At 43.7% G+C, this 72089-nt stretch overlaps 1 protein-coding gene across 3 annotated transcripts; it reads right to left on the bottom strand.

The window, feature by feature from the left end:
* Positions 1 to 26160: 26160 nt before the first annotated feature.
* LOC147904339 (casein kinase 1-like protein HD16) lies at positions 26161 to 65995 on the bottom strand. Of its 3 annotated transcripts, none has more exons than XR_015542233.1 (16): positions 65155 to 65995; positions 64624 to 64913; positions 64334 to 64403; positions 64182 to 64237; positions 63893 to 63964; positions 63575 to 63669; positions 63404 to 63470; positions 63124 to 63253; positions 62802 to 63020; positions 62504 to 62634; positions 61838 to 62012; positions 61616 to 61706; positions 61377 to 61534; positions 28327 to 28515; positions 27924 to 28229; positions 26161 to 27836 (listed from the first exon to the last, which is right to left on the bottom strand). XR_015542233.1 is itself a non-coding variant. In XM_087386027.1 (16 exons), exons 1-16 carry the CDS (start codon positions 65710 to 65712, stop codon positions 28170 to 28172), a joined length of 2271 nt encoding a protein of 756 aa, XP_087242153.1. In that variant the 5' UTR covers positions 65713 to 65995; the 3' UTR covers positions 26647 to 28169. The 3 variants fall into 3 exon arrangements, 2 of the variants coding, with proteins under 2 accessions (XP_087242141.1, XP_087242153.1); XM_087386027.1 differs by having other exon boundaries at positions 26647 to 28229; positions 64624 to 64697; positions 64788 to 64913; XM_087386015.1 differs by having other exon boundaries at positions 26162 to 28229.
* Between the last annotated feature and the right edge of the window lie 6094 nt (positions 65996 to 72089).

Here is a 72089-nt window from a genome sequence, read left to right as displayed (position 1 = left end):
ACAAACTCAGGATGAATAGCATGAACATAACCTGGTGGCTGCTCCATAAAGACCTCTTCTTGCAAATCACCATGCAAGAAGGCATTCTTTACATCAATTTGATGTAAAGACCATCCCTTTGATGCAGCCATAGCAATGACTACTCTTACAGTTGCCATCCTTGCAACCGGACTGAATGTTTCTTCATAATCAATGCCATATGTCTGTGCATACCCTTTGACAACTAATCTTGCCTTGTATACTGTTCACAGAACCATCTGCATTGTGCTTGATCTTATAAACCCACTTACAGCCAATTGCATTCTTGCCTTTAGGCAAAGGCACCAATTCCCATGTAGCATTTGCTTCCAAGGCATCCATTTCTTCATCTCCAAGAGCTGTATCCCACTTGGTGATCTAATCACCTCAATGCCCAAGAAATAACGCAGCTCTCCCAAATCCTTCATCTTAAACTTCTGCTTCAATAGCATTTTCACATGAAGGATATCCTCATCATTATCACCTGTGATGATCAAATCATCAACATAAATGACAAGTAGCATAATACCTTTCTCTGTTTTTCTCACATAAAGTGAGAAATCTGCCTTGGAAATCGGAAAGCCAATAGTGACAAAATACTATCCTATCTTGTCAAACCATGCTCTAGGTGCTTGCTTCAAGCCATACAAGGCTTTCTTCAACCTGCAAACAAACTCAGGATGAACAACATGAACATAACCTGGTGGCTGCTCCATAAAGACGTCTTCTTGCAAATCACCATGCAAGAAGGCATTCTTTACATCAATCTGATGTAAAGACCATCCCTTTGATACAGCCATAGCAATGACTACTCTTACAGTTGCCATCCTTGCAACCGGACTGAATGTTTCTTCATAATCAATGCCATATGTCTGTGCATACCCCTTGACAACTAATCTTGCCTTGTATCTGTTCACAGAACCATCTGCATTGTGCTTGATCTTATAAACCCATTTACAGCTAATTGCATTCTTGTCTTTAGGCAAAGGCACCAATTCCCATGTAGCATTTGCTTCCAAGGCATCCATTTCTTCATCCATGGCTTTCTCCCATTTTTAATTTCCCATGGCTTGCTCAAAAGATGTGGGTTATGGTTCCTGTATCACTTTGACCATATAGGCATAGTGAATGGCTGTAAATCCATCATATTTCAGCTTATCCACAGGATACCTAGCTCTGGTAGACCTGCACAAAATAGGCTCACTTCTAGGTGCTCTCAAAACATCCTTGGTCTTCCTTACTCCAGGTGTAACAACATAAGAAATACCCAACTCATCATCAATGCTCTATTCTGAGCCACTGGATTCACCATCCACATAAGAGTGACCTGCATTCACATCAAACATGGGCTGATCTACCTTCTCTTTTCCTTTTCGTGATACCTGCGTACCACTATTTGTATTGCTTTGAGGAGATTCTCCTGATCTCCATCTGCCTGTCCATGGCAAAGTATGTGAACCACTGCTAGAGGACACTGCAGGTCCACTGATATTTTGTGATTGCTACTGTGAATTCTGTGCAGCATTACCATTTTGTGCATCTACATCAATCATCACATTTACTGGTTTATACCAGCTGCTCATCTCATCAAAAACAACATCTCTGCTCACTGTAAACTTACGAGTAGAAGGGTTATAGCATCTATACCCTTTCTGCTGCAGAGAATAACCAATAAAGACACACTTCTCAGCTTTTGGATCCAACTTGGACCTCAACTCATCTGGCACATGAACATAGGCAATGCAACCAAAAATTTTGAAATGAGAAATATCTGGTTTCCTACCAGTATACATCTCCTCTGGCGTCATGCCATGTATTGATGCAGTGGGAGTCATGTTCATTATGTAAACTGCTGTAGCAACTGCTTCAGCCCAATAATAATCTGGTAGACCTTTTTCATTTAGCATGGCCCGAGATACCTCTCCAATATGCCTATTTTTCCTTTCTGCAAGTCCATTTTACTGTGGGGTATGACTGCATGAATATTGTTGCTTTATGCCATGCCCCTGTAGGAACCTTGCAAACTCATTTGAGAGGTACTCTCCCCCTCCATCTGAGCTTAGGCATTTTATTTGCAGGCCTGTTTCTTTTTCAACCATAGCTTTAAAAGCTTTGAAATGCCCAAACACTTCACGTTTCTTTTTCATAAAATAAAATGTACCCGAACTTTTCTACTATAGTCATCAATAAAAGTGACAAAATAATGACAGCCTCCAATAGATGCAGCTTTAGTAGTCCACACATCAGAGTGGATTAATTCCAATGGCTTCTTGCTCTCTTGAACATGCCTAGGAAATGGTTTCCTTGCCTATTTTCCAAATTGACAGGCTTCACATACCTTATGCATTTCTGCAACCTTGAATGTAGGCAATCCTGTAACAATATTTTGGGCTTGCATTGATTTAAGTCGTTGCTCAATTCAGGCATGTCGGCATCCAATGTAAACATCCTGCCCTTCTTCTTTCCTTTTGCTATCAAGCGACCGTTATTTTTCATATCCTCAACAAAGCATCCATGAGGATTAAATCTGACCTGCAAGCCCTGCTCAACATTTGACCAATAGAAACCAGGTTCTTCGTGATATTCGGGACATGAAATACATCAGACAGGTATTTCTTTTTCCCATCCTGCATAGACAAAGGAATTTTACCAATCTGCACAATAGGATGTGCAGTATCATCACCAGTCTCCACAAATCCTAGTTTTCCTTGCATCCTGCATCCATTCTGCATGACCTGTCATGTGGTTTGACGCACCTGAGTCAACATACCACACATCATTTCGTTATTCTGCACTTGTCACATGGTCATGTGCTGCACCATAAATAGATGCTCATTTCTGTCATCACCCTGTCTACTAGAAGATGCATAATTGCCTTGCTGCAATTTTCCATTCATAATGTCATTTTGCTTTTTGTAGCAGTCCTTAGCCATATGACCCATTTTACCACAATAGTAGCATTCAACATTGCTGTTTGCATTTTGGCCTCTTTGCCATCCACCACGGCCTCTTTGGCTCCCCTTGCCTCTAGAGTTACCACGTCCTCCTCTATAGGACTGGTTTTCTTGAGTTTGCTGCATATTCTGATTTCTACCATGGCCTCCTCTACCTCTGCCTCTATCTCTTCCAGCATTTGAGTAGAAGAAAATTTCTTTTGAAGTTTCTCTTGAAGAAGATGCACCCCCATTTCTCTGCTCTTCAGAAATTAGAAGAGCAAACAACTCTTCAAAATCAGAAAATTTTTCATGGACGGCAATGGATGTCCAGAACTGTGCATAATCCTTTCCTAGACCATTCAAGGTCACAGAAACTAGATCATTATCTTCCATTGGCGACCCAATGGAAGCAAGTGCATCTGCAATTTTCTTCACCTTCATGTGGTAGTCAGTGATGCTCATATTTTCTCTCTACACATTGTGCAACTCCTGCTTAAGCTGCATTTTCCTGGCTTGCGTATTTGTGCTGACATTTTTGCCAAGGTATCCCATGCCTCCTTTGGCATACTTGCATCCTGAATATGTACAATCATAGAATCCAAAATACTGATAGATAGCCAGTACATAACTTTTCTGGCTCTCTCATGCCATCCTTTAAATGCCTGCATTTCCTGTTTATGGGGAACATTAGGAAGAACTGGTTCTTCTTCATTTCCTATAATGAACTCCCAATAGCCTTTTCCCATAAGGAAATTCGTCATTCTAAACTTCCATGCCTGGAAGTTGTTCTTGTCAAGCTTTTCGATGACAATCTGTGAAAAAGAATCAGAAGCCATTATAGAACACTACAAAATATTCTATCACTGCAAAAAACACAGCTTTTGCCTCACATGGGCAGATCTGCAAAACTGACGAAAGTGGTATTTGACCACACAGTCACTTCCTAGTGACGATTTTGCATCAACATGCAACAAGCATGATTCTGCAACTCCCAATATCTCTGCACACAGGCATATGATGCAATTTCTGCGGCAACTTTTCACCGACCAGCAGAGCAGTGGTCGCACAGCAAAAAACAGGGCCTTTTTCTGAGTGCCTGCGAAGAACTTCCACCTTCAAAACGGGCCCCAAAATGACCTCGAATCAAAAAAATAAAGTCATTGAGGGCTTCGCCTTATCCCGCAGCATATACTGCCCTCTCGCCACACTGCAAAGGGCGTCTCAATCTAAAACAGTGCACTCTTGCACTTCTGGCTGTGCTACCTGCAGAGATTTGCTCCCAAACGCGAAAAAGGAAAGCAACACTGGTCCTCTTACCAGGACACCGCGAACTTGGTTTGCTTTCTTGAGCTCCTTACCACGAACAAGGCTCTGATACCATGTGAAGATAGTGGGAGAGAGGGAAGGAGTCTCACTTGTGGCTTTCTCACATACACAATGGGGGAATACACACACAGGTGGAGGCTGAAAACAGTTTTCCTCTTCTTAGTTGTGAAAGCCAAAAAGAACTCTAGTACAAAGATATAGAAGAACCCTATATGTGGGTCTCAAACCAAACTCAACTAACTATGGTGGCATACTAACTGATCCACGAGCTAGAGTAGATAAGGATAGCTGTCATCCAGCTATTATTCGTGGGCAGTGTACCAACCGCATCTGCAGCTAACAAGTCGGTGACATAAATGCACAACGGTCACCCATGCATATCGTGAGTGGAGCTCGATATCTCAATACTTATGACTACCATCATGGCTACAGAAAGAGCCAGTGTACTTCGAAGATGCAATAGACAAGCGAGAATGGCAAACTACTCTATGAATGAAGAAATGGATGCTTTGTATAAGAATAATTCTTGGGAATTATGCGACCTTCCACCAGGAAAGAAGGTCATAGCAAACAAATGGGTATACAAAGTGAAGTACAATCTAGATGGAAGCATTCAAAGATACAAAGCCAGACTAGTTGCAAAAGGATTTGCACAACAATATGGTCAAGATAATGATAATGCTTATGCTCTAGTAGTAGCAAAGATGGATTCCATACAGTTCTTGATATCACTAGCGACACTCAGCAGATGGAATGTGTACCAACTCGATGTCAAGAATGCATTTCTCAATGGTTATCTAGACGAGGAAGCCTATATGCAACAACCAATAGGTTATGTTGAACCATGTAAAGAGTATAAATTTTTCCATCTCAAGAAGAGTCTCTACAGCTTAAAGTAAGCACCCAGAAGTTGGTACAACAAAATTGACAACAAGTATTTTGTTGATCTTGGATACATAAGATCCAATGCAAATCATACTCTCTACTACAAAGCTCAAGGGGAAGACATTACTATTGCACTTTTGTACATAGATGATCTGATTGTGACCGAAAGAAAAGATAGCTTCCTCAAAAAGCTAAAACAAGACTTATCTGCAAAGTTCGACATGAAAGATCTTGGACTTATGCACGATTGTCTTGGTATTGAGTTCTAGAGAGTTTCAGACAACACCTTCATGAGTCAACTCAAATATGTTGACAGTCTCTTGAAGAGGTTTCATACGGCAGATTGCAAGATTGCAGCCACTCCCATGGAACAGAGTTTGAAACTTACTAAAGATTCAAAAAAGCCTACAGTCAATGGCAAGTACTACAGGCAGCTCATCAGATCTCTTATATATCTGACTATCACATGGCCAGATATCTGTTATGTAGTAAGTTCACTTGCACAGTTTATGGCAAATCCAAAATAGTCTCACTGAAATGTAGCCAAAAGAGTCTTGAGATACATCAGAGGTACAAGACAGTTTGGGATAGAATACAAAGGAAGTCATCCACAGTTGCATGGATACTGTGACAGTGACTATGATGGAGATCATGAGACAGGGAGATCTACACAAGGATATGCATTTTTCCTTGGTCAAGGTGCTATATCATGGTTGTCAAACAAACAACCAACTGTTTCTTTGTCTTCGACTGAAGCAGAATATAGGGCACTCACTACTATAGGTGCATGTGAGGCTATATGGCTCAGAAGACTATTGTCAGAAATAGATTACTTTGGTGAGTTAAAGACAACAACAATATACTGTGATAATCAATCGGCTCAAGCATTGGCCAAGAATCCAATATATCACTCCAAGACAAAGCACATTGATGTTAGAGAGCACTTCATCAGAGAAAGAGTGTTACTTGGTGACATCAGACTGCAACATTGTGATAGCAAAGAGAATGTTGCAGACATCTTTACCAAACCACTCGATAAAGAGCTTTTCGAGAAACACTGACAAGCTCTTGGTTGATCACGCTCAACATCATGTGATCATATGTGCATAGTACAAACCCAACAGAGTGCTATAAAGGAAAGGATTAGATGCCCTCTTCTTAACCCTAAATGGGTTTGTATATATTCTACATTTTCAACTAAATCTAGTGTATAGCTAGTCATTTGTGGTGTGCCCTCTAGCTATGCCCTCTCCCCTCATCTCCACTCTTCTCCTCTCCCCTCTTCATATTTTGTCATCACATAATTTTTCTCATCTTGCTCATCATTATTATGGTTTGGAAGGCCAATAAGAATATCCTCATCCTACTCTTCCTCATTATCCCCATTGCAAATATCACCTTCTTCCCCTTGCTCCTCCTCAATTGTTTGGATAACAATGGATGTTTCAATGATGGAAGGATGCTCTTCAATCGAGAAGAACATCATATATCCATTTCGGAGCTTGTTCCTCGTATCTCGCGACCCATAAAGTAGCAAACGTTGTATGATTACAATAAATATATCTACAAGTTTCTCATCTTAATCTTCTAGGAGTCTTTTTCTCAAAGTATTGTGGATGTACTTGTAGTGGTTCCTATTCCTTGGCATCTAGCTTGGAGCATTGTTGTGCCAAACTCCTCATGGCAACTAGATGTAGAAGTTCATAACTAGCACCATCCATCATCCACCATTTCCATGCAAGTGTAGTTTTTGCTAGTGAAAAATTAGTGCTTGTGCATTGAGAGATGCAAATAAATGCTCCTTGCATTAATACTTAGCTAGCTCATTACAATGCCTGGTAAATGTAGCATCCTGTGGATAATATGCTTGAACCACATTATGAAAATCATGTTGAGAGATATGGTGCCATGAGCACATAGATTAAAGGGCTAAGGTATGGTATAGGAAAAAATTAAAGTAGCCACCCTAGGATGTGGACTACATGATGTGGAGATGTGGATTGAGGATATCCACAAGGAGAGATGTGGATGAGAGGATCACACAAGTGTTGACTATTCAAAGGGCACTCTCTATATAAGAGGCCTATCATGTATTGTTGAGAACACAAGCACATTGCAAGAGATATAGATTTGCTATCTCCCTCTCATGTCTTATTTAGTGTGCTTTGAGCCTCCTTAGTTCTTCCATTGATCTTGTGTGCATTAAGCTTAGTGGCAATCACATCCTATCTCTTTGTCATGGTATCAAAGCTATTGTTGTTGTAAAGCCTAGGTAGATAGGTTAGTGTGTGTTAATTCATTTTATCATGCTTGTTTTGTATAGAGAAATAGATTAGCCCTTATGGATTAAAATTTGCCCACGTAGTCGACTTCTCTTGACTTCTCCTATGAAGAAAAGATACTACAAAGAAAGGAAGACTACAACAAATTCTGCTACCAATGCGCATGTGTATTTCTCCTTGTACTTATGCAAGCAAAGCATCTCCGACACATGTTAGGAAAAGGTTGAGGCATTTCTGTGTTTTCTTGTTTGGAGGTCAATCTGCATCATACGGTTTCTGTCAGAAACATCTCCTCCTACTCATTGACGAGATGGCATCTCAAAGTATAGCATTGGTAGTCCAAGTGCAACAACGCGAGACAGCAGCTCTAGACTTGCAACATACTCTACAGCCTCAACTATCGGCTCATGGGCAAGCTTCACAACCACCATATCTTCATCAAAGACAAGCTAAGTGAGCTCAAGAAGGCTTACTGCAAGGCGACCATCTAAACACCTCGAAAAGGTTCAAAATGACGGCCTTCCCATGCTACAATGAGAGGGTGCCGACCTACACACTAAAGCCAACGAGCAGGGCGAGGATGGTGAAAAGGTAAATGGCATGAGTCGAGCTTAACATTTGAGTTCGTCGACACGCTTGTAGGAAGCGAAGGCCACTACATACACATCGCCTACTCCAATGGCCGAAAATGGCTAGCCAACCAGTTCCACAACCGACTTCCATCTTCACAGCTCCCAGAGCCCCAGCAAGCGACTTGCAGCTCCCAGAGCCCGAGCAGCTCCGAGCCTCGCCTCCTACAATGGCCCTCAGCGACAACCAAAGTCTACCACCAGCCATCTATAGCACCACAAACACTCTCCTCTAACTCTAAGGCTCCAAGCTCCCGTAATGACTACACAGTGCTAGATCTCCATCGAATTGCACTCCATTAATGGCGGCTCATATCGCCATGGCTACATAGCAGGGTTCGAATCCTAGGGCAGTGCTGCAACATGAGACAAGGGCATGGGATTACGGAGCAGAAGGAAGAGTGTCGATGGCAAGGAAAAATTCAAGGGGCGAATCTGCCTCCATACCCAGTGAACGGGCTCCTCCAAATGACTTCTCTAGAACTAGCGCTACTCTAGCTTTCTTGCAATGACCCGTGCTCTCGACGAAATCTTCAAAACTCCAATGATAGATGTCGCCTTCTCCGTGCAGAAAAGATTCAAAGGTTTTTCTCTCATTCTTCCTAAGGTTTCTCTACAAGGGACACGTGGCAGATAAGCCACACTCACCTTAGGTTAGGACTATGGTTAGACTAAGGGTTACCATTTGCCCAGTGGTCAACAAATTGACAGATGGCAAGATTATATTTACTATGGTTAAGTTTGGTTAAACCTCTGGTTAATGCAATTGGGGTTAAAGGTTTGCCACATGACATAGTGCCACCCAAGCACAGTCTTGCAAGCATCATGTGAATAGCCAAGCCACATCATCAAAGGCCTCTTCTTCACAAAAATTCAACAAGCCGTAACTTGCAATCCAAGAAGAATTTGTACATGCTCCAAAAAGGAAAAGTGATCGTCTTTTTGAGCTCTACGCGCCTGTCAAGTCATAATCATTGTATGCAATTAGACACTACCAATATTGAAAGAAATCAATTGGTAAGACCTTTGCAACAAATGGAAAAGCAAAGCATGAATGCACACATCATTGTCATAAGCATGCCGAAAGCACAAGTGCATGAGATGACCATAGCACAAAGCATGGCATCCACACATAAAGCATCAAGGCACATGGAAGAACAAAGCACATTGCATGAAGCTACATCGAGTAAAGATGGAAATACCATCGACATGAAGCATTAAAAACCAAAACCTTGCCAACCTTGCCTATATTTTGTAATCAAACCTGACCACCTGAGAGTAGCTATGAAAGCACCCAGGGGAGGTATTGACATGTAAAGGCCACACTTGACCACCTTAAGTAGCAATGCATGCACTAAGGGGAGGTGATGAAATGTAACTCACATCTGACCACCTTGCAGTAGCCAAAGGATTATGGCATCAAGGGGAGGTGTTGAGAGATATGGTCTATGAGCACATAGATTAAAGGGCTAAGGTATGGTATAGGAAAGAATTAAAGTAGCCACCCTAGGATGTGGACTACATGATGTGGAGATGTGGATTGAGGATATCCACAAGGAGAGATGTGGATGAGAGGATCACACAAGTGTTGACTATTCAAAGGGCACTCTCTATATAAGAGGCCTATCATGTATTGTTGAGAACACAAGCACATTGCAAGAGATATAGATTTGCTATCTCCCTCTCATGTCTTATTTAGTGTGCTTTGAGCCTCCTTAGTTCTTCCATTGATCTTGTGTGCATTAAGCTTAGTGGCAATCACATCCCATCTCTTTATCAAATCATTCATGACTCCAAGCACCTCTTCAGGTTTCATGTTGCACCACTCTAGATCAAGGAGGTACCCAACACTGCAACGGACTATGAGCTTTCTTCCATTGCTTTCTAAAGAAATTGCATAGCTCCCTCCATTAGGTAAGAGCTTTAAAACCTACACCATACTGCATGATGAAATTCCATGCATCTTACACATGTCAACGTGATCAATCATACTCAATGGATAACCAAAACATAAAATCAATCATCCAAGGATGTATTGATCGTCTTGGATCTAAATACACTCTACAATTGATGGTTGCCTCATGCCCTGAATTCCACACCCACTAGTAACTCTAATTCTATGTAGTGTAAATCTGATGTTTCTTGATTCTCTGATTGAGGTGTACTTGCATCAACAACACTAAAGTGGGCCTGAGTAGCCTCGCTACTTGTGGGAATTTGTATGGTTGGAGTATGAGCTTGTGTTGGAACGGTGGCAAATGTGATGTTGACTTACTAAATTATTCTTTTTTGCCTTTTTTCACTTGACTCTAGTTTTTCACTTAATTGTATAGCAAATGCACTTCCTCTTGGAGCATATGAAAGTCTAGTAGATTTCATGTAGGTGACCCCTTATATGAGGGGCACCTCCAAATTTCATCTCATGACAAAACTTGCATTTCCATTCAATACACGTATATTGATTGCAAACTCCCATTCTAGGCCAATGGGCTTAAGTTTTTAACTCTGACTATTTTGTGCTCTCCTTTGTGCTACTTGAGACTCGTTAATAACGGCTCTAGCTATATTTTGACTGTAACTCTCATGAGCATTATGCAAGGGAGGATGTTGCATCCACTTGTGCTTGTGAAGCTTCATTGGACTTGCATTAGCTCTAGTAGCTCTAACCACAATCTCATCAATCGCATTTCACACAATATCAACGAGTGATGCCTAGGTGTTACTAGCTGCATTTGTAACAACTTGCCTCCAACTAGGATCTCCTTCTCTCGTTGCACTTCCAATATGCATGTGTCTATCTCTCATCAGCCATACTTATTACTTTTCAAAGAAAAAGCGCAAAAGCATAGATACACATAAACACAATTTCTCCAAAACCAATTGGCACCTCATAGGAACATAAAGACAAGTTGCATGATGATCTCTCGTCCAAAAAATTAGGCAAAAATAACCTCCTCAAAATCTCATTACCTCACATAACCTCCTTTGCATATCCATAGAGACCTACATGTTCATAGTCAAACCTTTTAGGCATATGGAGTAGTGCAATCTCATTTCAAAGTTTTCTAATGTAGCTCAAGTTTAAAAGGCAAAATAACTATGATACCAGGTAAATACTTGCCATGACATAAGAAATTTTTGACTTGATGCTCTCATGAGAAAACTTTGCTAGTCATGCTTAATGGAGCAAATGTTTCTCAAATGCTCAAATCAATGACACCATGACATAAGAAATTTTCAACCTTATGCTCTCATGAGGCAAATTTGCTAGTCATGCTTAATGGAGAAAATGTTTCTCAAATGCTCAAATCAAACACCATTCAAAGCAATGATGCTAGTAGCCAATCATTCATGATAATAGCCCTAGTGCTTTCAAATGTCAAACATGCCTTTCACCCTTGGATTCATATTTCAAAGACTTCAATGCTTATGCAATGTCCTTCATTTCAAATGTTCAAGCCATATACTCCATAGTTGACTCTCTTCATCAATAGTACAAGCTATGTTATTTTTCTGACACTATCACATATCACAGGTTTCCTAACATGGTGTTCAAAGATGCATAGACGTCTCAGCTTCTTAAGTGGTATCAATCAGTCAGCTACCATGCTCAATGACACAGTCTTTGATCCAGGAGGGTTTGGAATTCATCCTCACTACCACTCATGCAAACCATTGGACATGAGCTTTTACAAGCCAACCACCACACTTTATATAGGCTTTGTTAGAAAAGGAGAAGGATAAGGATTTTTCTTCATCTCCCATTATCTCTTCTTCTAATCCCTATTCAAATCTTAAGAGGGGGAAAATCTTAGATATGTACAAATAGGTTGCTCACCAATAATACTTTTCTTTCTCTCCTTGGTACTAAATTGGCTATCTTCCAAGTACACATCTTCCAATTTTGCTAGTTTCCTTCTCCAAATTATTCTCCTACATAAGAAAAATACAAGACAAAATGATGTAACACCAACCCCTAATTATGAAATGCAATTTAAGAGGGGATGTTGAGAATTTAAATTGTATTAATAGCGCACAAAAGGAGGTCAAAAGGTAATGTGCTAAAAGTATAGGTTAAGTTTAAATAGGCTAAGAGACCATTAGGGTTGTCTATACAATAATGTAACCTCCTTCATGTTCAATAAGAGAGTGTCCAAATTTTATAGAGATCTTCATGTCTTAGGGGATGCACCCCTTCACTCCTCTCTCCCACACTCCACTCTCTTCAACAATGAGACCCCATATGAGAATAAGGAGAGAAGTGATAAAAGAGTCTAGATCTGGACTTCACATTGAAGCCAAAATATTGGATTCAATAGGGATCCAGACGTAACCTAGATAGAGATCTAAATGGGAACCTGGAATTATGTTCTGGATATGAATCTTACACTACATTTTGGTAGGTCATCCCAAATTGGTTTTTAGAAGGGAATAGTCCCTAGTTGGACCCAAAAGGTAGGTAACCCTATAGGTCTCTTAGAATGGGTTATCTCACTAACAAACTTTACATGAGTCATACCATTGATTCAAGGGTTGACCTAATTAAGGCTAGAGATATAGAATTTAATATCTATAGCCGAGGTACATCAGGGAAAATTTCAAGCAACAATCATAAACTGATGCCAAGAGTCCTTAGGAACTAACAACGGTGTTAGTTCCTAACTAGCTCTCCATATCAAGGTATGTTAAGGCAGAATTCAATCAAGAATTACAGATTGATTCCAAGAGTCCGTGAGGCTAAGGACATTGTCTTGTCCATGACTGTGGGTAGAAGATGTTGCTCAACTACTTGGTAAAGCAAGTGCATTGCTAGTCACAAAATGGTAATGTTGCTACTACTAGATTATGTGCTAGCTAGTGGAGACAATGGGACTTAGCAATGTGAAGTAGTTGCAAGGCCATCACCCAGAATAAATAAGTAAGAAAAGGTGTTGAGCAACACAAGCAAGCCTTGGTGTCCACACATAAGATTCTATTAAGACGTCTGAGCAAGGACGCAGCATTCTTGGACCCCATACCAAAAGGGGCCGAATGATGAAAGGTTTAGGAGAAACAAACAAAGGGAAAAGCAAGCTACAACCAATGTTGGATCAAACTACAATAAATCCCTTAAAGAAATGGAGGTAGCATATCAAGCAGATGTGGCCATCTACCACAAAGAGAATCTACTAAATAGTCTTGATAGGAATTCAAGCCCAAGCCTTGGGAGTATCTTCAATAGCATTTAAGATACATCAAAGGCAAAATACCTATGCCAATAATTGAGGGGAGAGAGAATTAAAAGGATGAGTATGCCAAATGTGTGGTAGTGAGTTGGTTGTTTTAAGAGTATGTTTGCATTATTATTTACGCATTAGCATTGGGTGGCATAAGTAAATGTAGCATAGTAGTTTGCCAAGTGAGCGATCGGTATGCAATTGCAAGTTCATAGTCTATGTTCATAGGTGAGTGTGGGAGAAGAAAGGAAAATGTATGTGAGAGTGCAAGGCTATTTGTATTGCCTTGCACAGATATTAAATAATGAATGGAACACCCTTTTTCTACAATTTTAAGCAATGAATGGAACACCTCTTTTCTACAATTTTTAAGAGAAAATGAGGGTTGTCTATTGGTTGACAACTTTAACTTCTTTGGCCAAAATCAATTCCTATTTAAGAATTATTCCTTTATTTTCTTAGGAGAACTCCCAAATGGTGACATAGAACTATCTTTCTTTTTACCTAAAAGGATTGGGGCGACCCAAGGAGAACTATCTACCTTGTTCCAAACAATTGCCACAGAGCACTGCTCAACCCATACAGCCATTTCTATGCACAACCACATAATCTTGTCAAAGCGCATAATTTGAAAAGTAAGAGTATCATTATATCCTTGAATTTCCAAACTTACATTGATCACCATCATTTGCCAAACCTTCTTATATCAACATTTAGCCAACACAACCACATACTTATGTGAACTAGGACTCTCAAGTAACGTGTTAAAGAGAGTATAAATTATGGGCAACAAAACCTCTTCCTACTAGAAACTCCATGCATCTATGTTAGATCATGGGGGCCATAGGTCGACATCCATATGACTAAAGTAATGAAGCAAGCATGTGCTTCATCCTCATGGAAGACAACTTCTTCCTCATATCTGAAATAAACAAGATGTGCAATATAAAGTTGCTTCATGGCTTGGTTAGACTTATCCAAAGGTTTTCTATTACCCCATGATCTAGACCACTAAACACATAGTCAATCTTTCATGGCCTTCCTATATTAGTCAAAAGTTTATAAAACCTCTTACCTATAAAGTTATTTTGTACTTTTGAGGACCAAAAGGCTTTAAATTTACCTTTTTGTTTAAAGAAGTATTCATACTCTGATTGAATTGAAAATCCCACCTTTCAATAGAAGCTTTGGATTTGGTAGCATAATCATTCCAGATCTTGAGCGAATCTAACTTCTTTTGGGGCACTCTTGATACTTCACCCTTATAATTCTCTTTCAAGCCACATATGAAACCTCTAATATTGTTAAATTGAATGATGCCTAGAATGGCCTCACAATACCGAACAATACATACATATATATATATATATATATATATGATTGAATCAAAAACTTCCCCATACTAAAGTATCCCTTGCTTCCCAAGATTTTTCTTGTTTTCCTTATGTAATGAAGGGGGAAAGGGGGCCAATTTAGAGGACCTATAGTAGAGACCTCTTAGGTGGGAAATGTGGAGGGACTATATGAGTCCCCATCCACCCCTTATTGTACACCTTGATGTGACATCTAATCCTATTTACTCCCACCTCCTTCCTCCTACGTGCTGCCTACACTCTCTCATCCAATCTCTCTCTGTCTCTCTTCCCCTCACCCCTTTTCTAGCCCCTTTCCTTCCTATGTCTCTCTCCTCCTCCTTCCTCTCCCCTACCCTCTTCCCCTTTTTTGCCATCTTTGGCCCTTTACCAAATCTATCCCTGCCCCCTTCATTGCATTGGTATCAAAGCCCTTTCCTTGGGCTTAGTACAATGCCAATGCACAATTTGGAGAGCTCCTCAGCTCAAGTTTCTTGCCCTTGTAGAAAAATGCAATGCACACTCAACGTTCAACACCAATGCCAACTCATAGGCACTCAAGAAACAATTAGAGCTTACCAGGGAAGGCAACATGAATGAGCTTGGGGAAGAACCCATCATACAGTGTCATTCTACTTGCCAGTTTGATATAGGTGGATCTATGCTAGTCGTGATATTGCACCAAGCCCCTAGGGAAGCTGAACACGCCGCCTTCAATCTGAGCGCTACTGATCCCGGTCGCCCCTACCATTCTCGTGTGCCGACACTGTCGCGCTACACCCACGCCGTTGCCATCGCACGTCACTCGTGAGGTGATCCCCTATCGTCGCCTGTTGTCGTAAGGCAACCGCTATCATCGATGTGGTCCGTCATGGTGAGGCAGTCCTAATTCCATTGACGCAGCCACCTAATTCCATCACCACGCCATGGCACCACCGTCACGTGTGCCAATTCTCATCGGCTCGAGACTCTCGCGATGACTTTTTGCAAATCCTATTCCTAGGTTAGTTTAATTGGGGGTTAATAGGTAGTTAGGTTAGGTTAGTTGGTCAGTTAGGTTAAGCTAACTAGGATTTGGTTAATAAGTTTGGTTAGGTAGACTAAGTCGGTGTCCTAACCACCTTAGGAGTCCTAGTTTAGTGAGCTAATTGTCTTAGGTGACTTAGGATCCCCCCCAAAAAAAGGGGCAAAAAGACAAAATTTTGAGGCTTCTTTTGGGGCCTTTCATAGCCCTGTTTGGAGTCATTTTGGCTCTGTTCTTAAGCCTCTTCGTCGATTTTTCTTTCGAGCATCTCCATCAGCCTTTTTCATGGTTCTACACACTATATCAGGTGCTCATTATAGTAGGTTTTTGCTATTTCCTTCTCTGAGTCCACTCCATTTCCTTGCCTACATTCCTTCTCTCTCTCGGACAGCCACCATGGCACCCAAGCGTGCCCCTCGAGATACATTGCATGATAGTAATGACGAGGCTACTCAGCTTGAGCAATTGCCTTCCACAGTGGGTGCATTGATTGGTGATACAGAGATCCCTACACCTCAGCCTCTCTCTCCTACATCTCGAGAAGCACAGGTAGCACAGACATAGTTTTTGAATGCCCTTACTTCTATTCTCCAAGGTGCTTTCCATCAAATGGGATAGTAGTTCAGCCAGCAACTTACCACAGCCATGATAAGGCTCTTGCCCAAATGGGACAACAACTCGAGCAGTAGATCTCGGCTAGGCCATGCAAGACAAGGGCAAGCAGCCCACACCCCAGCAAGGGGACTACTCAGATAGTCAGGATGTTTTTCCTACTCCACTCAGGGGTTTTATATGGTACATACATGACGTGCCTATGAGCATCAGTCTTTTGGACCGTTGCACATACCCAGCATGGGGATCATTTGGACTTGGATGATGCATTCTCTAAGCCACAGAGCACCTTCTTACAGGATGTCAGGCCATCATTTGGCTCACAATTCTCTACATCTATGCAAGCTGAGTCGTCTCTTTTGGGCTAACCCATTGGTATGCATCCGTCCTTTCACCGCACTAGGGAGTATGCCTAGAGCTTTTTCTTTTTTTTTGGGCAAAAAAATATATTATATTATATTAACTTGAGTAAACTTTGTACATCGTCAGAGTTCATCCAATAGGAGTGACCTGTCCTCAAACAGAATTACTCTCTTACAAAAAGAGTGGTAGCAGCAAAAAGCAGTAACTTCCTCGGTAAATATTGAGAGATGCATCAGGAACATGGAAGGAGAAATTGGTTGACTCCTCATTGTGGTCAATAGCAGGAATAGTAACAGCAGGATGAACAACATGGATACCCTAGACAAGGTCAATAGACCTCCTTGGGTGCCTGCATCTGAGAGGAGATAGTAGCATCAACCAAGATTTGAGCAGAAGCAATCTGAGTGGAAGGACCAGTAGCAGTAGGGCTGCAATCAGCTATAGTAGATCTTCTCTACAGCAAGTGAGGAAGCTTTGTGTGTTCATCCGAAATAAAGCAGGAATGTTTGTGTCTTGCAATTTCAGCATTTGTCTTGCGTGTTCCAAGTTGCAGGCACTTATCTAAAAATCAAGGCATATTTTTTCCTATCCCATAAGGCATCAATGCAAAGATCTTTATCGTTAAACCCAAAATTATTTCTAGAGATCCATATGAACCATAGAGCATGTGCCATTATTTGGAACCAAGGCGCATGCCTTGTTTTGCATTCATCTCCTACCTTAATAGCTTTCCAATTGATGAGTTCCCCACACTCAATCTGTATGTATTTCCAAACTCTTCTAGCATGAGGACAAGCAACAAAAATATGAAAAATATCCTCCATGGAGTCGAGACATCTTTGACATTTGCCATCTCCCTTTCCTATTGTAAGCCCTCTAGCATTAGTCCAAACTGCTTTCTGGAGTATAAGCCAAGCAAGACAAGACATCTTCTCTGGAACTTGTTTAGCCCATAATTTGTCAAATAGTCAGTAAACACTTCCTGAAAATTGTTGAAACCCAAACTAAGTCAATGGCCATGAAAGCACCTTTGCCACCAGAGAACTGCAGAAAGGTTTTCTCTCTTCAAAAGCACCCCAAATAGATTTCCACAATGAGCTTCCTTTGGTTTTGCAGAGTTCAGGATTGAAGATAGCTGAAGTGAGAGGAGAATATTTCTCCAATTAGGAGCCCTGCAGGGTTTGATGTGCTTCATGTTTCTCAGCAAAAGCTGAGCCCAGTCATCTTCTCTACTTAACAGAGCTTTGATTACCCATGTGGCAGAGAGTTTTTTGGCAGCAGCTGATATATCTGTAACACCTAAAGCCCCTTCTTCCCTGGGTTTAATGCAATAGCTCCATCTTACCTTGGAGATTTTATTGTTACCAACAAAAAAGGTCTACAAATTCTGATAAATTTGTCTAGTCCAGTTTTAGAGGGAGACCAGCAAGATAGATAGAAAATAGATATAGGGTAAAGGCAGTGGTTAAGCACCAATCCCCTCCTTGCCAGATTTTCTTGAAAGCTTCTCCACTTATCCAACTTTATTTGAAACCTGTCTAAGAACCACTCCCACCTTTATTTCATTGTTATCTCAAAGCCCATTGGGATTCCCAGTAACCTAAACACCATGCCCTTTTTTTTCTGAGACACCCCAAATCCTATAGCACCAATTGATCTTTGCCAGTCAAAGTATCATAGCCTATTTTTGAATGGTTAATTAAGGATCCTGAGGCTTTACAAAAAATATCAAGATAATCCATAACGCATCTAACATCTTGCTCATTATTTCTAGGGGTAAGTGTGGTGTCACTTGCAAATTGCTGACATACAAGCTGTTTACCATTCATAAGCTCAATCCTGTGGAGGTTGCCTTCTTGAATTTGACTTCTAAGGAGCCAACCAAGAGGAGCTCTACTACTATAGCAAAAAGTAAAGCGGCTAAAGGGCATCGTTGCTTGATTTATCTTTTTCAAAAGAAAGGTTCACTCATCACCCCATTAACATTCACTTTAGATGAAGCATTGGTGAGAAGGAGCTTGACACTGGAAATAAAGGATGGACCAAGTCCCATGTCTTGTAGGGATTGAATTAAGAAATCCCATTCCAGCCTATCATATGCCTTATCGAAATCAACTTTAAGAAAGCATGTATCTTGTCTAGATTCTTTGGCATACTCACACCCTTACCAGATGTTAATAACGGCTTCAAGGAGATGGCGCCCTTTAATGAACCCCTTTTATTCAGGAAGAATCCACCCTTTCATCTTACTTTGTATTCTAAGGGCTAGAACCTTTGCAAATATCTTGTGACTACAACTTAGCATTGTTAGAAGTCTCCAATTTTTTAGCTCATCTTTGGGGCCCTCTTTTGGAATCTGTTTAATTATTCCTCATTGATATGAAAAGGGAGAGCACCCTTCCTCGGTCTTTCTTGCCACAATAACAAAAGGTCAGGGCCAACCAAATCCCTGAAAGTCTTATAAAATTCAATAGACAGCCCATCCTCTCCTGGTGTGTTACCATCTGCCATAGCTATAACTGCCTCCTTCAATTCCTCTATTGTAAAAGGCCTCTCTAGATAGGGTAGATCAAACTGTTTGGCAGCCTTCTTCCTTATACTTTGGCAGAGTTGTCTAGCTCTCTGTGTGTCCTCATTTGGGGTGACTGTAGTAGAAAGTAGCAGCTTAAAGTGTTGTTGGATAACCTGAATATTCTCTTCTGTAGATGCAACATAAGAGCCATCTAATTTGTTTAACATAGGGACCTCTTCCTGACTCTCTTTCTTCTGATTAGCTTAAAAGTTTCTTTGGTGGGCCTATCTATCCTCCCTACCCACCACTCTCTGAAATAAACCTTGGAGTCATTTAATATGATCTGCTCCTATCTCCTGAGATCCTTTTTAGCAGTAGTAAGATCCTCTTGGGCACGTGCATCCCGTATTCTAGCTTTATGTTCTAGAATTATGATCTTGTTCTAAATAAGGTCCATCCTTTGAGCCATGATCTTAGCCCTGCCTTTTCTAGCTATTTTAGGAACGATCTGGGTGTCATGAACAGCCAAACACCAAGCTTTTGAAGCAGAAATGCTCTTGGCAAAACCATTTTGCCAGGCCTTCATAATCAAAGACTGCACACTGTTTAATAGAAAAAGCTTTGGATCAACTTTGAACTAAGAGGAACCCCTAACATCAGACCCAAAGTCATTTCTTAGTAAGATAGGTTTATGGTCTGACAAACTGAGGGAGGAGAAAGCTTTTATTTTTAAGGATAAATGACTATTCAAGAGGCCCTATGAAACATAAAACCTATCCAATCTGGCCTCCCTTCTGTTATCTCCTATTTGACTATTACACCATGTAAAGTCACCAACTATACCCACATCTACCAATTGCCAGTGTTCCTTGCATTCTTCCCATGACACCAGCTCAGCACCTTTGATGCAAGTACCCTTTCCAAGCCATATGTCTCTCTTACATTCAACCATATTAAAATCTCCCAAAGTGATACAATTACCATCTGCACATTGTAAGGATTCCCATAGCCCTTTTCTATCCACTATTGAATTGGGGGCATACAGAGAAATTAGTGAAAATTCAATCTCTTTGATACATGTGAAGTGAAATACCACACTCTTCTTTTATCTTCTATAGCTTTTAGTCTAGCCTCTAGTAGATGATCACAAGCCTTGACTTCTTCTAATGCTAGAAACAAAGGTAATAAAGAATTAGCTCTCAACCAGAAACTTAGTTCCTCACTTCTACCAGGGTCCATTAACCCTCTAACATTAAGAGTCAAGAAGGAAAAGATTTTATCTGACATTCTTCTTCTACCCCTTTTTAGCCCTAGGGTTGGGGTTGTTAGCTTGTACAATGGCAGCCTTGGATTGTCTCCTCTTGTCTTGAACCACAGTGACAGGCTTACCTTTATTAGCTGGAGTACCCTTCAGCTACTCTTCTTGTGATTCCTCTTCACTTTCCTCTATCTCTTCGATAGCATCCTCTCTGTTGACATCCTCTTCAAATTCCTTTGACCAACCAGCTTCTATCACCATATTGTCCTCATGACTCAAGCTATTGCTACCTTCAATGGCATCTTCTTTGTCCCTGAGAGGTTCAATATGATTCTTATTTGTTGTATCTGGAACACTAACAACCTTATCCTTTCCAACATTTCTATTGACAAACTGATGTTCATCCTGAGTGTTCAAAGGAGATGCTTGAGTTTTAGGAACCCACCTCTCAGCAGGGGCAACTTGCTTGACCACCTTTAGCCTTGCCCCTCTTTAGGGGACAGTTTTTGACCACATGGGTGGAAAGACCACACAGAAAACAAAAATTTGGCAAATTATTATAAGTCAAGGGTTGTTCCCTCCTGTAAATGCTCCCATTTCTATTAAGAATGGTAAGAGTCTTGGGCATCTCCTCAGCTATATCCATCTTGATGCAAATTTGAGGATTACCCTGGGATTAATAAAGTTCTCCTGCTCTACTCCAAGTACTTCACCCAAGCCACAACATAGAAAGGGAAGTTGGTTACAAAGATACAAAGGTAGATCAGGGAGTTCTACCCACGTAGGGATTTTGGTAGATGCAAATTTGAGGATTACCCCTGAGATTAATAAAGTTCTCCTGCTCTACTCCAAGTACTTCACCCAAGCCACAACATAGAAAGGGAAGTTGGTTACAAAGATACAGAGGTAGATCAGGGAGTTCTACCCACACAGGGATTTTGGTAGACCTAAGGGCATCAGGGGGGAATTCCTTAGTCCACCACTCTAAATATAGTGGTTGATTTCTAATGGTCCAAAGACCATGTTGCATGGCTCTTGCAGCCATTTCGGGTTTCTCAAATAAAAAGACAAAAAGCCTTTTTTGAGGAACCTCACATTAAGCACATTCATTCCCTTTCTGATCCAATTGTTTCTTATCCAGGACTCTATAAAGGCCAAAGGGGGTCTACCACCAAGAAGAAATCCAACAAAGGCATGCGTGCGCAACCACATCATAGAGTCGTTTAGCAATGTATCTTCCAAGAAAGCCATTATCGTCTTACCTAGGCTAGCAACTTCAGCCGTTCCATCAGACTGTGTTCTATTAGCATCTTGTTGTGAGCATGTCCGGATTCCGCATTTGTCTGTGACGAGAGACCTTTAACTTTCTCCTGGTTGGTCGCAGGGAGCCTCGACTCACTCGAAGTCGACTCAAAATGCTTGTTATTTGCTCGTCTTGTCCTGTTTTTTCTTGTACAATCTCCCCTTATTGGGGACGGCGGTCTGGCTCTACTCTGATCACCAGGTCCTCTAAAGGCTCCATCTTTACCTCTAGTATTGGCTCCTCCTTTACTATTACGAGAGGGTTCATAGGCATCTCTACTCCATTCAGTTCGATGCTCGCCTGATTGGTCAATTGCAACTGCTTTGCCGGATGCTCTTGCGAGTGCTCAATTTTCACCACTGTTTTCGTAGTCATATCTGCACTGGGGAGAGGTAGAGGCAACGGCTTTGTGTACATCTCCCGCGGCCAAGGGCCCATCTGCACCGGGAGTGCCAATAGCAAAATGTGATCCTGGGGGGAGGCTAAAGAAGCCTCCCCATGGCTTTTGAGCTGCATGCGAGTAGGAGGGGTGCACAACACCTCCTCTTCTTTGTACTTGACCTCCTCTGGTACTCGCCAAAGCTCCATATCTTGGCGAGAGATGAGTGCACATCAGCTTGGTTCGACGTTAGCGCAAGAAAGCGAATCTCATCTAAGGTATCTACCTTGTCAACCTGACAAAAAGGGGAACACTCCCATAAAGCTCTCGTAGCAGAGGGAAACTCTGTCAAGAAATCATGCGTCGCATGCAAATGAAAGGGAATGTCTTCAGGATTCGTGGATGTTGAGAGGTGAGGGTGACCTGATTGAACGTCACCCTCAAAAACTCCACCCCTTCTGGCTCCATCACCATCATCATCAATCTTCATTCCCTAAGCTATGGGTTTTTCCTTGGATTATATTTTTCCTTTCAAGCTTTTCTCTCCTCACCTACAGCTAGTTTTGGGTTATATGGCAGCATCACAGGTTGCTTGGCAACTCATTAACCATGTCTTAAAGCATCATGGTTTCCCTCAAGAAATTATCAGTGTGACAAAAATGTGAAATTTATGGGTCACTTTTGGCGAGAGTTATTTACAACAATGGGTACTTTACTCACACCTAGCACTGCATTTCATCCTAAGACTGATGGACAGTCAAAAAGGGTGAACAAATGGGTGGAGGAATATTTGAGACACTTTTGTCATAATACTCATAAGTCTTGGGATAAATGGTTGGCACTTGTTGAATTTTGCTACAACAGAACCAAGTATCTCTCCACTGGCATGAGCCCATTTGACGCAATGTACGGATGTGCATCGGGATGCCTTCAATTGCTGGCATGGCTATGAAAAATCAGCAAGCACGGAATGACTTGAAGAGGATGCATGCCCTTCTGTAGTTGGCTAAAAAGAATATGCATGACACCCAAGCTAAGCCGAAGAAATATGCAAATGAGCGCAAGAGATATTTATATTTCAAAGAGGGAGATTATGTGCATTTGTGTCTCCATAAGAACCGTTATGCCTCGCAACAAAAAGGTTATACCAACACAAAGCTTGCTCATCGGTTTGACGGACCTTATAGGATCATTCACAAGGTTGGAGCGGTAGCATATCAATTGGAGCAACCCAATACCTCCAAGATCCATGATGTCTTCCGTGTGTCATTGCTGAAACCACATGTGAGACAACTTGTTAGCTGCAGATGCGGTTGGTACACCGCCCACGAATAATAGCTGGATGACAGCTATCCTTATCTACTCTAGTTCGTAGCTCAGTTAGTATGCCACCTTAGTTAGTTGAGTTTGGTTTGAGACCCACATATAGGGTTCTTCTATTTCTTTGTACTTGAGTTATTTTGGCTTTCACAACTAAGAAGAGAAAAACTATTTTCAGCCTCCACCTTTGTGTGTATTCCCCCATTGTGTATGTGAGAAAGCCACAAGTAAGACTCCTTCCCTCTCTCCCACTATCTTCACAGTGAGCCCTACCATAAAGCTACAGTAATATTATCCCTATAATAGTATTATAAAGCCTCTCTCCCATGTGCCCTTAAAATGATCCCCCCTTCCCCAATCTCACAAGTCCCTCCCTTTGTAATGCCCACCCTTATTTAAATTAATCTCCCCGCTCCCCACCTGGGAGATTGCCCCTCCCCATTCCCCCTCTAATTATTGCCCATTCCCCTTCCTCCTTTTATTTAATTCAAGCCCTCCCTCCTTTTCCTCCCTCACAAACAAATTAATTAATTACCCCAAATTCAATGTGGGGGTGCCTATTTCAATTCCTCTCCATTAAATAAGAATTTGACACTCTTAATAAGCACTACTATGACTACTCAATATAGCAACATGGAGCATCATTAGCACACTACCATGTGCAAATGATGTTAGGCTAGTCTTTTAAAGACTTATCAACTCATGAAGTCAAGATTCTACCTGATTCATTTAGGTTACACTTAGCCTTGAGGTGAAGCTTTCTAAATTCATTGCAAGAAATACCATACAAGTATACCATTAAGCATAAGAAGGTTAGGTTCCCTTTCCAATAATCCAAGATTTTGGGCTCAATATTGGACCTATATATATATATATATATATATATATATATATAATCTAACACTTGGCTTGCCTCATCAAAAGCTAGCTCAACAATGACCGACTATATGGGGATTGTGTGATGGCAGCAAAATGAACAAATAAGTGAAGTAACCCATATAAATTTTAAATATTTGATAATTTTACCTTCACCAAGGAATCCTCATCCTCCTTCATGTGTAGGTTCATTGCAAGAAATACCATACAAGTATACCATTAAGCATAAGAAGATTAGGTTCCCTTTCCAATAACCCAAGATTTTGGGCTCAATATTGGGCCTATATATATATATATAATCTAACACTTGGCTTGCCTCATCAAAAGCTAGCTCAACAATGACTAACTATATGGGGATTGTATGATGGCAGCAAAATGAACAAATAAGTGAAGTAACCTACATAAATTTTAAATGTTTGATAATTTTACCTTCACCAAGGAATCCTCGTCCTCCTTCATGTGTAGAATAGGCACCTTTCTGCATATTGCAATTCCACCATATTTGCCAACTTCTCACTAATGCATCCAATATGTTAAGAATTCAAAGTAAAAATCCAATCCATGGATGAAACAATCCCATGCATGACCATTGATTACTTTTCATGGGATACTCTTGAAGGGTGTTTCGTTCAAAGTGTCACACTATCCCAAAGCTTAGACTGTATACACCAGAGACCACCCCACTTCATCCCTCTCAATGGCCATCAATCACTCTAATTGCTTCTACTTTGTGACAGGTGAGTCGAGTATGACAACTGACCACTTACTGCTTTTCAACGCCTTGCATGGGATGTAGTTAATGAGTGTATCATTTAAAGTTACCCATTCAAAGTATCCTGCTAAGCTTCCTGTTTGAAGTCATAAGAGTCTTACTCAAAGGGAATCCAAAATCTGCACGAAAACAGATAAGGTCCGCCTACCTTTCTCATCAAGAGAACCTAAAATCACACCTTTGCGAATAAAATGCATGCATACTGACACATGGTGCAACTAATGTTTAAGTGGTGCCTACATTCATTTCAGTTTAACAGATAAGTTCTTGCAGTCTAAGTTACCATTACCCTCAAGTCCTTTTGTTTTTCATCTATTTCAGTGAACATACTTAATCAATGAGGTTATACAATGCTTGCTTCACATTTTCAAATGCATTTGTTTTTGCGAGGCAGATACTAGTGTTAAACATTCAAATCTGTCATATAAGAATCGCTGCATGAAAGTGCAACCAGTACATCTCTTTCTCTGCATACCGTCAATGGGTTGTAGATTTAATCTAACATTGTGCAATGAATGACCTAGCATACTGCACCCATGGTTGCTTGTGCAACCGTCCTGCTGCCTACTTGTGCATTGTTCAATTGGGAGACCCTTGTGTATTGTTCAATTGGGACACCCAAAAAAACTGCCTTTACAGCGGATCAATTGCATTCAAAGACTAGAAGACAAGCATTGCAGCCTGGAATACTTCGAGTAGGTTTCCACTTTTGAGGTGAAAACATCTTTTAAACACCTTTACTAGTGTAACTTTGATAGATTCTCTCCGAGTAGAACAGTATAATTGTCTTTGAAACAAAGTTCTGAAATGAGGTTTCAAGATGTCAACTGGAATTTGATTGAGAACAGGAGGTACAAAGCAAACAACAATGCCAAAACCTTTGCAGAATAAAAAGAGTGCTCAGATGTTTGTCTTAAAGCAGAGATTAGCATTATTCAACACTCTAGATGAAAAAGCAGCCAAACATGATCCACAAAAACTAAAAGACCTCTGCAACACGCTCCAATCTATGATCAAACAACTCCATGTCAAAACTATATTCTTTTATTACTTATTGTTAACAGAACTCGAGTTACCAGATCGAATAATCAACGCAAGTTTAACAAGCTTTGTTTGTTTTAATTTGCTCCATCACATGGCTAGCCACACCTACACCCCCTCATTATGTGTGGAGTCCCGTAAGAGAGGTCTCTCGAACACAAGCCCTTGCCCCCAAAAAAACCAAAAAGAACAAGGTGTAGGGACTCCAAGTAATTACTAAGACCCCAGAGGTTTGATCCCTGGATATGAGCTTCTGAAACCAAAGCCCACATTGTTAGGCCTACACCTCAGCAACAAAGGCCAGGAGAAAAGCCATCAAGAGTAATGGTGATTCCTAGCTAAAATTGTTAGCCTAAAAACTACGCAAAGCAAATAACCTGAATCAGCAAAACATCGAGGGGATTGTTTATTAACAACCAATCTTCCAAATTCAATCTCTACTATTGAAAATGAACATTGTAAAGATGTCTTCAAGAACAGACTTCAATGCCAGATAATCAGGAAACTGTTTTATACAACTAGAGGCCACTGAGAAGAAAATATCAAGCAGCATTCTCAAGGGATGAAATTGTGCAACACTTCCATCTGCAAATGATTTTGAAAAAACTCGAACATAATAACCATATCAGAAATCAGTATTACAGAAATCTACCTCCTATTAAATACATGCATGAACATGCTTGCATGTGTGCACATCCCAACATGATCAGCATCACAGCAATCTACCTCCTGAATACATGCATGCACATGCTTCGGTATGCGCACACCCCCACATGCACATACGTGCACACCCACACCCAACCTGCTTTGCACGTGCACACCCAAATCCATGCATTCTCAGTAACATCACCAATCTTAGTTTTCTCTTTCAAAAATTATGGCTCAATAAACTGTAACCCCAGCGACATCGGCTGTACAACGCTCAATAAACTGTAACCCCAGCGACATCGACTGTACAGCTAGCAAGCATATGAGGTAGAGTCGGCATACCATTCAAAATGACAGCAGGGCTGCAGGAGATATATCTGCAAAAAAGGAAGTCAAATAAGTGATAAAAACTCTGTTTACCCAAAATATGACGAATAAATTTCCTCCTAAACTAAAACCATTTGGAGAACATATGAGATATCCTTCACATAGATATTAAAAAGCAAGTGCTGTCAAGCTCTGAGAACAGTGCCCCAAGACGTTGAGTTCCATCAAGGTACTCTGTTGAAAACCTTTCTTCGTGTATGAATATAAGACTTCCTTTAAAGTTTTGTTAAAGGACAAGCTACGTTCTAGCACAAGAACAAAGTTACATCTACACCAACCTAGCACCACAGAATCCTCAACCCAAAAAAACATGTTTACTAGACAATAACCTACAGAGGTATAAAATATTCCAAGGCACAAGCAAACCATGAGAACTTAAGCCAGCCTTGTCTAATGTGTATATGATCGGTACTGTGATATTTCCTCTGCTTTGCTCCCAAATCCTAGGCTGTGTGTCAATTATTCTCCCTGCCGTTGGAGAATTTGCAACCCCTACACTTCCAAATTTTTTCCAGATTGCCGCAATAACCCCCACGGGGAGAAAAAGAGAGCCCCGATCTAAATGCCACCCACACTGTTGCCAGTCATGTTGCCAGTTGTGTAACCACTGCAGTCAATAAAAGTTCCAGATAATCTGGAAAAGTACAATTGATTATTACGACAAGCTGTCCCTTCTCTGCAAGACCCAGTATACAACCTGCCAGTACGGAAGCATGAGACAAGTGCCATCTGGAGCTGTTGATAAGGGGAGGCATTATTACAGAAGACTCAAAAGTAAACCTACCAGTCTTCCGTTGAGGTGAGGCAATGCCAACCAATACAAAAAGCACTCGCCAACTGCACCTTTGACATGGCCCATGATATTTGATTTCAAAATATAAATGTGACTAAACTGACTACATACAGCCCTGCCTTCCCATTTGAGCAGCTTAAGCAGCTTTGGGGTTGCTAGTTCCCCTTCCAAAGAGTACAAGACAGCATACACCCTCCCTTACATGGGAGGGATGACAAAGACCAACTTTGTTAAGGCTTATGATACAGTACGCCCATAACTCACAGCAGCTATATAAAGGTTCTTCGACCACTTTTCCTGCAAAAAAACACAAAGTAAGCCTAAGTCTGTACCTTGCAATGAGCAGAAGATGTAACTTAAACTTAAAACATTGCAGATTGTTCAGCCAGCCAACCTTTACATGTGTGCTCGGAAAGGCTGATGTACGAAGAGTCTCTTGTGTTTCATCTACTGGCTTCCTTCTGGGCACACTTAAAACAAAAGCAGCCTGGTCCCAAGTTGCAGCTGTTGATGTTATGCGATACCCGTTATCCCATCGACGATGAATACCTTCACTTGGGTATAGAAAATCTAACTCTACCACCTAACAAGTGGTGAAATCCAAAAGTCAGAAGAAAAAAAAGATGATCAAAAAATCACTGACTCTTCGATGTGTAGTGATCAAAGAGAATTACCTATGTCACTAACTTTCAAAACAGCAGACAATGGTGTAGCAACAAACATGGACTTAAAGCTTGCCATAATTAAGCCCTCCAGAGAACCAAGTAATCATGCTCCATGTATTCATTACTATTCAACACTCTGAAAGGAGCAGTGGAGCATAAAATCCATGCATTGGACACCAGGCTTAGCTACCACATGCAGCATGTGAAGCATTAATGACTCTCCATAACAACCTTCAGCGAAGTCTGATATCATTTTTTTGTCCCTTCCCACATATTAAAGTCCCCGACCAAATAAAACTAGACCTAATAAAGGCAGGCATTTACTAAACCATGCTAAGGCATTTGTTTTGTGATATAAGTGTAAGATGTTTTGTGTGCCTTGTCATTCATTTCTTAATCTTCAACAAAATTCGCACTCCTGACTCTCTTCATTTGCAGAAGTATAGTCTGCTCAAGACCCTAACATACCTCTTTTAGTAAAGCTTCTAACAGGAAAAGAAAACATCAATGTTATTCTTTAAAACATATATCCAGATGAATCCAGGAACATGTCCAAACTCATACTCTAAAAACACAACACATAGTAGTTCAATCTCATGATAGTCACACATAAGGTTGTAAACAATAAACTCCATCATCCATAGCAAAGACTAGCTTCTATGGCATCCCCACTGACATCATCAGCGCTCAACAGTGGGTGTAGAACAAAGTATAAACACATGCTCTCACACATACAAATCCACACACCCACACATACTCGAGCATCCATTTATACGAACGTCTTTGTACAGACTCTCTGTCAGTCTGTCGGCGGTAAAGGCCAGACCCAGCCGCGACAAAGGCTAGCACTAAAGGAAAAGGCTAATCAAAAAGTAGTCCACATTCTCTTCATTCCACATTCTCTTCATTCAAACTACAACTACTTGTGAAGACTACACGATTTCATTTTAGTATTTCCCAAACGAGCATCCAAGTAAAAAAATGCTTAAGACCATCTAGCTGATAGGGCAACCCACCACTTGAGATTGAAATAATTTACCGCAATATCTTATATCGTGAAATCTATTCCATAACGTCTACTTGCTTATAATCACAACAGTTGTTCCATAGCTCTTATGTTTTAGCGTCCAAAACCTATATAAAGGAATCCCCCCTCCCCCTTTCTCATCTTGATCAGCCTTCAGTCAGCGTCAACAGCCCACAGCCTCCAGCAGTCCCAGGGAAGACTTAGCAGGCCCTGAGCAGCAGGAGAAGAGGTCTTCCTGCCTCTCTCCATATCCACCTACAGGCAGTGATCCCCCTTCATCTACAGTGACACTTTCTCAGGCATTCAGCTTGCAGGTAAACAGTTGTATTCAGCCTATTGGCAAACAGCGAATAAACAGACGATAGTCTGTTTCTTTCTCCCCCCCCCCCCCTCCCTACCCAAAACCCCACCAGGGGGATGGGGTGAGGGGGGTGGGGACATGCAATCCAATCCTATTTTCCCTAAGATGATAGTCTCTTTCTTTCTCCCCACCCCATAAACCCACCAGGGGGATGGGGTGGGGGGCATGCAATCCAATCCTTTTTTCCCTATTTTCATTCTTACACAGCAAGAACATGTTTATGTGTCTTTTCTGAGTTTAGTATATGCTTCCGCATCACACCTTCCAAGCCTGGCATGGAGGAGCAGCAATGTCCACAACAAGGAGCCCTGCCTAAAGCACCTCCAGCAGCAGCACCAGGAGACGAAGGAAGAACAGGATCGTGCCCACAAGTCGAAATACCATGTCCAAAGGTATGTGGGCAGGACCTGTAGAAAACATAGAGAAAGACTTGCCTTGGATAGAGTGTTGCAAACACGTGCAATTCACACATTCAACTTCTGTAAAACCTCAGAGCACACACAGTGAACTGAATTGTAAATTTATTGTAGCATTGAACCATGTACAAACTGTCACGATATGGTCCTAACAATGTTGAGAAACCTCTGCTGCACCAGATCTCCAGCTCCACGTACCTCGAGGGAGGCTTAGGTAGGATAGGGTAGAGAGGAATATGTCCAAAGGGGCATTGGAATTGGAAAAAAATTGCACTAGAAGAGCTGAGGAGGGAGAAGTTTATATAGGGCCTGAAACAGCCCCTGGACTGGTTGCCTGTAGTCCCGCAGGCTGACATGTCAGTCGACCAGCAGGGTTGTCCGACTGGCCGCTAGCTGACTGAGCAGACTGCTTTCTATAATATGGTACTGCAGCCTCCTGCAGCTCATACTGCACCAAAGCAGGGCTAAACAGCCCTCAAAAACCAATGCAAAATGGAACCCCCGCCCCCCACACCCCAACAAGGTGCCTGCCCAGGGATCACGGGCAGGCACTGTCATATTTCAACACCCCCGCTAAGTGGTAGGCGGTGGGCCTACATACAATCCCCTGAAAGAAATACTCCAGCTGCTCCCAAGAAAGTGCCTTCGTCAGAAGTTCAGCTATATCCTCTCAAGTTGAACAACGAACAAGCTCCACCACGCCATCCTCAATCAGCTTCTGGATGAAATGACAATCCACCTCAATATGCTTCATGCTTGTTTTGAGCCAAACAACCTTGCATGAGGCCACTCTTGCTGCGCAATACTCTGCTTCTGTCGATGAGAGAGCCATTGTCATCAGCGTCTTGCTTGACCAAGAAATGAGACTAATCCAAGCAAGAAACAATAACCTGTAGTAGAGTGAAAACCACCTTAAGACCAACAAAAGGGCGGTAAAACACAAATAACCAGCCAATGCTCTCACATAATCAATTCAGTAAATAATCAACCAGTGAAATGGGAACTAGAATGCTCCTAATCAAAAAAAAGAAAGACACAGATTGACCCGAAACCTTGGCGCCCCTTTTGGTATTTCTTTATAAGTGGGAGGTTCCTGTATCCTCCATGCTCTGATACGATAGTCCTAAATTCCCTTTAGTTACTGAGGAATGAATAGCACAATTGTCCGATGTCAACACCTCAGCTTTGAAAGAAATATTTAAGCATGTGTTGGTGAGATAAAGAAGGCATCCCACCAATTGATGATATAGTGTACTATGACACAAAACTGGGGGTTTGGTTTTGGTCACGCCTCAACCCACAAATTGAAGAAGAGAGAAGAGATTTGGGCATTAGATGAAGCTTAAAGAGACACTCACTCTCTCTCTTCTCAGATCAAAACAAAGATATAGACGTCAAAGGTGAAGTTGTACTCTAGCATTAGAAATAAGAAAGGCTGAGGGGAAGCATTGATTTGAGCTAATCCGTAAGAACCAAAAGTAAGGGCGAGCCGTTATTGGAAGAACATCTTTTGACTCAACACAATGTGAACTGATGTGAAAGGCGTGAATTGATAGAGCTGATTTGGCTCAATGAAACGGTTGGGACGAAACATAGATCTCGAAAAGACAAAGATTCTGATATCAAATTCATTCAAAACGAAGCTTGGAACAGAAAATTATGACGGTTTTACGAAAGGTTCTCAAAACTGCTCCAAACAACAGACCCGACCACTCAGACTGTTGGGGTAAAGGCACTGGCCACCCTATGTAAATAGTACTTTATGTTGTACTTTAGTGTAGGACACTTAAGTACACTAAGTACACATTTGTACTTTGATGTACTTAAGGGTTACTACCTTATCCATAATATATATGTGTGTACTTGGGGAGGTACCACTTACTCATTGTGATTATCCCCACTATTGTGTGTGTGCAGGGAGTCTCTCTACTCCCTACTCTATCCCCCTCACACTCTCTATCAACTGGTATCAGAGCCAACGGGCTCTCTCCCTCCTCTTCCACTCTCTCCTCTCCCTAGCCTACCCCTTCCGTACGGACCGACCCGTACGGCCGTACGACGTCCGTACAACCGTACGGACGGATCGCGAACGGCAGCTGCAACGGCTGCAACGACGGACGGATCACGAACGGCGGCTGCAACGGCGGCGGATCGCGAACGGCGGCTGCAACGGCTGCAAGAGCGTAGGCAACGCGCAAAGGCGCGGCTGCAGCGGCGGCTGCAAGAGCGTGAACGGCGCGGCTGCATCGGCGCGGCTGCCAGGGCGCAGGGCGTGGCTGCACGTCGCTGGCAAGGGCTGCAAGGCACGGCTGCATCGGCGTGGCCAGGGCTGTAGGGCGCACGTCGACCAAACCGGCCGACACAGGTCAGCCAAACCGGCCGACACAGGTCGGCCAGACCAGACAAAACTGGCCCAGCTCCTCCTCTACGTGGAATCCAACATCGAGACCCATTGTGAGGACAAACTGTAGGTCGGTTGATATGTCTTCTCTGCGGAAAGGTCCTCGACGGCAAGATCGACCAGTCCGAGTAGTCCTTCTTGGACGATGACCAGATGGGAAACGGGTTTGTCCTCACTTGCATTGCCAACCTCTACTTGCCCTGAAAAAATGTGCTGAAGATATCTTGCAACAGCTGCGTGCACTCCAATCAAAGCAGGAACAAGTTCTCTGTCAACATTTCGAAGGTACTGTTTTGCACGAAAATCGAGTGCATAGTACAACAGCAAGTACACCGTACAAGTACAGCCAGCAGGCAGGGTACCGTGCAAAGGTACGCAAGGTGTTCTATTTGGGGCAGGGCTTACACTCGCACTGAGGCATTATGCCGCAAACAGTGTTGAGACAGGTCTTATCACTTGGCCAGTGATTGTACACAGTGGTGGCACTGAGAGTATGCATTGGACAGATCTGTACTTGATACTTGCAGTGTATGCTTTGTTGGATGCAACTCAATGGATTTGCAGTCAAACGCCTTGTGTGAGCAGTAGCAGTTGATGCCATTTACTGTGTCAATGCACGGAATGTGCTGCCAATTCAAGGGGCTTTTGATGCTATTATGCTTGTGACAAATGCTTTAGCTTGTTGCTGAAAGTACAATCACATTTGGTACAGATTTGGTCGATTTTGACCAAGTTTGACTTTAGTCAAATTTGGGGCTTTTGTAGCCTGACCGGAAATTTGTCAAGTGGGAGCACTCTACATGCATCAGGCTATCTTGTGGAGCACTATTATGCTTTGAAAGTGCAAATTTAACTTACAGTGTTTGGTCAAAGGTCAATCTCTCATATTGGAAGTCACATCCCTGATTTTCTTCATGCATTCAAAGGGCTTTTGAGCCACCTTACTTCCAAACTGCAAATTCAGTTGGGGGGGAAGTTTATGAAGCATATGGAGGTCTAAAATCAGGGATTTTCATCAAAAAATCAGAGATTTACAGTTACTGTTTTTTTTTGACAGTCCGGGACTGTCAAACAGCAGGTTTGACCATATTTGACTATCAAAAAGTCAAAAAGTACTGCTGTTTTTTTTCTTATATCAGTTCTGGATTTTTCTGGAGCGATTTGAAGCAGCTGTACCGCACTTTCGCCAGCGAAAAAAGACAGGAACAGCTTGCTGTACTGTTTCTGCAGCAAGTGGGAGAAAAATATTCAGTTGGTTTTGTGCCACTGAAACAGTACCAAGTTCATTTTTTGATCGTACTTCCGCTGCGGGGGAATTTTCTACAGGGAGTCAAACTCTACTTTCTTTACCATGAGTTCCGGCAGCGATGTGTCGTCCTTGTTTCAGATAAAGAAGCTCGAAGGAGCTAAAAATTACGACATATGGAGGACACAATGCTACAATGTGCTGATGCAGAAGGACCAGTACAAGCCTATAAAGGAGAAGGGTGTTAAGCCCTCCAACGTTACTGATGAGCAGTGGGAGAAGATGGACGGCTTGGCCAGGTCGACCATTATGCTTACAGTTGTTGATTCACTGGTTGTAGGCATCAGGGATGAACCTACTGCGTGGGAGATGTGGCAACGTCTTGAGGATACTTATGCCAAGAAAAGTGCCACGGGAAAAGCTTACTGGCTAAAAAAGCTTGTTGGTCTTCAAATGAAGGAGGGGACAGCTATGTCCACTCATATTATTGAGTTTAACAGCATATTCAGCCAGGTGATCAACCAAGGGTTGAAGCTCGATGATGAGCTGAAAGCTACACTCATCCTATGTTCTCTACCTGAGTCATGGGACACATTCAGGACTTCTACCAGCAACTCAAAAGCCATTCTGTTATTTGTAGATGTGGAGAGTGCTCTTCTACAGGAAGAGATGAACAGAAAGAACAATGCTATTGGGAAGTCAAATGCTTTGAATGCACGCAGCAGGTCCAAAACACGTGGAAAAGACAAAGAAAGAGAGAGGAGCAAGTCCCGCTCTAAGAGTGATCTTGTATGCAACTATTGTGGCAAGAAGGGACATATTGAGAAAAGTGTTTTCAAAAGAAGAATGACCAGAGAGCCAAAGAAGGCAAGACTCAAGGCAAGTCTAAGGGCAAAGAAAAAGAGGAGCTGAATGTTACTTATGTTAGTGACAGTGACAGTGGACATGAGATATGTTTCACCTCTTCACTGGAGGCTCATACACTTCATGCTGGTGATGGATCAGATATGTTTTCCTGGATTATAGATTCAGGTGCTTCCTTTCATGTGACATCCTACAGAAATCTGTTTGTCAGATATGCAGGAAGGCAAAAGGGAGTGGTCTTTCTTGGTGATAACCATGCATGTTCTATCATTGGCATAGGTGATGTCAGGCTTGTGCTTGAAAATGGCCAGCAGTTAATGCTCAAAGGGGTCAGGCATGTTCCTGAGGTGAAGAAAAACTTGATTTCCACAGGGTTGTTGGATGACGATGGTTATCATACCACCTTTGGCAGTCAGAAATGGAAAATCAGCAAAGGGGCAATGGCTATTGCCAGGGGTCCTAAGGTTGATACTTTGTACTCACTTCATGCTGGACATTGTCCGCATTCTGATGTAAATGCCACCGAGCTGCCAAAGATTTCATTGTGGCATAGCCGGCTTGGCCATATGAGTATTAAGGGAATGGAGCAATTGGCTCATTTTGGTTACTTGCCGAGTCTAAAATATTCAGATTTACAGAAATGTGAATTTTGTCTCTACGGTCGTCAAGTACAAATACCTCATAAGAGAAGGTCAGATCAGAAATTACAGCTCTTGGAGCTAGTACATACAGATGTGTGTGAGATGCCTACACTCTCTTTAGGAGGTTCAAAGTACATACTGTCATTCATAGATGACGCCACCCGCAAAGTGTGGGTTTACACTCTCAGAAAGAAGAGTGATACGTTCAAGGCTTTCACTAAGTTTGTTGCACTGGTCGAAAATGAGACAGGCAAAAAACTGAAAGCCTTACGATCTGACAATGGTGGAGAGTATTTGTCCAAAGAATTTCAACAATTCTGTGAGGCAAAGGGCATTCAAAGAGTGTTGTCTGCACCATATGATCCTCCACAGAATGGTACAGCTGAAAAAATGTTCAGGACCATTCAAGAGAAAGTCAGATCCATGTTGTCACATGCTGCATTGCCCCACACATTTTGGGCTGAAGCTGTAAAGACAGCTGTGCACCTTATTAACAGGTCACCAAACAAGAGACTATGTGGTGGTGTGCCTGAACAGGCATGGACGGGCAAGCCTCCGTCTTACAAACACCTACGGGTCTTTGGTTGTGTCGTGTATGTGCATGTACGCAGGGAGGACAGAACTAAACTGGATCCAAAGTCTCTTAAATGCATATTCCTAGGTTACGATGACAAAGGTGAGATGGGCTACAGGATTTGGGATCCCAAGAACAGAAAACTTATACGCAGCAATGATGTCGTGTTTGATGAAACCATCATGTTCAAGGAACCTGTTGTACAGCAGGGACCTTTAAAAGTAACTATTGATGATAACAGGCATCATGGGCAACACGAACAGGCTGTAAATCAGCCACAACAGCAGCATAACCAGCCATTAAATGATGCTGCAGCAGGTCCTAATGGACAGCCAGGTATGGCAGAAAACATCCCAATGGATGAAGCACAGTTAGGTGATCTTCCTGACATGCAAATGCAGCCAGGAGACATGGGACAGCCACCATATCAGGGTGATGAACAGGCTGGACAGCCAGCTCAAGACGATGGTCATTGGGTTAGAAGGTCATCTAGACCGACGCGGCAGCCAGAAAGATTTGTTCCAGGCATTGATTATTTGATTGTGGAGAGCCTTCATGCTACAGAGAGGCTAGGCAGAGGGCAGACAAGGTTCAATGGGATCTTGCTATGAAGGCTGAAATGAACAGCCTTCACAAGAATGGCACTTGGGAATTGGTATCCTTGCCTACTGGTAAGAAGGTACTGCCATGCAAATGGGTTTATCGACTTAAGGTCACACCTGGTGAAAAGCCAAGGCATAAAGCCAGACTGGTTGCCAAGGGGTTCAAGCAGGAATATGGTGTTGACTTTGACGAGATATTCTCTCCTGTTGTTAAGATGACAACACTCAGAACTGTATTAGCATTGGTTGCACATGCAGATATGGACTTGGTCCAAATGGATGTCAAGACAGCATTTCTTCATGGTGATTTACATGAGGAAATTTTTATGCAGCAGCCAGAGGGTTTTACAGTGAAGGGAAAAGAGAAGCTTGTATGCAAACTAAAGAAAAGTCTTTATGGTCTAAAGCAGGCACCCAGGGAATGGTATCATAAGTTTGATACATTCATGCGAACCCAGGGTTACAGGAGAAGTGACATTGATCACTGCTTGTATACCAAGAAAGCTTCAGATGGCAGTTTACTTATCCTCATTTTGTATGTGGATGACATGTTAATTGCTGGAAAATCTCATAATGAGATGAATGCCTTGAAAAAGAGATTGCACCAGACCTTTGATATGAAAGATCTTGGTGATGCCAACCATATATTGGGTATGCGGATACTTCGGGATCGGGAAAAGTGGTTGCTATACTTGTCTCAGAAGGAATATATTGGCAAGGTCTTGCAGAGATTTCACATGGAGGGGGGGAAGAGTATTGGTACTCCATTGCCTCCTTATGTGAAAATCAGTGCTTTGGACAGCCCTCAGACAGATGCTGAAAAAGCTGAGATGTCAAAGATTCCGTATGCATCAGCATGTGGCAGTCTCATGTATGCTATGGTTGCAACCAGGCCCGATATTGCGTTTGCAGTGGGAGTGGTTAGCAGATACATGGCTAAACCTGGCAAAAAGCATTGGAATGCAGTAAAAGGTGTCATGAGATACCTGAAGGGTACACAGGACTTGTGTATATGTTTCGGCAGTCAAGATGCAAAAGTGCAAGGTTATACAAACTCTGATTATGCCGGTCACCCTGATACCCGGAAGTCTACTTACCGGATACGTTTTCACTTTCACTGGAGGTGCAGTATCGTGGGTATCTAGAATGCAGCAATGCGTTGCATTGTCTACCACAGAAGCAGAATACATTGCAGCCACTGAGGCATGCAAGGAGGCTATATGGCTATCTCGGTTAGTGGCAGATTTGGGTTATCCATTGGAGATTCCATTGTTGCATTGTGACAGTCAGAGTGCCATACAGTTGGCACGTAATCCTGTCTTTCATGCAAAGACGAAGCACATAGATGTGAAATATCACTTTATCAGGGAGGTGCTTGAAAACAAGCAAATTAAGCTTGTTAAGGTGCATACAGATGACAATCCGGCAGATCTGTTAACCAAAGGGTTAGCTGCAGAGAGGTTTGCACACTGCAGATCTCTTATGGGTATTGGTTGAGGCCAATATTCTTTCTCTCCTTGAGGGCACACTGCCTTTAAGTGGGAGGTTGTTGGGGTAAAGGCACTGGCCACCCTATGTAAATAGTACTTTATGTTGTACTTTAGTGTAGGACACTTAAGTACACTAAGTACACATTTGTACTTTGATGTACTTAAGGGTTACTACCTTATCCATAATATATATGTGTGTACTTGGGGAGGTACCACTTACTCATTGTGATTATCCCCACTATTGTGTGTGTGCAGGGAGTCTCTCTACTCCCTACTCTATCTCCCTCACACTCTCTATCACAGACAACAATAACTTTTATTCTACTAAATGGAACCAATATATGAATACATCAACAGATAGATCTTGAAAAAACGAAGATTCTGATATAAGTTTCGTTCAAAACGAAGCTCGTAGTAGAAAGTTATGACCGTTTTACGAAAGACTGCCAAAACTGTCCATACCCGACTGCAGTTATGGAAAGGGCAACGATCTCCTTCAGCAGAGAAGTAGCTTCCCAGATACATGGCAAATTGAGGTGAGTAGAGAATACCCTTAACACAGATCTAGAAATGACTCACTCATGTGGGTACACTAAGCTTTAGAGCGAGGAGAGAGAAGATGGAAGAAGGATGAGGAAAAGGAAGCATGAACTTTATTCAAAACATCAAAAGCAAGAAGAGGGGTACAAAGTGAGAGCCTAATGCTCTAGGGAGATGGGAAAAGATAGGCAAAGCTAGATACAAGTGATGGCATAACTAAGAAAGAAGGAGAGGGAGGAGAGAGGTCTCTTTTATAGAGCAATAATATGGGGGTGAAACAAGGTTGCCCTCTTTAACCTGTTTGGAATATGCATTGACAAGCTAGAAGTACATTTTCAGCCAATAGATTCCTTCACCCCCTAGTGACATAAGGACATGGGTCACCATCAAATGTCCTTTTGGGCACATTTTTACAAGTGTCCCATCACAAAATCCTCATGACTCTTTAAAAATTGAGAAAGTCAAGAGTCTTTCCCCTTGGAGCCCATAGGAACCCTCTCTTTTCCATATGTCAACATCCTCCATATACCACCTTGAAATTCTAAAAGGATTCCTCTTGACTTTACACTCTTCCACACTCCTCCACATGCCCTCCATGTGCTTGGCATGTGCTCTCCATATTATTTTAGTACATTATGGAGGCCATGCAGTCATCTGGCCCACTCAAAATTCATGACTCATTTCTATTTTCCCAATTACAAAGCAAATAGACAGTACTTGCAGCCACAGTACGGCCTGCGTCAGCAGCCGTACAGGCCACGTCAGCAGCCGTACCAGCCACGCCCGCAACAGTACGGCCTACATCAGCAGACCGTACAGCTACTACTGCAACACACGCTTCCGGTTTGCGGGTTCGGGGAGGCTCCGGGACTAGTGGTCTTCCGATTTGCCAGATTTCAGCATCTCCTTCCGTCAGCTTTATTCGGGACGGTTTTCTTCTGCTCCATCCTCCCCTGTGCTTCGTTTCAGTCAGTTATTTCTCTCCGTACGTAATCAAATCAGATTTCAGCCATGTCTGATGCTCCAAATCCCGAGTTCACTATGGGAGAGCAGGACTTAGATTACACTCCAGTGGGAGAGGATGATCAGGGTCTCTATGACGACCTGATAACTAAAAAAGCCTTCAGTGAGTTTACGACTGCTCTTGATGGCAAATTCGAGCAGGTCAATGCTAATCAATCGGGGTTGACACAGCAACTCCAGGGGATACAAGCAACTCTGACTCTTCTGGCTAGCACGGTTCAGGCACTCACGCATGTGGATGCCATGGCTTCAGTGCTAGGCCCGAATATCACTCCGGATCCCTTTCTAGGTGACCAAAAATCAAGAACAAAGGAGGTTGTTGACACTTGGTTGCACAAGTGGCAAGTACACTTCCAATTCCACCCCTATCCAGATGAGAAAAAAATTCAGCTTGCAGCAGGGTTTATGTCAGGTAAAGCCTTGCTTTGGTGGAAAGAACTCCAGCCTAAGCCTGATACTTGGACAGATTTTGAGGGCATCTTCAGGAAGGAGTTCCTGAAGAAGGAAGATGACTACGATATCGTCGGCAAACTCAAGGCCCTCGATATGTCAAAATTGAATTTAACTTTTGAAGTTTATCTTCAAGGATTTAGGGATCTGCAAACCAGGGCCACTAAAATGGATCCTGTAACCTTGTTAGGTTTTTTCGTGGATGGTTTGCCAGACTCCTATAAGTTACAGATTAAGAATAACAAGTGCACAACATTGCAGGAGGCCATGACATATACGCACATATATGATGATACCATGGCCGGTACCAAGGCAACCACAATTACCGAGACGAGCGCAAAGAACAAACGCAAGTTCTTTCAGCATGCAACTGGTATTGGGGAGACGAAGTCTACGGACAACGCCTCCAGGAAAAGCTTAACTCCTGCGAAGAATGGTAAGGCCCGTTTCCTTCGCACTCTCACGCTCAAGAAAGAAGGTCGGTGTTTTTATTGCGAGGAGCGGGGCCACACAAAGAATGAGTGTCCTAAGCGGAACGGGTCCACGCACCGCAGCCAAGGGAGCCAACCAAGTCACGATGACAGGTATTTCAGTAAATGTCATTACCTGCCCCCTTTCTTGTAATTGTACCTTTAATACTTCGTTGTTTGGTTCCCATGATCTTTTCCGAGTTTATGGAGAAGTTAGGGACCAACAGGTTCACATTCTCTTTGATCCGGGCAGCTCTCACAATTTTGTTAATTACAAATTTGTGCAGAAGATGGGACTGTCCACAGTACCTAGCGACCACACCTACGAGGTGCAGCTTCCAGCTGGGAAGCAGTTTTGGGATCGCAAGGTTGAAGCGCTTCCCATCCGGATTCAAGCCTACACGGGAGCTCTCACATGTTATGTTATGCAGTTAGAGCATGTAGACTTGCTGATCGGGATAGAGTGGTTTAAAACCTACAATATCCAGATCGGATGGACGGAGCATACGCTTTCTTTTGTAGACAAGGACACCCAATTTTGTATTCAGTGTGATCAAATCCCCCCTTCTCAAGGGCCTATTGTATCTGCGATGCAGCTTCGGAATATATTGAACAATTCTCATTATGATGTCTATCAGTGTGTTTTGACTCCACTTTCTTCATTTGTTGTTTCGGTCATTAACAAAAATGAATTAAGTGTGTTTGAACACCGAGAATTGAGAATGTTGTTAGATAATTTTAAAGACGTATTCCTAGCTCAACTGCCAGAAGGTTTACCTCCAGAACGGGCAGTAGATCATCACATAGATTTAGTCCCAGGGGCTCAACCTATCAGTGTACCACCTTATAGGATGAGCCAGGTAGAGGAGGATGAGTTAGCTTTACAGCTTCAGGATTACCTGAATATGGGCTATATCCGCCCAAGTAAATCACCTTGGGGTGCACCTGTCCTCTTAAGAAAGAAGAAAGATTCTTCCTGGAGAATGTGTATAGATTATAAACGACTAAATAAAGTTACAATTAAGAACCACTATCCTTTACCTCGTTCTGATGATTTGATAGACCGTTTGGCCGGAGCGAAGTATTTCACTAAGATTGATTTGCGTACGGGTTATCACCAAATCCGTATCTATGCTAAACACATAGATAGGACCGCATTCCGGACTAGGTATGGTCATTACGAGTTCCTCGTATTACCTTTTGGTTTGACGAATGCTCCTGCTACTTTTCAGCAGATGATGAACGATTTGTTCAAGGATTTTCTGGGCAAATTTGTTGTAGTGTTCTTAGATGACATCTTGGTATATAGTAAAACGCTTGAGGATCATATAGCACACCTCCGGGTTGTCTTACTTGTTCTAAGACAGCATAAGCTTTATGCCAAGATGAGTAAATGTGACTTCTTTATGAAGGAGATCATTTACTTAGGACACAAGATTTCTTCTAAAGGTATTAGCATTGATCTGGATCGTATCCAGAAGGTTTTAGAATGGCCTATCCCTCAGACTGTGAAACAACTTCGTTCTTTCCTAGGATTTACGGTATTTCTTCGGAAGTCAGTGCGTGATTATTCACATATCACGGCACCCTTGACCAACATATTGAAAGGTCGTGGACGCAGGTCTACCCAGCCGATCTTTTGGAATGATGCAATGAACAAGGCTTTTGAAACCTTGAAGTTATCTATCAAGGAAGCACCCGTTCTTGCATTACCCGATCCTACCCGGCCTTATGTTTTAGAGGCCGATGCGAGCGATTATGCGATTGGGGCAGCTCTATTCCAAGAGGGCAGACCTGTAGCTTTTGAGAGTAAGAAGCTAGACGACACCCAGTATCGTTGGCCCACACTTGAGAAGGAACTTTATGCTGTAGTGTATGCCCTCAAGGTTTGGAGACACTACTTGTATGGTTCAAAGTTCCTTGTATTGACTGATCACCAGTCAATTAAGTATGTGTGTGATGGATCAGAATTGAGAGGAAGGAAAGCTAGATGGGCAGAGCTAATGCAGGATTTTGATTTCGAAATACGTTATCGTAAGGGTTCGTTGAATAGTGTGGCGGATGCCTTAAGTCGAGTTAAGTTTGTAAATGCTTTGTCATTTACGGAAATATCCTCAGACCTATTTCAATCCTTGAGAGGGCTATACGCAACTGATAGTCATTTCAGTTCTTTTTGGCAGAGAGTCCAGGATGGGAGCTCCATGGTTGACCAGGACTCAGGGATTGTGCCACCTAGGATACAGGCGGCGGGAGGTCAGTGGATGATTAGGAACGGCTTGCTGTTCCGGAATGAAAAGATTTGTGTGCCTGATGTTCTGGACCTTAAATCCAAGATTCTCTGGGAGTGTCATGATGCTCCTAGTGCGGGACATCCAGGTATACATAGGACTCTGTCTCTTGTGAAGCATACCTTTTATTGGCCTAAGATGCGTGCATTTATAGAGAACTATGTAGTAGGTTGCCGGGTTTGTCAGGTTACTAAGGCTGAACGCCTTAGAAGCGCGGGCTTATTACAGCCTTTACAGATTCCAGGTAATAAATGGGAAAGTATTTCCATGGATTTTATTACTGGTTTACCTCGCACGCGCAAGGGTCATGACTCATAGTCGACCGTTTGACAAAAATGGCTAGATTCTTACCTACAAGAACAACTATTTCAGCTGTTCAGTTGGCTCACGAGTTTGTGGACCACTTGTTCAAGCTGTATGGTTTGCCATCTGACATAGTCAGTGACAGGGACTCAAAGTTTACAAGTAACTTCTGGACACTTGTATTTGAGAAGTTGGAAACTACTCTAAGTATGAGTTCCTCGGATCATGCACAATCTGATGGCAGTACAAAGAAGGTCAACCAATTAGTTGAAGACATGCTTCGGGCATATGTATCTAAGAGACAGTCTTCATGGGAAGATTATCTACCCATGATTGAATTTGCTTACAACAGTGCAAAGCATTCTAGTACAGGTTATATTCCTTTTATGCTTATGTACGGGTTCCAACCAAAGTCACCAGTTATGGTAGGATTAAAAGGGATTCAAAATGATACTGCTAAGAACTTCTTGCAAGACATGCAGGAAATGTTGCAGTTTGCCAAGGAGTCTATTAGAAGTGCCCAAGATCGGGACAGATTTTATGCTAATAGACATCGTTCACCCAGAGAATTCTCTGAAGGAACGATGGTATATTTGAGAATTCCTAAGGAATCCAAGAGCCTAAGTACTGGTTTGGTTCCGAAATTATCCCCCAGATACTGTGGCCCATTCAAGGTCATTAAAAGAATTGGACCAGTTGCATATCGACTAGAATTGCCTCCTGATGTTAGAATACATCCAGTCTTTCATGTCAGTAGACTGAAAGAAGTATTGGGTGGTGCAGATGATCAACTTGTTTCTCCTCATGAGATTATAGAAGTTACAGATTTGACTTTTATTCCTCACGAACCTGAATCTATTCTTGAATTTCGTGAAAGACAGATTCAAAATCGTACTATCACGGAATACAAGATTAAGTGGAAGGATCGTGTTGAGGAGGATGCAACATGGGAGACATTACAAAACCTCCAAAGAACATTTCCGGATTTCTTAGCAAACTCTTTCTTAGAGGAGGGGGAGTATGTCATGTGCACGGATTGGTATCTGATGTGTACTAGGTACATAGAACTAGCTCAGGTTAGCCTGGGGAGGCTTAGAGCTAGGCAGGCTTGATTCTCGGGTTGAGTGGCAAGGGTGCGAACTATTTATAGGTCTTCGCTATTTTTGGTGCCGGGGCCCGAGAGGCCCAGGGGGTTCAGTTCTCAGTGTGCAGTTGGGAGCAAGTCTCGTTCCCAGGTGCTAGGTCTGATCAGGGATTGTGTCGCAGACGCGCGCCTGCATCTTAGCGTAGCCCAAGGCCCAGTGGCAGATCCAGGGCTTCACAGCGCCACCTGGTGGTATGGGACACCAGGCTGGTCAGGATCTGATTGGGAGTTCGTGCCAGTAGCTCAGCTCGTGGCTCGGAGGGGACATCTTCTGATTCGGGATCACATCCCGTAGATGTCACGGTTGGGTGGTGAGCAGCCTGCTCAGTTCTGATGTTGTGTGTGGTTGTTTTGCAGATCAGGGGTTTCAGGAGTGCTGGGACGTGTCACATAGTCTATCCTTGTAGAAGAGCCACCCACCTTGAACTAAAAAATGGCCAAATGCAAGAGTAGTGAATAAGTGGTACCGAGTGCAGAAGTCGGCTGAATCTACATATTGTGCCTCCACATAATCAAGGTCTTGTTTTTGCATCTCAAAGCACAGAGGCCCCTAAAGTGTGTAAATAGATATTTTCCCACTGAGGGCATTGGCAATGGGGTTGTTCTTTCCAGGGACGTACTAAATCATACCCTCAAACAGTTGGAAGAATTTGCCTCCATCTGAACTGTCGACCACTCCATTGTGACCTTGGCATTGTTTAAAGCCATTGTAGGACTTGATGATCTATTTTAACCGTAAAAGTTCATCCAGACCAGAATGGCTTCCAGTGCTTCAATGCTTAAATAACTCCGAGCAATTATAGACAAAATATACCTTTGTAAGACTAGAATATATCCAATCATACAAATTTAGAGTTTTTGTTGTTCTAAAGTAATTTTTAGCTGTTGGAACTTCTGCACCCACATAAGATAATTCTATGTAGTTGGGCAATTGATCACTACTCGGACGAAAATTCAAAGAATTTGCATGTCCGCTAAGGTGATAGAAAAATACCAGAAGATTCAATTTTCGCTTATATTATCCCAATGACCACGTTACTTGCATCTGTGAGATGGCATGTGCTTGGACCTCAAAAAGATGACATGTGCTTGATAATATAGCATTTGGGTTATATTATCAATGAGATGGCATGTGCTTGGACCTCAAAAAGATTCGAGTCATCACAAGGTGGGCTGTCCCAATGACCACTTTCTCTGCTTGGAGTAGTATATACCTAGATGAATCCAGGAACATTCCCAAACTCATCCTCTAAAAACACAACATAGTGCAGTTCCAATCTCATGATAGTCACTCACAAGGTTGAAAACCATAAACTCCATCATGCATAGCAGGGACTAGCTACTATGACATCCCCACTGACGTCATCAACGCCCAACAGTGGGTGTAGACCATAGTATAAAAATATGCTCTCACACATACAAATCCACACACCCACACATACTTGAGCATCCATTTATACAAAGTCTTCGTACTGAGTTTCTGTCGGCACTCCGGAGGTGAAGGGCAGACTCAGCCATGATGAAGGCTAGCACTAAAGGAGAAGTACTCCAAAAAGAATATCATATGTTATGTCTTTTGTAAATCACCTCTGATCACCATATGATGTAGACCATGCGATACGTGTTTTGTCTATCCCATTTCTGTGAACCTCACACCCTTGGGAACCCTTGCTAGCATGAGATCCTAGCCATAGATTTATCCTTGACCACCATGAGAAACTATGAGACTAGATGTATCCTTGACACTGCAAGAGGCAACCCCTTGAGGGGGGGTATGTTGGGATAAGTATGATCAAGGGCTTGCTCTATGGTGCATGTGTGCATCTAGGGGAGTCACATGTGTGTTTGTGTGTGTTGTAAAGGCACATCAAGTGCTATGATGTGTCTAGTGTGTGACCTAAGTGATGATGTAAGACAAAGGCAATCCCACTGATGTAGGGATTGATTCCCACTGATGTAGGGCCTGATTGCCACATATGTGGAGAAGGTATTACCTTCTCCCCCTTTCTATAAGAGAGAGACCTCTCTCTCACAATCATAATAGAGAACAACATATGCTTTCATTGTGCTCTCACACCTCTTGCAAGATGCATCTATTCTATCCTACGGGATTCTACAAATTCTCCCGAAGTATCATGTCTTAAAACTCTTGGATTAGATCGACCATGTCTTGCCCCAATGGAGGAGCCGACTGAACTGCATTCTGTTGACAAGGGACATAAGACAAACACACACATTGCGCCTTTGCGGATAACACGACCTGCTTGTATCTGCAAAATTTACGGTATACCTGAAATACTCCTATCCCCGTAGATAATGACCAGCTCGGGTAGTCCTTTGACTATCATTAAGGAATCATGCCGCCAATCGACCGCAAGAGTACTGGGGAAACCAACTGGATCCCCATCCACTGCAAGCTCATGAGATGCTAGAGTGTACTCTATGTTCTTGGCTAGCCGTGGTGAGATAGCATCTTCGAAGCTCCCCATGTCAAACAAAACAACAAAGCGATGCTCTTTAGCTATGCCATACGCTCTAATAAGAGCCTTTTTCTGCTCATCGAGGTCACCCTTCTTCTTACCTTCAAGACCACCGATGAAACAACGTTCAAAGTGAGCAATACCACATTTGTAGCTAGTACGGGCTGTACGGAGCAAGTTGCACACTTTTAAGGTCCATACTTGCTTGTGTAGACCGTTCCTCTGCTGTACACATTCTTTTTTGTTCCGACTATTTATCCACATTTCCCAAGACTAAATCCATGCTGTACGGATCACTTGGCATGCATTTCAAGGCATTTGCTGCTGCGGTACAGCCTGACCTTGCCGACCTATGATCCTCCTGCTCTTTCTCTCTTCCCCTCATTCTCATAACTCCCCATTTCTCCTGCTAGCCTTTGCTTGGTGGATCACCTGCCGTTTGGAGGTGAGCTCTTCTTCATTTGCTCGTCACTGAGGGGCACCGTGCACCATGGCTGTAAGACATGTTAGACACGCTTCAGACACGAGTGTCTCAAGTGTCTTAAAAATAAGACACGTAAGACACGCCATTGTGGTTATAATAATAAATATTTAATTAATATATGTATAAGTATACAAATGTACAACTTGCTAGCATAGCTAGCTGCTAGATTCTAGAAGTACAATAAGCTACACTTAAATAATGCAAGAAGAAACAATGCACTTGTACAATGTAGTTAAGAGTCGAGACTCGTCACTAAAGACTTAAAAGTTAAAGTTAAGACTCACGACTGAAGAGCTCGCAAGTTTTGAGTACTAATGTGACATGAATGAAAACTCCATCTCGATACATATAATTGAAAGAAAGCTTTCGACTCTCAAGACTCAAATCTCTAAAGATTCATCCTAATCTAAATCTATGAGGTCACTGCCACTGCTAGATCCAAAGTCACCATCAATGATTAGCATGGCTAAGTCAAACTCAATGTGTGTTGTTACTCCTCACCCACCCAAAAAAAAACACTAGAGTGTCTAAAGGTGTCTTAAGATGAGACACGTGTCTTAAGTGTCTTAAGTGTCTTAACATAAGACACGAGTGTCTTAACAACCATGTTGTGCACTACTGGGGGCCTGGACAAGGGATAGGTGCAAGGGTAGAGCTTGCCCCTCTTCCAAGGACAAAGGGTATGGTCATTCTAACCCTCATTTTGGTTTCCATTTGCTATTTTTGAAGCTTGTTGTTGCTTTTTGTAGTTCGAAGTTTCCCCCTTGGCCATTCATGTTGTGGACTGACACCCAATCACAGAGGGTGTGCCTCGATTGGTGCCAGAGGGGCAGTGTGTGGATTTCTTCTTGTTTTGAGGTCACATGTGCAGTTTGACATCCGTGTTGATGCAATGTCGCCCTGAGAGGCTGGACATTGGCTTGTGGGACCGCCAAACCATGTGTAGCAAGTTGGATGCCTTGACAGCTTTGCAATGGACACAAACAATCTTAGCCTTGCCTTAGGCTATGGGTTCTAGTGTGCACAAGGGATTGGATGCAGTTTGAAGCTAAGAATTGTCTTAGACAATGGATTTGCCAGTGAAGCAGAGGGCAAGGAAGTGAACCCTTGTAAAAGCATTTTTTCCATTGTCAGAGGAACTAAATAAATACCGAAAGGGGCGCCAAAGCATTTGGGGCCAATTTGCGTCTCTTGCATTTGGTTTCTAAGCACAGGCACTCTACACTCTCTATTGGTGCTGAAGCAGCATGGCTTCTCGATCTAGTCTGTGCTACTTCTCGGCTTGGGGCCATCTTGTCGCATCCAAGTGCCTCCTCATGCAAACTGCTCTCTGACGCAACAAACTGAAGACTGGCACCTCCAGATAGCTTCAAACAGCAACAATGCAGATATTGGCAGTTTGAAAACTCCACGATCCACTCCAGACATCTCCCAGGTCAGAACAAGAGCATGCGATTGAGGAAAGGATAGCAAAAAGGGAGTAGAAGCATGCATCTAGGAGAGAAGATGATGGAAGTTGGCGACAGAGATGAAGAGAGCTGTCCAAGATTGCGACTAGAGAGAGAATGGCTGCAGAAGGCCAGTAGAAGGACTGCGTGGAGATCTGGAAGCTGGAACTGTAAGGGAGCTGGGGCAAGGCGCCTGGAACTCGAGTGGGAGCTGTCCCGGAACAAATCACACTACTGGGAAGGAGAGCCTTGCCTGTTCTTTCAAACTTGTTGGAAAAGCTTTACTTTCACAGCTCTTTGCCAAAAATCACTTGCACCATGTGGCCCTGAAAAGCTCTACTTTAATCCAAAGGAATTTTGCCCCTTCTAACCACTTGCCCCTTCGCCCTAGGAATTAATTTTCAACCTTTGCCCTTGGCCCTTGGCCCTAGGAATTTTTTTTGCACAAAAAGTAGTGCTAGTTATATTGCTTGAAAATGAGAGTACAAGAGGGCCTAAAGGCCAACGGGCTGTAATCACAAAATGGATACAGCCCGTGGTAACAAAATACTAATTACAAGCCTCTCAGGGCATAATCATCGGAGTGTGGACAAACAGCCACTGTGGGGGGGAGTAATGCCACTGAAGACTCTGAGCAGAGTGCTGGATAAACAGCTCTTGATGGTCCCAGTCGCGAGGGAAGCGCCGTCTCTTCTCCTTCCCTGCCCGGGACTCCCCCTGAATCTGATCCCACTAACCCTTGAGCGTGTGAATGATCGTGCTCCAAATGTCCACTAGGGTCTGGGTAGCAGAAGAAGCCTGATCTCCTAAGGTCTACGCCCATCTGGAAGTCCAGATATGCCAGCCTACAATACTCCCTATGATCTCTCAAACTCGGTGCCGAGTCATCGCTCCTGCATCTGTCTCTGTCAGATGCCAAGGGAAGCTGTCCATGTATGCCTAGGTGGCCTGCGTGATGAAGAAAACAAGATCCTGCCTAGAGAACTCATAAGCCAAGTGATGTCCCATCTCGGTGCTGCACCACCAAACGGCTCCCCAAGTGACCAGTCCTAGCTCGGGTGCAGCCCTCGCTAAGATCCCCATGACTCCCTTCCACACTGTCTGAGCATGCGAGCAGCTCCAAAGGCAGTGCTTCAAGGACAAATACTCATGAAAACACATCTGGCAGTGCCCCTCCTACCCCATCTGCCTCAGCCATCTGCCAACTGGTAGCCCCTTGTGGGCCACCATCCAAAGAAAGTAAGAGATCTTCCTCGGCTGCCAGCTTGCCCAAAGAGTCTTCCAGAATGTGCAAAGAAAAACCAGAGATATCCCTTGGGCATACCAACTATGTGCCTGTGTGGGTAGCCTGCGCTGGAGAGCCCCAAGAGCACGCCTACCAGTAGCGCACTGTATGAGAAGAAGGGGGTAGGGTTCTCTGAGGTCTCCAGTGGTGGCCAGTGCCACTCCCCTAGGTCCCACTCCACCTCTGTCAAGGAGCGGCCCTCCCAAATCCAGAGTCTCCAGTCCTGGTCTTGCATAATCAGGGGGCAGCCCCTTCGCATCATAGGGCTGCAAGGGAAAACGTGGCAAGGGGTCGATCATGACCTCTCTGCTTTGGAGATGGCTACCATCGGCGACGGAGAAGAAGTGAATCAAGGAGTCCGAGAAAAGGCCTGCAACCACCAAAGGAATGCCACGGGGTGTGAACTACCCTAGCCACCTCTCCTCTCCCGAGATGAGCTGTCTGGTGATCATGGGAATCCTCCAACCTGCAAGAATGACAGCATCGATCTCCGCTCGCCGAGCCTGGATCCCACATGCCGTACCTACTGCTGCTGCCAGCTCGCCTGGGCTCAACTGGCTATAGACGTCCCTCCAAACCCAGAGCGAGCACGCAGGCCCACGCGCCCAGAGCGCCCATGGGATATGGGATCTCTCTCCAAGCTGGCGACCTGTATCATCTGTCACCTCGCTGCTCCAGATCAGGGGCTGTCTGTCTATCTCCTCTCGGCAACTGGGGGGAACCAGAGAGAGGCTGTGCCGCAACTTCCTCCAGACCGAGACGAGGCCACGGAGGAAGGGGAAACGGGGCTGAGTCAGTGGGACTAAAGTGAAAATCCACCGGATAGACGGCTGCCAATCACCCCCTCTCTAGGGGATACACGCACTGAGACCATGCTAAAGCAAGAGCTTCCACGTCTACCCTCCTGGGGTCAAACCGCAGATGACTAACTTGCCCGCGGTTGACTAACTTGCCAAGTAATGCCTGACTCCGCACTGACTCCGCAGTTCTGGATCTATGATGCCAAGACCGCCCTCTGTCTGGGGGAGAATGACCGTCTGCCAGGCGACCCGGGCTCTGGTGGTGCCGGAACCATCTGAGCCAGACCAAAGAAAGTTCCGCACCAGTCTCCTCAACTGGGCTACACACGATCTCAAGAAACACCAGCAAGATGCCACGTACCAAGCGGTGGCAAGAAGGACCTGGTTGACCACAAGGGCCCTGCCTGCCAGAGATAGCCGAGCCGTGCTCCAGAAGGCTAGCTTCCGTCGTATGGAGACTAGGACCGATAAGAACTGCTGAGCCGGCGTGATATTCAGACCTACCTGGAATCCCAAGTAACGTGTCGTCTGTCCTCTAGGGATCCAACGAAACCCCAGGAAAATACCCCACTGTGAGCTGGCTCCCGGATCCGTAAGAAAACCAACTGACTTATGCCAGTTGATTTTTATCCCAACGGCTAGGCAAAAAACCTCTAAAGATAGTCTCACTCACTCCAGTGACTCGATATCATCATGCACATACAGGGCCGTGTCGTCTGCATAATCGGAGTCCAAAAGTTCTGCATCGTCTCAAATAGGGAGGCACATCCCTCGAAGAAAGTGGTACGGGCTCGTAGGAAATGAGTCATGGCCTCCGCAAAAAATAGAAAGAGGTAGAGCGCAAGCGGGCAGCCCTGACGCACCGAGCGCTCAAGGGTGAATCTCTCCCCCATCCCGCCGCTGATGATAACCCGACTGGAGACCGATCTATAGAGACTAGCAATACCTCTGATCCACTCGTTCGGAAAACCGAACCGAGAGAGTGTACCTTCAAAGAAGGACCAGTCTACCCTGTCGTACGCCTTCTCAAAGTCAAGAAGAAGTATGGCAAGGTGCTGGCCACTGTGCTGGGCCCACTCCGTCGCCTCTGAGAATGTGAAAATGTTGTCCAAAATGCTGCGATCTTGGACAAAACCAGTCTGGGTGTCATGGATCAAGTCATGTAGCAAGGGGCGGATGGAGCTACTGATCATCTTAGCGAGGATTTTATAGGCAGTCGGGAGGAGGGTGATAGGGCGCCACTGTCTAATCTCCTGACGGTCCCCCCCTTTGGGGATGAGGCAAATCAAGCTTGTCGCAAGGCTCTCTGGCATCTGTCCACTGGAGAAGATATGCTGGAAGGCTGCAAGCAAGGGCTGGTGGACCTGCTCCCAGAAGGTGGTTAAGAAAGCTCTAGAGAGCCCATCCTCACTTGGGCATTTCTGCCCATCAATAGCGCTCACCGCATCCTGCATTCCTGCCACAGTGAAAGGGACGAGAAGGGTTTCACTCATGCTAGGCTGCAAGAGCGACGGTGTATACCTCCACACCTCCTCCCTGCAGCGGCGGGCACGAGGGTATGGGGGCTCTTGCTAGAACAGGGCTCTGTAGAAATTTGTCGCCAAGTCCCGGACCTCGTCTGGATCTGTCCTAACACTACCATCCTGCGCTCTAAGAGATCGGAGTTGTTCCCCTGCTGACCTCTGGCCATGAGTCCTAAGGAACTCTCTGCACATCATGTCGCCTTTCCTAGCCCAAAAGAACTTGGAAGCATGAAACGAGAACTCTGAGCGCCGTTGGGTGATCTCCTCTAGCATGGCTCGGGCTCTAACCTCCTGTCGTCTGAGCTCCTCAGAGCCTCGAGAAGACTGCTGCATCCGCTGTATCGAGGCAAGATCTCGTCTGAGACCCCTCTCCTTCGCCCACCACTGCTGCCTGACCTGAATCGCCTCCTGTTGACAGATGAGACTAGACTTGGCAAGAACCTGAGCTACCTCAGCTGCCATATCCCCCATGGGGTCCCAATCCTGCTCCCACAGGTCCACTATCCTGCTGCGAACCGCTGCTCTGGCGTAGATGGAGTCTGGGATCCGGCACGAGCGTGGAGGTAAGGAGTGAGAGGCTGAGTCCAGGACTAGGATGACTGGGACATGGTCAGAGAGGGTCGTCCCAGGAACCACTCCTGACTCTCCATCTCTGCCTAGCGCCCAATCGCTGACATAGAAACGGTCCAACCGCTCCAGAAGTCTGCCTCCCTCCCTCCTGTAACCCCAAGAGAAGTCCAGACTCCCTGTCCATCTGCAAAAGGAAGGCTCCCTCCAACTGTCCCAACCTCCCACAGCGAACAAGGAGTCTCAATCCACCTGCTTCGCCTGAGCTATACCGACGAACTCTGGGCCCCGTCCCTGCTGATCCTCTAAAGTCTCAAGGTTATTGAAGTCCCCTCCTACAATCCAAAAATCCATCTCTGGCAATAAGTCTGTCAAAGAGCTCCAAAAAGCGGCTCTCCCTCTGAGGTCGGTCGGGGCATAGATATTGAGGATGCCGATGCGGGATCCCTCAATATTCAAGCCCACCCAAAGCGCTCGTCCTGGGATCAAGGTGCCAAAACCACACATGCTGAACTAGAGAAGCGTCGATGGAGATACAGACACCCAGAAGCGTCGATGGAGATACAGACACCCCCGCTCCTCCCCTGCTAGCCAATCGAAGGTTACCAGTAGGTGTAGGAGCGTCCTATGAGGACCTTCCCACACTTACTGGTCTAAGAAGCCGAAAGCTTGTGTTCCTGCAATAGGAGCACATCTACTCTTCCCACCAAGGCTGGCTGGAGCTCCTATCTGAGCACCATCTTCCTGGGGCCGCGGGTTCCTGATGAGTGGAACCCGTTGATGTTCCAAGAGATAATGCGTATACTCATGAAGAGGGGAGATGGGCCACAAACAGTTGTCTGCTTGTGGTTGATGTCGAAGTGGTCGGAGGATGTCCAGTGTGCAGACGAAGGCGCTTCTGTAAGGGTTTCAAAGGAGAGGCCGGATCATCGGACCCATCCTCTAAAACCTTCAACAGAGGGGAGAGGCCCTTCGTCCCATGGTGGTAAGCTCTCTCTAACCAACTTGAAGCCTCCGCCAGGGAAATACTGTAGAAGCCCGCTACCTCTGAGGTCCTCCAAGGGCGGAGCCCTTCCGCGTAGATCCACTCCAGAGGCGGTTGAATGATGACCAAAAGGCGGAATTGTTTGGTGCTGTGGCGCCATCTCAGACGAACATTTCCCTCCTTCCACTGCTGCTGGAGAAGCTCCGCTGCTCTGCTACCGATCCAGACCTGCACCTGCTCCTGGGACTGATCTCGAATCGCCTCCCAAACATTTTCATTCGTCCATTGCTCATTCCCGTCACTGGTGATAGTGAAGGAATAGCTAGGACCATCATGGGGCGCAAGGACGGACACCTTACCCTCCGCCCCCTTTCGAAGGAAGAAGATGCTGATGTCTAGGCATGCACGAAAGGAGCCAATACCAGCTGCATCCAAATAATCCCAAGGTCCTGCTCGGTAAAACTCCAAAGGTAGAGCTCTAGGAGCTGCCCTTGGGTGTGGGGACGAGGATGAGGAGTCTGAACCAAACAGAGGGGTGCTGGCTGTCGAACGAGCTGAAGTGGTGCTGGCCATCTGCGGAGAAGGACCTCTCCACTCCACCGGGCCAGGAGGGATAGGCACAGAGGTCTGTGCTGGCTTCGGGGCCGCAGGCGGCGCAAGCGGATGGGGGGGTTCCCTCGGAATCATGCTCGAGGGAGAGAGGGGGGCTAAAACCAAAGGTGCTGGGGGGGATCCCGGAGGGGGGGGAGGTAGGGGGACCGAGGAGGAAGGGGGGGGTGAAGGATGAGGGGGAGGCTGGCTAATCTTCTCCTTCCCTTTCTCCTTCCCCTTGCCGAGCTGCTGCTGATTGGTGACCACAGGGGTCTCTTGCTGTAGATGGGAAGGCTTTTGCAACGCTAAATAGTTGCAAAACTTAACCGGGTAGCAACGGGAAACTCTACCTCTAATCTTGTGTTCCAAATGTGCCGTAATCTGCTTTGGTCCCAGAATTTCATCCTCTTCTTCTTCAACTTCAGGCTATTCCTCATAAGACAAGTCCTCTGGCACATCACCGTGGAACGGCTTTAACATACTAACATATAAGGCATTATCGATCTTGCAATGATCTGGTAGCTTCAGCATGTAAGCTAAATCACTTATCTTCTCTGAAACCGGGAAAGGCCCATAGTAACGCATATTCAACTTGACGCACAACCTTTCCTTACCCTTCTTGTTCCAAAGTCTCGCTCTATGGAAGCGCAACAGAACCCAATCATCTTCCTTGAAGACCAACTCTCGCCTATGGCGATCAGCTGCTCTCTTTTGCTTCTCCCGAGACCTCTGAAGAGCTATCTTGACTTTCTTGTAAGCCTCATCCAAACTTTCCACATACTTGTCTATCTCAAAGATCTTATCCTGAGTATGCAGAACGGGTGGAACTTTTCTACCACCTTCCACAATCTCAAAAGGTGCTTTACCGGTTGCACTATGAACAGTACTTATAAGCAAACTCCACAAGTGGCAGAGACTGCTCCCATTTTGCCTTATGCTCTAAAACATAGCACTTCAAAAGATCTAGAACTCTACCTTTCTCTGACTCACCGTCAGTCTGTGGATGAAAGGAGGATAAGAACTTAAGAGTTGTACCGACATTCTCAAAAAGCCCTCTCCAGAAAAGACTCATCATCCGTGGATCCCTATCACTAACAATAGACTCTGGCATACCATGTAGTATGTAGCCGAAAGATATTGCCCGGGAACAATTTTGCCATCTGATCAGGTGAAATCTTCTTCCTCACCAGAGTAAAGTGGGCATGCTTGCTAAACCTGCAAATAATGGTCCAAATCCCATCATGACCTGATGGTGTACAAGGAAGATCAAAGAGAAAGTCCATAGCAATACTTTGCCAAGGTCTGTCAGGAATGGACAACGGCTGTAACAATCTTGGTCTTCTGCCTTAACCTTTTGGCAGACCATGTATGTCCGAACAAATGCCTCCACTTCTTGTCTCAAAGCTGGCCTATAAAAGAAATGCCCAACAGCCTTCACCGTGGCATCAATACCTCTCTGGCCTTCATACGGTGGAGCATGACTTTCGGTAAGAATCTTCGGCCTCAACTGCTTCGTGACACAAAGGCGACCATGCATCAAAAGAAAACCTTCCTTGAGAGTATAATGATCCATCAATGAGCTGGTCAAATATCCTTGCGAAATCATCATCGTATGCATACTGTTTCTTCATAGCATCCAACTCACTATGATAAGCAATAGTTACTACTTAGAGTTGAGGCTTCTCGGAAACCACATCAGGCACTGGTCTCTTGGATAAGGCATCAGCTACCACATTCTTCTTGCACATGTACAATCTGAAAATGAAACATAGACAAGAAGTTTGCCCACCTCATTTACTTCTCTGATAACTTCATCAAAGTAAGGAAGTAGCGCAAGGAAGAATGATCTGTTTGTACATAAGATCAGCACCAAGCAAATAGTGCTTTCACATGAACAAGGCATGAATTACATGTAGCAAGCATCTCTTTCTCATAGATGCCCAAACTCATCTCAGCTGGCTGCAAAACCCTACTCTCATAGGCGACTACCCGAATGTCCTACATCAAAATGCCTCCTACGCTGTTGCCACAGGGATCACATTGAACAGCAAATGGTTTCTGTAGATCTGAAAGGATTAGCACTCAATCTAAACACAACTTTTCTTTCAACTTCTCAAAAGCTGAGTTTTCCTTCTTAGTCCACCGAAAAGACATTCTTTTGCAAAGCATGCAATGGTGAAGCAATTTCAACAAAATACCTGATAAACTGTCTGTAGTAGGAGCATAAACCGCAAAAACTCCGTACCTCATGAACATTCTTGAGCCGTGGCCAAGAACGGATTGCTTCTACCTTGGCAGGGTCCATCCGGACTCCATCTTTTGAGATGATGTGCCCAAGAAAGTGAAGATGATGGAAGCTCGCGACAGAGATGAAGAGAGCTGTCCAAGATTGCGACTAGAGAGAGAATGGCTGTGTGGAGGGCAGTAGAAGGGCTGCGTGGAGATCTCCAAGCTGCAACTGTAAGGGAGCTGGAGCAGGGCGCCTGGAACTGGAGTGGGAGCTGTCTTGCAACAAATCGCACTACTGGGAAGGAGAGCCTTGCCTATTCTTTAAAACCTGTTAGGAAAGCTTTACTTTCACTGCTTTCTTGCTTTGCCAAAAATCATTTGTGCCATGTGGCCCTGAAAAGCTCTGCTTTAATCCGAAGGATTTTTGCCCCTTCTAACCACTTGCCCCTTGGCCCTAGGAATTAATTTACAACCTTGGCCCTTGGCCCTAGGAATTAATTCACAAGGTTAGCCTTTTTACCACTCTAGCGCTTAAGTTGTCACTCGTAAAACCCTAATAATTAAATTATCAAAATCTCACGCCCCTGTGAAAGTACTCTTCTGATTGTCTTTGTCTTCATGAGAATTTGTGCTCCTCATACTCCTCTCGCCTTTCCTGCTCCATGGCACTTGGATATGTGGCCTCTCTAAATATCAACACAACCATGCACTCAGTTGTCAAGCCGGATTACAAACCAAAGCTCTGATACCAATGTAACATGCAATGGTTAATGATCATGTAAATCGCGATGAGATTTCTTCAAACCTTATAGGGACACATCTTACACCACAGAGAGGGGAGAGAGATAAGGGTTAGAAAAATGGAGTCCACAACCAGTTGAACCCCCTCCTAGAGAATTTCCTTTAAACTTGGGGAGCCTAAAAATACAAAAGACACTCCTCAAGAGCGCACGGATTGCAACTCTGAGGATGACACCTTGAACACGGAGAGATGACCCACAAATCCTGAGAGACAGTCCCAGCCACAACCAAGGCCTCAGTGCTGCCCGCACTGACGTTGCAGACCACTATGTGAGGCTATCAAAGAGGCTTGTGCTGTCTAGGCATGCAGTAAAACTGCATGAGTAAGAGAGGTGAACATAGGTGAAACTGAGGACGGAAAGAGCTGAGATATGGAGCTGAGAGCTGAGTGAAGCTGAGGGAGAGAGCTGAGAAATAGAGCTGTAAAACTGAAAGGAAAAGCTGACTTCAAAATTGACATATATTATATCCACTATGTATGGTTATAGAAGCTGGCCTGCACGAACATTGGAGCACGTGTCAATGCATCTTTCATATCTTCAAGGCTGGCCTGTGCTTCATGTGACTATAAGATGCATCTTTCTTTAAAAGATCTGTGAGAGGGGCTAGTGGGTGCGGGCACCTTCTCACCCATCTCACTTCTGCAGCTTCCGTTCTTCTCGTAAGCAGAAAGGTTGTCTTGGAAAGCAATTTTTCTTACGACCGAAAATGGCACATTTGCCAGTGTTTTAACTGCCAGTCTTGTCTCATCCCGAAGCCTATGGAAAGGTAGATGGAACTACTTGATCGAGATCCCCAATGCATGTGGAAAATGGATCTGAGTGTAGCTCAGTGGTTCCATAAATCCTTTCTTTAAGATCTGCAAGCAATGATCTCTATAGAATCTGTGTTTTACTGAAAGCTCAAGAGGCTATCAAAGAGGCTTGTGCTGTCTAGGCATGCAGTAAAACTGCCTGAGTAAGAGAGGTGAACATAGGTGAAACTGAGGACGGAAAGAGCTGAGATATGGAGCTGAGAGCTGAGTGAAGCTGAGGGAGAGAGCTGAGAAATAGAGCTGTAAAACTGAAAGGAAAAGCTGACTTCAAAATTGACATATATTATATCCACTATGTATGGTGATGGAAGCTGGCCTGCATGAACATTGGAGCACGTGTCAATGCATCTTTCATATCTTCAAGGCTGGCCTGTGCTTCATGTGACTATAAGATGCATCTTTCTTTAAAAGATCTGTGAGAGGGGCTAGTGGGTGCGGGCACCTTCTCACCCATCTCACTTTTGCAGCTTCCGTTCTTCTCGTAAACAGAAAGGTTGTCTTGGAAAGCAATTTTTCTTACGACTGAAAATGGCACATTTGCCAGTGTTTTAACTGCCAGTCTTGTCTCATCCCGTAGCCTATGGAAAGGTAGATGGAACTACTTGATCGAGATCCTCAATGCATGTGGAAAATGGATCTGAGTGTAGCTCAGTGGTTCCATAAATCCTTTCTTTAAGATCTGCAAGCAATGATCTCTATAGAATCTGTGTTTTACTGAAAGCTCAAGAGGTGCTAGCTAGATCCTGTAAGTATGGAGCTGTAACAAATCCTCTCTGATAACTTGGTTCACCTTGTGATATGTGAGCGGAATGGATGGAGCCCCGGCCCCCAAGGCTAGACTGGAATGGTGACAGTCTGTCCCTATGTAGTCCCAAGCCTACAAACCATCTGCATATCCAAGCGTACCAGCTCTGCTGATCCCCCTCTTCCTCCAGTGCAATAGATGAAGTCAAGGTCAGCCATGGCAATCTGCCTCATCCACATGTCGTGGTGCCAAATGTGACCACCTGAAACACTATATCAAGCTGTAGAGGAGTAACCCAAACTTTGCTAGTACAATATGATGTGGGACCGATGGCTTGCTCCAGATCATCCGAGCAAGGAGCAGAACATGCAGTTTCTCTATGCGGGACGAGCCTATCTTCGATAGATCTGTCCCCCAAAAGATACTACCGCACATCCTTGTTGGGCAGACAAGCGATTTAAAGAGAAAAGACTAGCATTAATGCTCTCACTCACATTTTCAGGACCTCAGGACCATAAGTCTCACTAGTCCAGGCATAACCTCTACTTAAATGGGATTGCATGGTTGGTCGCATTATGAAGATCGGGCTTGAGAAGAGGACCCCCCGGTATGTATAGGATGCAACAATCTACATGGAGCCCCCATTAGAGGCTATGTGTGTGAGTGCTCAAGATGTGTTGAAGATCATGGCCATGGTTCTACCCAGATTGACCTTCAAATCGTGTGACTCACAAAAAGACTGGAGTGTATCTAAATGCCGCTCAAGACCCTAGGCAGCATAGGACCACATCATCTACGTATAGTAGAATCAGCATCAAGAAGCCCGCTAAGAGGAAACCTGCACCTCCCAAAGTTGGAGGACTTGAGCTCATCAATGTATAGGCCAATCAAGGGCGGTGATAATGAACTTGTGGATGACACTTAGAACTGCAAATGGAGATCCTTGAGGCATGTAGCAGAGTGTGGTCACACAAATTGATAAAACCCTCCCTCGAGATCTGCACGCAGTGATCTCTATAGAAGCTGAGTTTTTATTGAAAGCTTGTGGGGTGCTAGCAAGGTCCTGTGCGACGTCCCCTATGAATTGATCTGGTTCACATAGGTGAGCTTAATGGATGAGGCCTGATGGCTATACTGAAACAGTGGCAGTCTGTCCAGATTGAATTATCAGGCTTTTGAACCATATGTTTGTCCGAGCATACCAACCTCCCCTACCCCCGTTTGCCTCTAGTGCCATAGACGAGGTCAAGGCCAGCCAAGGTAGCTTGCACCATCTTGATCTCGTGATGCCATAGTCCCTAACTCTGTGAACTTATGTGATCACCTAGAAGGATGCATCAAGCTGCGACCAATGGCTTGCTACGGATTGTCCGTGCAAGAATTAGAATCTATAGTCTCTTGACACAGGACCAGTCTGTCTCTGATAGATCTGCCCCCCCAGAAGGGGTTGTTGCTATACATCCCAGCTGGGTGGACAAGACTGGAGCCCTGACCGATCTGCTGACTCAACCCCTGTGGGACCCAACTTGGCCTGCTGCTACTCCAACCAATCCCAACCTGCCATGTGGCAGCTGTACCTGTCCCGTCTGCTGTGCATCCACACAACAGCTTCTGATTGGCTGCTGCCTGTGCTGCTGCCTGTCTTGCTGCATGAGCCACCACACAGGCTAACATCAGCCTTCTGCTGACTGTGCAGGCCTGTCCTGCACTGTACCTGCTGTTACAGACATGCTGTCAGCTGCTGTGGGGTGCAGGGCTGCTCTGTCCAAGGGAGCGGAAATTCCCATGGTTGTGATTGGTAGTTTCCTGGATGCGTTTTAGCCAAAACTTTCACTGAAGTATAGTACCTACTCGCAAGGTTCTTTTCTACTTTAAAGCTCACCTTACAATTCCAATACTTTTTTCAAATTTGCAATCTGATTCCAACAGACAAAAGACAGGATGTTTGTTTTAACCACAGACTTCCCGAGAGTATTGAAGAGCAAAGACAGGATGTTTGTTTTGACTCACAGACTTAAGCTTCCAGAGACAGAACTCTAGAGTAGCAAAGTAAAAATTAGCAAACCAAAGAGATCAAAAGAGAAGGGAAGACAAATAAACCAAAGGGACTTACTGAAATTGAAACTACTCTGAAAATTGCAAAGTTTTTCAAAATTTCTTCATTAAATAGCATTGTAAGAAGCTCACTTGGTCAGTGAAGCCTGCATTCCGAGACATGACCACCCCCCAACGGTTCCCAGCAGTGGCCATAGAAGTAACATAAAATCCCTCCCTCCACTTCTTATTAATCCATTTAAATGGGAAAGACTCGGAGACTTTGTAAGATTGTTGAGAAAATTGTGTTCCTGGTGCAAAAGAAGGGACGTCAGATAACAGAAAATAACAAAGTTTTTAATAAACAAAAGTTTGAAGAAATCGGTAAATACCTTTCGACATTATTACCAAGGAGCTTCCATTGTTGGCTCCGGCAATAGCACTTATATAGTAGTTCTTCTCCCACTGTTCCATGATCCATTCCTGAAAGTGGAAGTCTCCGCAATTAGCAAAGCTTTGTATAACAAGAAACTTAAGACAATAAACCTAAGGTCCACCAGCTTTATTAAGCCACTGCAATAAAATAAGGGATGTAAGAGGGATCCCACAAAAACCTTGTGCAAAAAGCATTGGGATAGTTCATAGACTTGGGCATTGAACCCTGTCCCAGCATCCATAATCAAAGCCCACAAGTTGCTGCACGATGCAACACTGCTGATATACAAACCATCTTCATTGCCCTTCTCAACGTGTTGGGCTAGCCGATTATCTGCAACATTGTAATGATACCTACACATCCATTCATATATGCACATAATCAGTGATACCACAGCTGCTCAAAAGCTTACGGTGGCTGAGAAATTACAGAGCCACCATCACACTCCAAGGAGGAGTTGTATGCGTAGAAACACATCGAGCACTCCTATGTATTTAATGTAGGAAACTAGCTTCCAGGACCACCAGAAAATCCTTATTTACCAATAAACACAAGAAAAGAATCACTATTTTCCCTGTAGTACAATTATCATTCAAGGGTCACGCCAGACCTCTCAGTAGTTTCTTCAAAACACTAAATATACCAAATTGGCTTGATATAAAGAGCCAAGTTCACTCAGAAGAAGGAAAAAACTCATTTGCACAGAAGCCAGCTATTATCAAAATATAAACTTCCTCATTGTTCCTTAAATTCCTACTCAAGGAGCAAAACATTAACTGCAACAACTCTTTTATAACAGTAATACACCTGGCAAAGAATACACTTGGTCAATTAAAAGCCACACCTTTGTTTCATCGGCCGACGGGCATTATATACAGTAATCCATTGTGTAGCAGGCATCCCCAGGCGAATCTTCTTTTTAGGCTGATCGTCTTCATCCTCCTCAACATTCAACCTCGCACGTTTCTGCCCCACCTAAATTCAAAATTCATTCCATCAAAATTAGGAAATTTAAAAGAGCATGAGAGCCTTCGGATCATCACTACACTATCTCATACGCAAAGAGATGTCCAAAAGAGAAATGGAGCCCAAATTCCTCACTCAGCAGAAATATGAAGCCTTAAGAAAGAGTTTACACGTACTTTCTGAGCCCCATCAATATTGATGGGTCTTACAGCAGGGTTGGGTCCGAGTATGCCATCAAAAAGTGACACCAGCTTCCCATAGTTAGGCTCTTCATCAAATTTCATGTTCACCACAGTCTCTAAAAAGTACTTGAATGGAAGTGGGCAAAAACAGCACAGCATCTCAGGTGAGGTTGCCATTTTCTTCTTGCACACCAGAAACCCTTTATTATCACCCTGGGCAGAAAGAAATCATAGACGATCATTCAATGATAGTGACAGGGAACTCATAGGAGTCACCTAATGGTTTTGATATCGCAAATTTTAAGAACTGACAAACCTGATAACCTTGCCATGGTAGACGACCTCTCAGCAAGAAAATCAAAGTATATGCCAAAGATTCAAGATCATCTCTCCGACTGCCTGTTCGGCCTAAATGAGCATGCACACTTGCGTAACGGACGGTTCCCCTGAGGTCAGTAAAGCATAAGATAAATGACACATAATTAATTCAAAAAAACTGAATAGACAGACTGATTAACAGACTTAGGCTCGATGATGTGAACAATCAATCTCTATCACAGACGTACACAGGAAGCATTAACAAACTGAAAGAGTACCTAAAAACGTCGGGCTTTTGATCATAATCAACATGTAGGCCCGTGTTAGTATCTCTCCACTTTGTTGCTGCCAGGAAGTTGTAAATCAGAGAAAACTCCAAAACTCAGGCACATATTGATGCACTAGAAATGCAGGTGATATTAAAAAAGAATAATTTTGTAGGAACTAACCTAGACCAAGGTCTATTAGATATAGCTTTTTCTCCTCAGTTGTCGCGGGTTGTCCAAGTAAGAAATTTTCGGGCTTTACATCTCCATGCACATACCTTGGAAATTAGCAGTAAAACGTTTCTGAGCACCTTTGATGCACCAAGGAATGAGCTGTTTGATGTACGTACGTACGTATGTGTTTCAAAATGATGTTGGCTAATTCGCACTGAGTAAGGAGCTGTTTTGGTGTATCTATGTATGTGCAATTTATAAGAAATCCACAAACCTCACATAACCAACATCATCTGTGAGACTTTACAGTCATGAAACAGAATTTACCCTCGATTGTGCATTTTCTCCAATATTGATATGGCTTCCACAGCAATGCAAGCTACCATCTCCGTCGACATGCTGAGGTGATACAAGGTCAGCTAAAACATCAATCAATATTTCATGCCACCCATGGTCTCCTTCCCCCAATGTTAACCAAACAATGCATCAACCAAGTCACAAATTTCATTCTACAAGATCAGCTAAAGCATCAATCAATATTTCATGCCACCCATGGTCCCCTTCCCCAAATGTTAACCAAACAATGCATCAACCAAGTCACAAATTTCATTCTTACGCTTGTCCAGACGAGTTCCATACGTCCCACAAGCTAGGCCCCAACATGTCCATAACCTGCCATAAACAGAGAAAGGTCAGTTCAAAGTTGAAAGTAATAAGGACGCTAGACACGTGCAAACCCTTCCGTCCTAGAAGGCTGAGATTACTTGCCATGACATAGTAATCGCCTTGTCGGCCTTTAAAATGAACTCGAGGAACACCGTGGCTTCCACCTAGAGTACTGCAGCAGCACATCCATGGCATAAGCTTCTTCAACGACGTAATTTCAAGCAGGACGAAGCTTCTTGTTTTCTTGGATTCGGTGATAGAAAACATGCTTCCAAGAAACAAACATGCCCCGAGGGTTTCCACTTCGTGCTTCAAAGAGGTGAGAGCAGGCAAATAAATTTGAGACCAAAGCCCTCGAAGAATACATGGACCGGGCAGGAGGGAAAACGTACTTATATACTTGCCACTCGTAGGGAGGACCGTAATTGCAACCTTTACTATTTCGATGCTCAAATTTGAGAGCAACCTGCACAGATGTTTTCAAATCCTTAATTTGAAAGAAGCAAGGGCGACTAAAAAGGAAAATACTCAGATACATCAAAACAAGTCGAGGTACCTCGACAGCCTGAGGACCTGTCCGCTCAGTTCCACCGGTGGTCCTACGCCCTACATAAACTTGCCCGAACCCACCTTTGCCAAGCTTCCTTTCAATCTTGTAGACAGGAGAACCCCCCACTTGCACCTGCCGAACAAAACCGTAGGAAGCAACGGTTTTTTACATACGAGTCTAGCAAATTTTCGGACTTCGACCCTAGTAACTGTAAGATGAATGGAAACTCAGACTCCATTATCAAGCAACGGCAATCGCCATGGGAGGGGAAAGTACACCAGCAAACCCAATGAGATTGGCCATGCTAATTCACGTCTATCAGACAGGAAATAAAAAGGATCCCAAGTTCAAAAACCCTGATGCTTCTACTTACTCTCTCTGGAAGGGGCGCAGTGCTTCCTTCGTCTTCTCCAACGACCTTCTCTGCACTCTTACCGGCGCTTTCCTCCTCCATCTTCTTCTTGTTTAATTGTCGTTCTTCAGGCCGCTCGTCCAAGTTAATATCCACGACAGCTTTGTCAAGGTCACAACGATCGAGCGGATGATCTGGCTGAGACACGAGCTTATTGCGTCCCAACGCCCGAGGTTTGGCTACCTTAAGTGTCGGCCCTTCGTTAATTTCCTTCACGGCACGGCCGGTGCCTTCTCCCTTGAGCAATTGAGTGCCTAATGCTGCTTCCTTCGCTACTGCAGCTCGGGTCCTGACAGGATCCCGGGCAAGAAAAGACGGCACGACCTCATTTCCACCGAGGGTGCACCGCTTCCGTCCAAGGCCTCGACCGCGGGCAGTTCTGGGCAGCTGCGGCTCCGGTTGCGGGTGCTGCGCGGGATCTAGGAGTGCGAGATGGGCATCGGGGGGGGAAGGGGAAGCGGCGAGAGCCAGCGCGGGTGGAGAACGAGGCTGGCGCGCTCCACTGCGCAGTTCAGGCATCGTGCACCCATGCAATCACAGAAGCGAAATGCACTCATATCTCAGGAAGAGAAAGGAGAGGGAGGGTTTGGGGGAAGGGGGGGGAGGAGGGAGAAGAATGTGGGAGCCATGGGAGCTATGAGAAAGGAGGCCAAGCGAGGAAGAGGAAAGGTGCTGGCTATGGCGTGCTGCTGCCCTGGCTCTGGCTATGGCTTTGGCTTTGGCTATGGCGTTATGGCCATGGCGATGGCGAGCTTCACCTCAATAGACAAAAAATCTCAGCTTTTTTTCTCCCCCCTTAATCTTCCTCAAATACGGGCCAACGATGTTCCCCTAAAATGAAATTCATTAATTTGTTGGGGTTAAAAGGGGTGGTTAATTAGCATCTCCTAACCTTTGCTTACCTTCAAAATCCACACCATCTTCTTCCATCAATTAGCCCTTCTTCATATGGTTTCATTTTCTCCATGCCATGCATCTCAAGCAAGCAATCCTTGGCACCCATTTGAATTAGTACTTCGCACCGGTTTACATCAATTGTTCACAGTCATGCAAGTGAATGTCGTCAAAACGTTACAGATAGGGACCCCGGTTTGTATTCAAGGCCTGATTAATTAATTCGTTCATGTCGAGCGCGAGGGAGTATAAAATTAACGTAAGGCGCGAGGGAGGAGATATAATGAATTAATGCGTGATGGGGGAAATAACGTTGAGAAGGTTTGATTAATGCACTAAATCCAAAAAGTTTGATTCGTCGCCCTCTACGAATATACGAGGGGGAGTGGGGGTGAGAGGGAGGCAAAGAGGGGGAGGGGAGAGGAGAGGAGGAAGGGAGGGGAGTGGGAGTCGTAATCGTAGTCAAATGCTAAGAGACAATATCCCAAAAACTTGCCAATGTGACCCTAAGAGGATCTATGTGTGTGAGCGGGATGATTCCAACATTCTTAGATCATTCAATAGACTCTGGACAGCACAAAAAGACAACTATCATTAGAGGAAGTCTGAAGTAGAGCACTCTCTAGTTAGCAAGCATTCTGTGCCTCTCCAACCTCGGGAAAATGAGAGTTTGATCATTGTAGTAAGTCGAGCTTTTAAGCTTGTGAGAGTAGAGCATAACGTCATCGCGAGGCTCTCCAAAGCTTCACATGTCAAGTCTATCCCACGATGGGCTTCATCTCTTCAAGGCCATTGCTACACTTATGTGCTAGCTAGCACTTACTTAAACACAAATTCATCTTGGTTGCTTGCAAATGCTTAACATGAAATCTAGAGGCTGGCCGGCTTCCAACAACCTCACCGCAATGTCTCCACTGTAGCTAGCATGATGCACAAAGTGATAGACAGATAGATAGATTGATCAGCATCATTCCCATAAAGCTCTAATCATTCAATGGTCCTTTAACCTCAAATCTACAAACAAAAAATACCGAACGCACATTGATTACCTTGGAATCTTGGTTGAAGACATTGCAAGCAACCAAACCTCTCCATTGTCGCTTGAAGACATAGACAATGTTGACAATCATGTGTTTGTTACGAATTATATAGATTTATGACAAAAGCACTTCTATGTTTTTCTCCCATCCTTTTGATAAAAAACTTAACTATGCTTTTGCACCTTGCTTTTCACACCGTTAGATTTGCTTGAAACCAATGCCCACGATTGTGATGAGTGGTTCGAGGATAGCTCAAAATCTCAAACTCCCCCTTGGGCTGCCTGCCGTAACTAGGGAGCATGTGATTGACCAAATTCTTTCGTAGCTTCGTCTTAGCACATGCTTCATTAAACTATGCCATCACAGACTAAGATGTGCATTGTCCACTGACATGACATGTCTATAGACATTGATTATGCTGCCCATTCTTACCATGTTATCTTGTGGTTTGCCACGATTGTGCCAAAGTTTTGAATTCTATGATTCTAGGAGTAGCAGTTGCTAGTTTGTTCATGTCTACTGTCAAAAGCAAAGAGCTTAACATGGGATCTTGATCTAATGATGTGATATAATGAATTCTCCACATTGAAGGTGACCTCAAGTAATACCCCATGCACTTTTCATAACTTTCTGGTTTGGATGAAGATTTGGGAGGTGCTAAAGATTAAAGGTCCATCTGCTCCCCCGTTGACATTGACAAGTATTCAATATTATGAGTTCTCATTAAAATTAAAGTTTATCTCATGTCAACTCCAAGGTTGATGGCTGCCCATGATAAAAAAGGAAGTATAAGGTCTTACTTTGAATGGAACTCTAAATAGCAGGACTTGACTAATTTGAATTTGATTATCAAGCTTGAGGTGATGTGTATCACCTCAACCCATTCGCAATATTTCCCATGCACCTCTCACTTCCTTTCTCAAACTTAGCATTCGCTGTCTAAAATTTGGCTAATGCTAAATGGACCAAGGCATGTTGCTGATCCAAGTGCTTTTACACTCTTCCTCCTTGTTGTACAAGCCTTAGAGGTGGCCAAAAGTAGGATACAACACTGATTCATGACAGATAACATTATAGGTCTAAGAGTGGCCATTTCGAATTGGAAATTGGTGAGTGGTTGTTGGATGCATCCTCTAGCCAAAAAAGTTTTCACATTCAGACTACAATTGCACTTTCCAAATTCGAAAGTGGGACCATTCTTACCATGTTATCTTATGGTTTGCCACGATTGTGCCGAAGTTTTGAAGTCTAATATTCTAGGAGCAGCTACTGTGGAAAGCAAAGAGCTTAACATGGGATCTTGATCTAAGGACGTGATAGAAGAAATTTCCCATATTGAAGGTGACCTCGAGTAATACCCCATGGACTTTTCATAACTTTGTGGGCTCAATGAAGATTTGGGAGGTGCCAAAGATGAAAGGTCCATCTGCTTCCCCGTCGACATTGATAAGTATTCAAAATTATGAGTTCTCATTAAAATGGAAGTTTCTCATGTTCACTCCAAGATTGATGGCTTCCCATGATCCAAGTAATTTTACACTCTTCCTCCTTGTTGTACAAGCCTTGGATATGACCAAAAGTAGGATATAACACTGATTCATGATAGATAACATTCTAGGTCTGAGAGTGGCCATTCCGAATTGGAAATTGGCGAGTGGTTGTTGGATGCAACTTCCTGCCAAAAAAGCTTTCACGTTCAGACTACAATTGCACTTTCCAAATTTGAAAAGCGAGACAGAGCAGGCTACCTGACTAATGGCAAGTGAGCTCAAGCTTGTGTTGAAACAAAACAAAAAGGACTTCCAAACTTTCCATCTATCAAATGATTAAAGAGAGGTTTACTTTATATCAGTCCTTCGCTTCAACAACACACTAAAACGATTCTCATCAACTAGTGCTCCAAGGAGGTTTTTCAATTCCCATGAATTGATGTCAGTTATAGCCAAGCGTTCAATTGCTCGTTGCAACGCATTACTTCCCATGCTCACTTCCTCCCTACTTCAAAATTTGTACCACCTGTCATCACCTACACCACGCAGTAGCCAATCATTTCTTCCTCGAATATATCGCAAAAGATCGGGATTCAAATGACAAATCAGTCAACTTTGTCACAAAACCACCCTCAACCTCAATGTTCATGACTAACCCCTTGCCCAAGTTCCCAAGCCTTCTAGGTTATCTATAGCGGTTTAAGATTTTGACAAAGAGCGTGGTTGTACCTTTACTGAGAGAATCTTGCTATCTTACGCACTCCATCTATGATATGCAGATGTCATCTCGCTTCCCAAGTTTCCACTTGGACGAGATTGCACAGTCTAATATTCAAGTTATCAACCCCTTCCAGTGGCCATTAGATCAATTGGATGTACCCTTCCTCATCACATCAACCTCTCCTGCATGTGATCCTCGAATCCATTTAACCCATAATGCACCTTACAGTTTTGCCCTGACTCCTCCCAATTTCTATCAGGCCTACGCCCTAGCCTATGGAGAGAAATTGAATTGACGATGAGTTTTCAAAAATAAACAGAAGGGTGTGTTTGGCGAGATTAGGTGGTTTGGCCATTCAATGAGCTACTTGCACTCTCAACCTTTTTCTTACCCATCTTTTGGTGGTTCTTGAGGAGCTCCTCAAAATAATCGTGATACCTCTTGCAAGGATCCAGAATCCATCCTTTGTCAAAATTAAACTGCCATCAATCTCCATACTTTCGGTGTGAAAACCTTATGTGTTGTGAAATCATTATTCATTTCAGCATCTAAATCATCTCAAGCACTGCTTTTTAGCGACAACTAAATGAAAACATCTATTTTCACCTACGAATTGATCAAAAAGTCATTGATGTCTCCTTGAAAAGGGGAGGCAATGTTTGACAACCTTCTGCACACACAAGGAGTGTCCACCAACACCAGTTCGTTCATGAACATCTTTCCATCCAATGAAGAGAGCTAAAAGACTAGATTTGCAAATGGCTTCATGAGGATTGAGGAAAAGCTTATTTATGCTTTTGAGCTTATATATACACTGTTAGATTTGTGTAAAATCAACATGTATGATTGTGATAAGTGGCTTCGCGAGGATTGAGAAAACCCAAAACCTTCTATAGGATGCCTTGTGTAATGATTACTATTAACAAGCTACACGAGGTTACTTTCTACATTTTGTCTATAAGCACGACAATGCTCAGAATGTGTAAGGAGACTCACTACTACAGCAAGTCAATGGCATGTGAACATGGGTTGTATTGTAGGACAAGTTTCACATAAAACCTAGTTGGCACTCAGCCATGTTGCATGAATAGGCCCTTAAAGCTTTTCACTCGGAAAGAGAGCTTTGCAATTATCACAAGGTTGGCTAAATATTCATGTGAGCAATTTTCTAGTAAATATGATTTTTGGGTTTAAAATCACTTGCCTAGTAAGCTCCTCAAGAAAACCCAGAGTGATGACTACTAGTGGGATGTTTTCTTGAAAACACGTCGTATTTTATATAAGCAAAGACTAAACATATGCCTCTAGGCTGTAAAACACTCCTTTAGAATTGTTTACACGTGAACAAAAAAACAAGGTGAAGTAACTTCAGTGGGCCTACCAGAGATGGTGCGCACGAATTGGAAGCTAGGCGAGAGAAGAAGAGGAGAGAGAGAGAGAGAGAGAGAGAGAGAGAGAGAAGGGGTGCAAATAGCAAGAAATAGAGAGTGGAAGGACAGGACACATGGAATATCAAAATTTAAAAAAAAGCTTGGAATATCAGAATTTCGCTTCTCCAAGCAGGGCCATTGTTACTTAGGTTTCCACATAACACGTGGTAGGCCAAAAAGTCCAACCTTGGTTTTTCCCCTTCCACTCTAATTTGCAAATAGGCCCTAGGCTCTTATCAACATGGTTTTAACTAGCAAACATTGCCTCAAGGTCCCCAACCCTTACTTAAAATGACCTCTAACCCTTGGTTAACAACAACCTGAAGCCATCTAAACGTGAGCTCCAACCCTTAGTTTTGACTAGCACAAACCAGAAGCCTAAAGCCATCTCAACATGAGCTCCTCATTCCCCTGGCCAATATCATCTTTCATAGCATATAGTTGGTATATTGCAACACCACCATTTGCGACAGAGCATTGTGTGCTTCAATGTTTATTGGTCTTCAAGGTCTAGATGGAGCAATTTGCCTAGAGTGCATTCCTTCCTTACAAAATCCTCCTTTCAATGAGCCAAAAATTAAAGTCTTTGTGCCATCATTCCATGAGTGCCATAAATATTTTGGGCATTGTTAAGGTAGAGCTCTTTCCTTGAGTGCCATCATTCCACGAGTGCCATAAATATTTTGGGCATTGTTAAGGTAGAGCTCCTTCCTTGCAAAATGCCTCATCCAATGGAAAGCTTCCTTCCACCCTTCCACCTTGCTACAAGGTGAAATACATTCTCAAATTTCAACAACCATTCAACAACTCTCATATTCTCAAATGGGTGCAAATTTTAAAGTTGGGCATCGCGGGAGTGTGCTCCTAGCAAGCTTCCATTGGCAACATTCTCTTAGATTATGCACCTAGAGGACAAGTGCAAATTAGCAATTGTGATTGGGGACATGCTTAAAGTATTTTTAGGGCAATGCCTCTTTTATAAAGTGCATTACTAAGTGTCATATTCATAGTCACTATTCACACTCCTACGTAACCCTGCTTTCCATAGCCTTCTTTTTCATCTTCCCTAGCATCCTCCCACACTCATGGCTTCCCTCTTAGAGAAGCCTTTGACCAATGGATTTCATGCACACATTCCCATGCCTTAGTAGACTAGATTTACCTTATCTTTTGTAAGCCACTCCATCTTGAATCACTGGTAGAGCGGATCCATCCACAAGTGGTGGAGCAAATGAGCTAAACCTAGACATAGAACCTGAGGAGCATGTTATAGACCTAACCAAAGAGCAAGCTGAGAGCTAAATCATCCTATCAACATATC

This window comes from Dipteris shenzhenensis, chromosome 2 (genome assembly GCF_047967505.1).
Source record: "Dipteris shenzhenensis isolate YYH24624 ecotype China chromosome 2, Dip_SZ_1.0, whole genome shotgun sequence".
Lineage (NCBI taxonomy): Eukaryota > Viridiplantae > Streptophyta > Polypodiopsida > Gleicheniales > Dipteridaceae > Dipteris > Dipteris shenzhenensis.
The sequence above is the reverse complement of the archived record's forward strand: the minus strand, read 5'-3'. Positions and strand labels throughout refer to the sequence as shown.

Bases quoted from the DNA above. Each gene is read 5' to 3' on its own strand.
- LOC147904339 (XM_087386015.1), bottom strand. From the start codon at position 65,712: ATGCCTGAACTGCGCAGTGGAGCGCGCCAGCCTCGTTCTCCACCCGCG. The intron at 64,404-64,623 runs GTACGTTTTCCC...GTGCTGCTGCAG, and splicing joins TACGAGTGGCAAGTATATAA to TACTCTAGGTGGAAGCCACG. The intron at 63,670-63,892 runs GTAAATTCTGTT...CTAATTTCCAAG, and splicing joins GAGAAAATGCACAATCGAGG to GTATGTGCATGGAGATGTAA.